The sequence below is a fragment of the Aotus nancymaae genome, unplaced genomic scaffold, assembly GCF_030222135.1.
Source record: "Aotus nancymaae isolate 86718 unplaced genomic scaffold, 86718_ANA_hifiasm-v0.15.2.pri h1tg000049l, whole genome shotgun sequence".
Taxonomy (NCBI): Eukaryota; Metazoa; Chordata; class Mammalia; order Primates; family Aotidae; genus Aotus; species Aotus nancymaae.
Genome location: NW_026988463.1, coordinates 27,254,712 through 27,324,774, shown reverse-complemented (window position 1 = coordinate 27,324,774; position 70,063 = coordinate 27,254,712). Strand labels below are relative to the sequence as shown.

Sequence of the window (70,063 nt, the reverse complement as noted above, 5' to 3'; positions counted from 1 at the left end):
GTATCCACCACCACGCTCAGCTAATTTTGGTTTTGTTTTGTTTTTCGAGACAAAGTGTCACTCTGTGGCCCAGGCTGGAGTGCAGTGGCATAATCTGGGCTCACTGCAACTTCTTTTTTTTTTTTTTTTTTTTTTGAGACGGAGTTTCGCTCGTTACCCAGGCTGGAGTGCAATGGCGCAATCTCGGCTCACCGCAACCTCCGCCTCCTGGGTTCAGGCAATTCTCCTGCCTCAGCCTCCTGAGTAGCTGGGATTACAGGCATGCGCCACCATGCCCAGCTATTTTTTTGTATTAGTAGAGACGGGGTTTCACCATGTTGACCAGGATGGTCTCGATCTCTTGACCTCGTGATCCACCCGCCTCGGCCTCCCAAAGTGCTGGGATTACAGGCTTGAGCCACCGCGCCCGGCCTCACTGCAACTTCTGACTCCCAGGTCCAAGCGATTCTCCTGCCTCAGCCTGCCAAGTAGCTGGGATTACAGGCACCCACCAGCACGCCTGGCTAATTTTTGTATTTTTAGTAAAGATGGGTTTTCATCATGTTGGCCAGACTGGTCTTGAACTCCTGACCTCAAGTGATCCGCCTGCCTCGGCCTCCCAAAGTACTGGGATTACAGGTGTGAGTCACCGAGCCCGGCCTAGACTTCAATTACACTATGCTGTGTCCCAACCCAACCTCCCTTGGTGCCCCAGCATCCCTGTCAGCAGAGAAAGTTGATGGGGAAGCTTCTGGTTTTCCATAAATCTCGCTGAAATTCTTCAGGAAGGTCAGTAGGGGCACCATTCTCTGTGCTCAGGCACATGTGTGCAATGCGGCCTAGCAGCAGGTGTGAGGGAGAAGGGCAGGGATGGAGCCTGGCCTTGAATGTCATCATCATGGGCTTTCTGTGACCCTACTGCCACCAACTTGTCTGGTATCCATGAGGAGGCAGGACTTGTGACAGCTGCCCGGGTCCCTGGAATGTTTGTCTTCTGACGCTTTGGTCTGATTGTTCCTGAAGTTGCCTTCAGATAATAATGTGACATGGTAAAAGCCCCATAAAACTGCAGACCTCAACCATACCTCGGCTTTCCATTGAAACTGCTCTCTGTAACCCAAATGTGACAGGCAAGCAGTCCAAACCCACGCCATATTGGCCCCTGCGACTTGTAGTAAGTAATTAAGGACTGTAATTTCCACCCTACCCAGACAATGTGTAAACAAATGCTTATCTTGACTTTTGTGAACCACTTAAGTAACAATCAGAATGTCAAAAGTCCCCTGGCCCTCGGAATGTCCGGAGCCCCTCACCCTCATCTCCGCCCAGGAGGTGATTTACAGAATCCACTAGCCCTCAGAACATCTGAAGCCCCTCACCCCACCCCCGGCTCTCACCCTCACTCCCGAGGTAGTTTTAGGGGTATAAAAGGCCTTGACACCCTCCTTTCGGGGCCACGGGTTGGAGAGACGCGAGTCCTCCGTGGCCGCCGGCAATAAAGACCCTGCAGTTTGGCATACTTTTGTCTTGGTGTTGACTTTCTACGCTCAGGCCAGTACAACAATAAGAGCACCTAACATGTATTAAACATGAATAATGTGAACTAGGATAGGTTTCATATCTACTAGTCCTTGTGATATGATTGTCATGCAGGTGTAGACCCTTTGGTAGCTGGAATGTGGGGCCTTCTGGGGTTTCCTGAAGGAGTGGCCAGAGTAACCAGGGTGGGAGGGCTTGGGAGAGTTGCTTGGGCCACTGGCTAATTACCAAAAGGGACAGAAGGATTTCAATATTTTAGCAACTAGGAGGCTGGGCAAGCTGGCTCATGCCTGTAATCCCAGCACTTTGGGAGGCCAAGGCGGGAGGATCACTTGAGCCCAGGAGTTTGAGAGCAGCTTAGGCAATGTAGTGAGACCTCCATCTATTCAAGAAATTTCAAAAAGTGGCACACACCTGCAGTCCCAGCTACTCTGAAGGCTGGTGCAGGAGAATTAATTGAGCCCAGGAGTTCGAGGCTGCAGTGAGTGGTGATTGCACCACTTCACTTCAGCCTGGGCAATGTAGTAAGACCCTGTCTCTAAAAATAAGTAAATAAATAAATAAATACCTTTTGGAACAGTTGTATTGAGGCTTTTGTTTTTTTCAAGAAGCACCTTTTTGAAAATGTTTATTTTGGCTGGGCGCAGTGGCTTATGCCTGTAATCCCAACACTTTGGGAGGCCGAGGTGGGTGGATCATCTGAGGTCAGTTCAAGACCAGCCTGGCCAGCATAGTGAAACCCTGTCTCTACTAAAAATACAAAAATTAGCTGGGCATGGTGGCAGGCACCTGTAATCTCAGCAACTTGGGAGGCTGAGGTAGGAGAATCACTTGAACCTGGAAAGCACAGGTTGTAGCTGAGATCGCTCCACTGCACTCCAGCTTGGGCGACAGAGTGAGTCCGTCTCAAAAAAAAAAAAAAAAGATGGTCTCACTCTGTTGCCTAAGCTGGAATGCAGTGGCCTCCCAAAGTGCTGGGATTACAGGCGTGAGCCACCATACCTGGCAAAGACTATCTTAAGAAATTAATCAGTTTTACACGTTATGTCTTTATTGAGTTATAATTAAATAACTTTATTGAGTTATAATTTACAGGCCATATAATTCACACATTTAAAGTGTACAATTCAATACATTTTTAGTATAGTCACAGAGTTGTATGACCATTATTACAATCAATTTTAGAAAATTTTCATCACCTTTAAAAGAAACCTTATACCCTGTTTCTCCTCTAACCTCCCCAGCCCCTGGCAACAACCAATCTATTTATTTTCTGCCTTTTCTGGATTTTTTTTTTTTTTTTTTTTTTTTGAGACGGAGTTTCGCTCTTGTTACCCAGGCTGGAGTGCAATGGCGTGATCTCGGCTCACCGCAACCTCCGCCTCCTGGGTTCAGGAAATTCTCCTGCCTCAGCCTCCTGAGTAGTTGGGATTACAGGCACGCGCCACCATGCCCAGCTAATTTTTTGTATTAGTAGAGACGGGGTTTCACCATGTTGACCAGGATGGTCTCGATCTCTTGACCTCGTGATCCACCCGCCTCGGCCTCCCAAAGTGCTGGGATTACAGGCTTGAGCCACCGCGCCCGGCCTTTTTTTTTTTTTGAGACGTGGTCTTGCTCTGTCGCCCAGGCTGTAGTGTAGTGGTGGGATCTCAGCTCACTGCAACCTCCGCCTCCTGGGTACAAGTGATTCTCCTGCCTCAGCCTCCCAGTTACCTGGGATTACAGGTGCCTGCTACCACACCCAGCTAATTTTTTGTTCTTGTTGTTGTTTTAATTGAGACAGTTTCGCTCTGTCACCCAGGCTGGAGTGCAGTGGTGCTTTCTCGGCTCACTGCAACCTCCGCCTCCTGGGTTCAAGGAATTCTCCTGCCTCAGCCTCCGAACTAGCTGGGATTACAAATGTGCGCTACCCTACCTGGCTAGTTTTTGTATTTTTAGTAGAGAAGGGGTTTCACCATGTTGGCCAGGCTGGTCTTGAACCCCTAACCTCAGGTGATCCACCCACCTCCACCTCCCAAAGTGCTGGGATTACAGGCATGAGCCACCGCACCTGGTCCTTCTCTGGACATTTTATGTAAGTAGACATGATCCTTTGTGACTGGATTCTTTTTTTTTTTTTTGAAACAGAGTCTTGTTCTGTCACCAGGCTGGAATTCAGTGGAGCCATCCTGGCTCACCACAACCTGCGACTCAGTTCTCCTGCCTCAGCCTCTCAGGTAGCTGGCATTACAGGCACAGGCCACCATACCTGGCTAATTTTTGTATTTTTAGTAGAGATGGGGTTTTGCCATGTCAGCCGGGGTGGTCTCAAACTCCTGACCTCAGGTGATTCACACTCCTCAGCCTCCCAAAGTGCTGGAATTATAGACATCAGCCACTGCGCCCAGAGCTTTGCTGGACATTTTATATAAACAGACGTGATCATTTGTGGCTGAATTTCTTTCTTTCTTTCTTTTTTTTGAAACAGTGTCTTGTTCTGTTGCCCAGGCTGGAGTGGTGCGGTCACGGCTCACTGCAACCTCAACCTCTTGGGCTCAAGTGATCCTTTCCACCTCAGCTTCCTGAGTAGCTGGGACCACAAGCAAAGAATCACACCTGGCTAATTTTTGCATTTTTTGTAGAGACAGGGTTTTGCCATGTCGCCCAGGCTGATCTCAAACTTGGCTCAAGTGATTCTTCCACCTTGACCTCCCAAAGGCTGGGATTACTAGCGTACATCACCACATTTAGCCAGATGTATCACGTTATCCATTTGTTGTACTGGCCCGAGCATAGAAAGTCAACACCAAGGGGCCAGGCGCAGTGGCTCACGCCTGTAATCCCAGCACTTTGGGAGGCCGAGGCGGGCAGATCATGAGGTCAAGAGATCGAGACCATCCTGGTCAACATGGTGAAACCCCGTCTCTACTAAAAATACAAAAAATTAGCTGGGCGTGGTGGACATGCCTGTAATCTCAGCTACTCAGGAGGCTGAGGCAGGAGAATTGCTTGAACCCAGGAGGCGGAGGTTGCGGTGAGCCGAGATCGCACCATTGCACTCCAGCCTGGGTAACAAGAGCGAAACTCTGTCTCAAAAAAAAAAAAAAAAAGAAAGAAAGTCAACATCAAGACAAAAGTATGCCAAATTCGGGTGGATCACGAGGTCAAGAGATCGAGACCATCCTGGTCAACACGGTGAAACCCCATCTCAACTAAAAATACAAAAAAATAGCTGGGCATGGTGGCGCGTGCCTGTAATCCCAGCTACTCAGGAGGCTGAGGCAGGAGAATTGCCTGAACCCAGGAGGCGGAGGTTGCGGTGAGCCGAGATTGCGCCATTGCACTCCAGCCTGGGTAACAAGAGCGAAACTCCGTCTCAAAAAAAAAAAAAAGAAAGAAAAAAAAAGTATGCCAAATTGCAGGGTCTTTATTGCCGGCGGCCATGGAGGACTTGCGTCTCTCTAACCCGTGTCCCTGAAAGGAGGGCGTCAAGAACTTTTATACCCGTAAAACCACCTCGGGAGTGAGGGTGACGGGCGGGGGTGGGATGAGGGCTTCAGACGTTCTGAGGGCTAGTGGATTCTGTAAATCACCTCCTGGATGAAGATGAGGGTGAGGGGCTCCGGACCTTCCGAGGGCCAGGAGACTTTTGACATTCTGATTGTTACTTAAGTGGTTCACAAAAGTCAAGATTAGCATTTGTTTACACATTGTCTGGGCAGGGTGGAAATTACAGTCCTTAATTACTTATTCACATTTAGATTATAGAGAGCAGTTTCAACAGTAAGCCGAGGTATAGTTGAAGTATGCACTTTTATAGGGCTTTTACCATGTCACACATTCATCAGTTGATAGACACTTGAGTTGTTTCTGGTTTTTGGCAATTATAAAGAATTCTATGAATACTTGTATATGACTGTATATGTGTACACGTTATTGATTGATTGATCGATTGAGACAGAGTCTCACTCTGTCGCCAGGCTGGAGTGCAGTGATGCGATCTCAGCTCACTGCAACCTCCGTCCCCGAGATTCAAGCAATTCTCCTGCCTCAGCCTTCCAAGTAGCTTGGATTACAGGTGCCTGCCACCACACTTAGCTAATTTTTTTGTATTTTTAGTAGAGATGGAGTGTCAGCGTGTTGGTTAGGATGGTCTTGATCTCCTGACCTCATGATCCTCCCACCTCGACCTCCCAAAGTGTTGAGATTACAGGCATAAGCCACCGCGCCTGGCCAAACACAATTTTGTGTTTTCAATTCCCTTGGGTATTACCTAGAAGCAGAATTTCTGGGTCATATGGTAACTCTATGTGTAGCATTTTGAGGAACTGCTGAACTGTTTTCCAAAGTGGCCACACTGTTACACATCCCCACTAGCAGTGTATGAGGGTTAGATGTTATGTCTCAAATACTTGTTAGAATAGTTGAGGATCAATGATTTTATATTATTTTATTGTATATTTTTTTGAAATAGGGTCTTGCTTTGTTGCCCAGAATGGAGTGTAGTGGTGTGATCCTAGCTCACTGTAGCCTGGACCTCCTGGACTCAAGTGATCCTCCCGCCGCAGCTTCCCAAGTAGTTGGGACTACAAGTGCATGCCACCACGTACAGCTAATTTAAAAAAATTATTGCCAGGTTTGTTGGCTTACACCTGTAATCCCAGGACTTTAGGACTCTAAGGTGGATGGATCGCTTGAGACCAGGAGTTCAAGACAAGCCTGAGCAACGATAAAGATAGTGGTGAAACCCTATCTCTACAAAAAATACAAAAACTTCCCAGGCATGGTGACATGTGCCTGTAGTCCCAGCTACTCAGGAGGCTGAAGTGGAAGGATCGCTTGAGTCCGGGAGGCAGAGATGGCAGTGAACCAAGACCACACCACTGCACTCCAGTCTAGAGTTTGATCCTGTGTCAAAAAAATTAAGAGGTTGGATGTGGTGGCTCACGCCTGTAATTCCAGCACTGTGGGAGGCCAAGGCGGGTGGATCACTTGAGGTCAGGATTTCGAGACTATCCCGTCTCTACTAAAAATACAAAACTTAGCTGAGTGTGGTGGCGCATGCCTGTAATCCCAGCTACTCGGGAGGCTGAGGCAGGCGAATTGCTTGAACCAGGGAGTCAGAGGTTGCTGTGAGCAGAGATCATGCCACTGCATTCCAGCCTGGCAACAGAGTGAGACTCCATTCCGCCCCCACAAAAAAAAAAAAAAAGGAAAAAGAAATGAAATCCTCCTGCCTCAGCTGCTGAGTAGCTGGGATTACAGATGTGAGCTGCCACATCTGGCTCTAATTTAAGTTTAAATATCCACATGTGAGCCGGGTGCAGTGGCTCACGCCTGTAATCCTAGCACTTTGGGAGGCTGAGGTGGGTGGATCACCTGAAGTCAGGAGTTCAAGGCCAGCCTGTGGTTAGTGGTTACCTATTGGAACATGCAGTTCTAGAGGCTTTAATACAGACAGAGACCCCTTGTGGATAAATGGGTCTGGTTAAAGCAGGCAACAAGGAACGCTGAAGCCCTAAGAGGCTAGCAACGGTGGGGCCCTGTTACTACCTCTAGGACTGACGAGGTAACAGTGAGAAACTGTGTTACTGAAACTCATTAAAAGCTGGGAATGTAGAAGAAGGGGCTAACGGACAGGCACTGCAGATGTGGGTGAGGAGATGAAGCCTATTGGGAACCAGCCCAACCCTGTACGTGGTGCCCTGTGTCCTGGCAGTGACGAGGGAGTGAAAAAAGAAACAAAGAAAAAGACACAAGAATAGAATTTTACAGCGTGGGTCCAGGGTTCCAACACAGTCTCGCAGGGTGATTCGCGTTGTGGGCTTCATGAGCTTTTACTGGGCGCATTATCTTGTTAATCTTGCAGGCTGTGGGGAGGGGGGTTGAGGAGGAAGATAGCCGGAGGAAGAGCATGTGTCTGCAGCATTCAATAGCAAACGTATTTCTCCTAAGAAATGCTAACTAAGGACACTGAGCTTTTTACCTCCCATTGTCTATCCAGGTGTTTTGGTGAAAGAGGTGCAGCGGATAAGGCGCCATAAGGTCTGACCACACACAATGCATCAAGGGGCTGTTACCTCCCAAGCATTGTGGACAGGAGCAATCGGAATTGCTCCATATTCTGAGAACATAGGCAGAGCCTGTGGCGTTCCGGTGTCTCTGCCCTGCAAGGCTTTCTGGCCTTATCAGGAATCTGTGAAGACCCTCCTGAGTCTTGTGAGCAGAGGCTGCATTACTTTCCAGAGTCTTTTGGATAAGCTCCCTTTACGAGATCCCCACACAAACTCTATGTTGGGAAGAGTTGTGGGACCAAAGCAGTTTTTTCCGCTCTGCAGCCACACCGCAGCGTTCCGCGGTTCTAGGGCGCTCTCAGATGGTCCTCACCATAGGCCTCCTGTTACCGCTGAATCTCTGCTTTTATTTTACTGCACCGTAGTTTGGATATAATCCTTGGCACAAATGTTGTCACTGAACGAGCACAAAATCACCACTGAGACAAAGACTGGGCCAAATTACAGGGTCTTTATTGCCGGCGGCCACTGAGGACTCTCGTCTCTCTAACCCGCGGCCCTGAAAGGAGGGTGTTAAGACCTTTTATGCCTGTAAACCACCTCCTGGGCAGGGGTGAAGGCGAGGAGCTTCAGACATTCCGAGGGCCAGTGAACTTTGGACATTCCTTAAACCACTTCCTGGGTGAGGGTGAGGATGAGGGGCTTCAGACATTCTGAGGGCCAGTGAACTTTGGACATTCCTTAAACCACCTCCTGGGTGAGGGTGAGGGTGAGGGGCTTTGGACATTCCGATTGTTACTTCGTGGTTCACAGAAGTCAAGGTAAGCGTTAGTTCACGCATTGTCTGGGTGGGGTGGAATTTACAGACCTTAGTTACTTATTACAAGTTGCAGGGGCCAAGATGGTGTGGGTTTGGACTGCTTGCCTGTCACATTAGGGTTACAGAGAGCAGTTTCAATGGAAAGCCAAGGTATGCAGTTTATGAGGCGATTACCATGTCACACAAATCTCAGCGTATAAAAAGCAAAGCAACTTTGTAATCATTTAACTATAACCAACACAGGTCTGCCCCTGCCCATCTCTTCCCACAAAGCCACTGCCAGAGATGTGAGGCACAGCAGGAAGACAGCAGGGCAGAAATGTCCTGACTGTCCTCTCCCTCAGAGCTCCAGCCCGTCCTCCCTTTAGCTGACTGAACTCAAGTGAAATCCAGGCCAGGCGTGGTGGCTGACACCTGTAATCCCAGCACGTTGGGAGGCCAAGGCACAGAGTTCAAGACCAGCCTGGCCAACATGGCAAAACCCCGTTTCTATTAAAATATATAAAAAACTAATTGGGCATGGTAGGGGGGCCCCTGTAATCCCAACTACTTGAGAGGCTGAGGCAGAAGAATTGCTGGTACTGAGGAAGGAGACCCAGGCATCTAGAATCACCTCCCCCTTGCCTTCCACACTGCATTCCAATAAAAGGAAAGCCTGGTCAACTGGCGCCTCCTAAATCACCTTCCTGTAAATAGCAGGCGTGATACGGGGAATCTCTCCGGAAGACATTGTTTTTACTTAAACAAGATCAAACCCCCACCCCACTCCTCCATCGACCAAGACCCTTTCATATGTGATTTTTAAAGCTGTAAATCCAGACCCTTTCACTTGTAAATTCTAAGGCTATGAACCTAAGATTCTTTCATGTGTGGTATCTAGAGTGTAAGCCTACATAAAGGCAGAGATTTTCTTTGTTAGGCGAGCTTGGTCGTTTAGACAAATTGTCACTCCTGGCCGGCCATAATAATAATAAACACCTCTTCCATCCCAGTTCCATGTTCGGGAGGTCTGTTTCTTGTGGCTGCTTCTGCTTCAGTACCGGGGTGATGGATCTTTCAGTGAGTCAAGATTGCGCCACTGCACTCTAGCCTGGTGACAGAGTGAAACTCTATCTAAAAAAAAAAAAAATCCAGAGGGTGGGGGAAACTCCAGGGCAGAGGGTAGGGCTGAGAATGGGTCTGGGAGTGGAGGACAACCAGCTCAGAGCCACAAACCCCAAAACATCACCTCTGAACCTCAGTGCTCTGAGGAACCCTGTCTGAAACCACTTCCTAGGTGGGACACGCAACTGAACAGAAACTGAACAGAAGAGGGGCGGGGGGACCCCTGAAGGTGCCTTCTGAGGAATCTTTGCTGAGTTCTCTCTTTTTTTTTTTGGAGACAGAGTCTCACTCTGTCACCGGGGCTGGAGAGTGCAGTGGCATGTTCTTGGCTCACTGCAAACTCCACCTCCTGGGTTCAAGCGATTCTCCTGCCTCAGCCTCCCGAGTAGCTGAGATTACAGGTGTATGCCACCATACCTAGCTAATTTTTGTATTTTTAGTAGAGGTAGGTTTCGCCAAGTTGGCCAGGCTAGTTTGGAACTCCTGACCTCAGGTGATCCGCCCACCCTGGCCTCCCAAAGTGCTGAGATTACAGGCATGAGCTGCCACACTCGGCTTTTGCTGAGTTCTTAAAGGCTGAGACGGGAAAAGAAAAACAGTAAACTCTGTGCCAAGCTTTGTTGTGAGCTGGGTAATTTCGCTATTTTCTTGTTGAACTTTATGACTGTCCTGGAGAGTGCAGCACCATTACCTTTAATTTAGAGCTGGGACAGGGACAGTTGGTGACACCTATCTTGACATTGAGGATGGGAGTCAGTCTTCCAATGAATGGAGGGGGGCCGATTGAGGTGTGATACTGAGTGCCCCAGCAGTTTCTCAGGGTCTGGCGCAGATTTTTTTTTTTTTTTTGAGACAGAGTTTCGCTCTTGTTACCCAGGCTGGAGTGCAATGGCGTGATCTCGGCTCACCGCAACTTCCACCTCCTGGGTTCAGGCAATTCTCCTGCCTCAGCCTCCTGAGTAGCTGAGATTACAGGCACACATCACCATGCCCAGCTAATTTTTTGTGTTTTTAGTAGAGACGGGGTTTCACCATGTTGACCAGGATGGTCTCGATCTCTTGACCTCGTGATCCACCCGCCTCAGCCTCCCAAAGTGCTGGGATTACAGGCGTGAGCCACCGCGCCCAGCCCAGGTCTGGGGCAGATTTAAAGTTGTGTCTGTACAGGCTGATACTTAGGTGGCCAGGGCCTCCAGCTTTGGAAACCTGTGATGGCTGCTACCACCTCTGGCTTTGCTAGGCGCACACATCCCATACTCAATGTGTTGCAATCCCATGCAAACTCCAGGCCCACACTGAGAATCAAGAATCGTGGACTCTTGATTCTCTACATCTTCTCAAAAGCCCAGCTGCTGGCCAGGCTTGGTGGCTTACACCTGTAATCCCAGCACTTTGGGAGGCTGAGGCGGGCTGATCACTTGAGGTCAGGACTTCGAGACCAGTGTGGCCAACGTGGCGAAACGCCATCTCTACTAAAAATACAAAAATTAGCTGGGCATGGTGGCGTGCGCCTGTAATCCCAGCTACTTGGGAGGCTGAGGCAGGAGAATCGCTTGAACCTGGGAGGCGGAGATTGCAGTGAACTGAGATCACGCCACTGCACTCCAGCCTGGGTGACAGAGTGAGACTCCATCTCAAAAAAAAAAAAAAAAAAAAAAAAAGGCCGAGCTGAGAAATAGCTTAGGGCTTGAGAGCTGAGTGAACACTCCTTAAGTCCCCTATTTCCAATTATAGCCATGGGTCGCCTTAGATCAACAGAAACCTATATGGATTACTCTGATGGAGTGCAAAAAGATCTGAACTAAGACCTTGCTGTGAATTCTGATCCTACCCCTTACCAGCTGTGTGACCGTGGGCAAGACAGGAAACCTCTCTGAGCTGTCATCGCCCTCTCTGTAGGTGAAGTGGCACCCATCTCATATGTCTGTGTTGGTCCTATTCTAATTGACACCACTCTTTTTTAAAATTTTGAGACAGGGTCTTGTTCTGTCGCCCAGGTTGGAGTCCAGTGGTGTGATCCTAGCTCACTGCAAGCTCAAACTCCTGGGCTCAAGTGATCCCCCTACATCAGCCTCCTGAGTGGCTGGGACCACAGGCACGTGCCCCTGTGCCTGGCTAATTTTTAAATTTATAAGTAGAGATAGGGTCTCACTGTGTTGCTCAGGCTGGTCTCAAACTCCTGAACTCAAGTGTGATCCTCTTACCTTGGCCTCCCAAAGTGCTGAGATTACAGGAGTGAGCCACGGTGCCTGATGACACTCACTCTTAAGGTGAGCTCACACGGACCCCTGGCTTTAAATATCATCCAAATGTTGATGTCCCCCAAGTTTTCATCTTCACTGCAGACCTCTTCTATGAGCTCCAGAACTGCTCACTTGAAACTTCCTCGTGAGTGTCTGACAGGCAACACAAGCTTAACATTTCTCAAAATGAACTCTCTCTCTTTTTTTTTTGAGATGGAATCTTGCTCTGTTGCCATGCTGAAGTGCAGTGGCATGATCCTGGCTCACTGCAACAGCTGCCTCCCAGGTTCAAGTGATTCTGCCTCAGCTTCCCGAGTAGCTGGGATTACAGGTGCGCTACCATGCCCGACTAATTTTTTATATTTTTAGTAGAGACAGGGTTTCACCATGTTGGCCAGGCTGGTCTCAAACTCCTGGGCTCAAGCAATCTGCCCTCCTCGTCCTCCCAAAGTGCTGGGGATTACAGGCATGAGCCACCACGCCCAGCCCCAAAATGAACTCTTTATTCTCCCTCAAACCTACTCCTCCTGCAGCCTTCCCATATCAGAATATAACAGTTCTATTCTTACAGTAGGTGTGGCTGAAAACCTTGGTGGTGTTCTCAATCCTCTCTCACACGTCCCCAAATCCGATCTGTCAAGAAACCCTAGTGATCACTTGAGCCCAGGAGTTTGAGACCAACCTGGGCAACATAGCAAGACCCTGTCTCTACAAAAAAAAAAAAATACAAAAATTAGCTGGACATGGTGGCACACACCTGTGGTCCCAGCTATTCAGGAGGCTGAGGTGGGAGGATTGCTTGAGCCCGGAAGTTGGAGGCTGCAGTGAGCCATGATTGCACCAGTGCACTCCAGCCTGGGCCACAGAATGAAACTCTGTCTCTAAAAAGCAGAGCAAAGCAAAGTTGAAGCTCTCTAAAGTCTTCACACTGACTCAGAGTGAAAGTGCTAATAATGACCCAAAGCCATGCTCTCTGGCCCCTTTCCTCAACTTTCATGCCCTCTGCTCCAGCCTTACCGGCTTCCTTGGGCTTCCCAGAACACGCCAAGCAGGACCCAGTTTAGGGCCTTTGAACTGGCTTTGTTTGTCTCTAGAATTCCCTAAGAACATCGCATGGCTGATTCCTTCTCTTTCCTCATGTCTCCGCTCAGCCTGTAGAAATGAGCACTTTCGGCCGGGCGCGGTGGCTCAAGCCTGTAATCCCAGCACTTTGGGAGGCCGAGGCGGGTGGATCACGAGGTCAAGAGATCGAGACCATCCTGGTCAACATGGTGAAACCCCGTCTCTACTAATACAAAAAATTAGCTGGGCACGGTGGCGCGTGCCTGTAATCCCAGCTACTCAGGAGGCTGAGGCAGGAGAATTGCCTGAACCCAGGAGGCGGAGGTTGCGGTGAGCCGAGATCGCGCCATTGCGCTACAGCCTGGGTATCAAGAGCGAAACTCCGTCTCAAAAAAAAAAAAAAAAAAAAAAAAGAAATGAGCACTTTCCTGTGTGATGTTTCTCCATGATGCCTGCTTCCTACCTATGTAGATTCTGTCTCACTCCAGAGAAGGCTATTCCCAAGAGGAAAGGTGACTGGCCTTGATTTCACTCATTGTCACAATCTTACGCCAGACACATGGTTAGTGTTCAACAAATATCTGTGGAATTAAATAACTAATTAATAGTGTTGTGAGATAGATACTCTATTCCCATTTTTCTTTATTTTTGCTTTTTAGTATATTTCTTAAATCTAAAGACAGGGTCTCGCTATGTTTCCCAGGATGGCCTCAAACTCCTAAGCTCAAGCAATCCTCCTGCCTCCGCCTCCTGGGTAGCTGGGATTACTGGGACTACGCCACCCTGCCTGGCTCTTTTTTTTTTTCTTACAATGCCCATTTTAAAGATTAGGAAAACTGAGACTCCAAGGGCACACAGTGAGTGGTGGCTGCCTTCAGGTGGGTCTGTCTGACTCCAATGCCCAAGCCTTTACTCAGGACTGGCGAGTTGCCCATGAGCTGTTTTATCCATGACGTCGGCTGGCATGAGATATGTTCTCACATGAAAATTAATTTTACAAATGAATGCTAGGAAATATTGGCCTTCTGTGAGGAACTACTGTGTTTCTTCCTTTTTGACTGTAACGATTTATGAAAATTTTCCCTTTTGGGGCCAGCCCCAGGAAGCTCACAGCCTAATGTGGGGTTGGTCACTCTATTAAATATTCTTTCTTAGGCTGGGATTTTTTTCCCCCTTTCATTTATGTTAACCTAATTACCAGCTGCTTCCTGTTCCTTAGGAAAGAGGTAAGTCATACATGACCTTTTGGGTTTCTGGCGTGCCCGGCATGGGCTTTCTTTCATTGGGCAGGCACTAGGTGACTTTTCAGCCTGAGGATGCATGTTTTTCATCGGAGTGAGGTTGTCTTATGATATTTCTCTGATCATTCTCCTTCTTCCATTTGCTTGGTTCTCTCTTCCTGGCACTCCTACTGGTTGGTTTTGGGCCTCTTGGATTGCTCTGCTGTGTTTCTGTGGAAGTCTACTCACTATCCAAAATCCAGTGATCCCTTCTTCCCCAGGAACATGGCCGAACTGCATGTCCCAGCATCTCTTGCAGTAGGCATGGTCATGTGACTAAGTTTCCACCAATAGAATGTAAGGAAGTGATATATGTGACTTCCGGTCTTAGGCCTTAGGAAGTAGGCCAACTCCATACTCTCCCTTCCTACTGGCTGGAGCTCCCCACGACAGATTCAAACGTGCAGGCGACAAATGGTGCCATACTGGATAGCAGAACAGTGATGAGGAAGGGACCTGGGTCCCTGAACGATGAGAGAAGCAGGGCTGCCTTCCTACTACCACTTTACTTGGACATGCTTCTTCTTTTGTTTGTTTCTTTTACAGACGCATCTCTTTTTTTTTTTTTTTTTTTTTTTTTGAGACGAAGTCTCGCTCTGTCCCAGGCTGGAGTGCAGCGGAGCGATCATGGCTCACTGCAACCTCTGCCTCCCGGGTTTAAGCTATTCTCCTGCCTCAGCCTCTCAAGTAGCTGGGATTACAGGCGCGTGCCACCACGCCCGGCTAATTTTTGTATTTTTAGTAGAGATGGGGTTTCACCATCTTGGCCAGGCTGGTCTTGAACTCCTGACCTCGTGATCCACTCACCTCGGCCTACCAAAGTGCTGGGATTACAGGCATGAGCCACCGCACCCGGCGGACATATCTCTTCTTTATGCCACCACTTACTGGATCTATATGTTACAGCAGCAGTCTCATATATTTTCTCTCATTCTTCTCCACCCCTACACTTCTTGGGAGTTCTGGATAATTTACTTATTTTTTAAATTTTTTATTCTTGAGACGGAGTCTCACTCTGTCACTCAGGCTGGAGTGCAATGGTAGGATCTTGGCTCACTGCAACTTCCACCTCTGCGTTCAAGTGATTTTCCTGTTGCAACCTCCCAAGTAGCTGGGGTTACAGGTGCCCGCCACCACACCTGGCTAATTTTTGTGCTTTTAGTAAAGATGGGGTTTTGCCATGTTGGCCAGGCTGGTCTCGAACTCTTGACCTCAGGTGATCTTCCTGCCTCAGTCTCCCAAAGTGCTGGGATTACAGGCATAAACTACCTCGCCTGGCAGTTTTATGGGATATATAAATGTTAATATAATTTATTAACATTTTATTCCAACACTTTGTGTTTGTACAGATGAGGCCTTGCTGTATTACCCAGGCTGGTCTTGAAATTCTGGCCTCAAAGCCATCCTCCTTGGCCTCCCAAACTGCAGGGATTATAGGAGTGAGCCACTGTGCCCAGGTTTTTTTTTTCTCGCCTCCTTCCCACCGCCCAGCTTCTTTATTCCAATGCTTTTAGTAATTCAGTATCATGGCTTTAGTTTCTAAGAATTCAGTCTTGTGCTCTATTTTTTTTTGAGACGGAGTTTCACTCTTGTTACCCAGGCTGGAGTGCAATGGCACGATCTCAGCTCACCACAACCTCCGCCTCCTGGGTTCAGGCAATTCTCCTGCCTCAGCCTCCTAAGTAGCTGGGACTACAGGCGTGCGCCACCACGCTCAGCTAATTTTTTTTTTTTTTTCATATTTTTAGTAGAGACGGGGTTTCACCATGTTGACCAGTAAGGTCTCTATCTCTTGACCTCATGATCCACTCGCCTCAGCCTCCCAAAGTGCTGGGATTACAGGCGTGAGCCACCACGCCCGGCTCTATTTCTTTTTTATAGCACCCTGTTTTTATGGTGATATAGCATAGCAATATCTTTTTTGTTTGTTTGAGATGAAGTCTTGCTCTGTTTCCCAGGCTGGAGTACAGTGTTGTGATCTCCACTAACTACAACCTCCGTCTCCCAGGCTCAAATGATTCTCCTGCCTCAGTCTTCCAAGTAGCTGAGATTACAGGAACCCGCCACCACACCCGCTACTTTTTGTATTTTTAGTAGAGACAGGGATTCACCATGTTGGCCAGGCTGCTCTTGAACTCCTGACCCCAGGTGATCCACCCACCTCAGCCTCCCAAAATGCTGGGATTACAGGTGTGAGCCACTGTGCCCGGCCAGCAATATCTTTTTTCTTTCTTTCTTTTTTTTTTTTTAATATGGGGTCTTGCTCTGTCGTCCAGGCCAGAATGTGGTGGCATGAGCACAGTTCATTGCAGCCTCACATTCCCAGGCTCAAGCGATCCTCCCACCTTAGCCTCCAGAGTACTGGGATTATAGGCACGTGCCACCATGCCCTGCCCAGCTAATTTTTTTCTTTTTTGGAGGCAGCAGCTTCATTTATTAGGGGCTTTGGTGGCGGTGGGGAAAGGCGACGCCCGGGTCAGAGGTGCTGGAAGAAGAGCCTGGAGGCATGGTCCAGCATGTACTTGCTGAGGCCCGGCCAGCTCCCACCCAGCAAATTTTTAAATTTTTTGTAGAGACAGGGTCTCACTACGTTGCCAGGGCTGGTCTCAAGTGATCCTCCCGCTTTGGCCTCCCAAAGTGCTGGGATTATAGGGGTGAGCCTCATGCCTGGCCTGAAGCAGTATTTTCTCAAATGTCTCTAAGAATACCTGATTTTTTTTTCTTTTTATTTTATTATTTATTTATTTATTTTTAGAGATGGGGTCTTGCTATGTTGCCCAGGCTGGAGTGCAGTGGCTATTCACAGGTGTGATACTACTGATGAGCATGGGAGTTTTGACCTGCTCCGTTTCCAACCTGGGCTTGTTCACCCCTCCTTAGGCAACCTGGTGGTCCCTGCTCCCGGGAGGTTACCATAATGGTGCTGAACTTAGTGCAGGCACCTGATCGGCATAATGCACTACAATCCAGAACTCGTGGGCTCAAGCGATCCTCCAACCTCAGCCTCCCGAGTAGCTGGGACTACAGGCATGCGCCACCTTGCCCAGCTTTTTTTTCTATTTCTTTACCTAAATTTTGTTTCCTCCAGGATTGCTTTTCTTTCTTTCTTTTTTTTTTTTTGAGACGTAGTTTTGCTCTTGTTACCCAGGCTGGAGTGCAATGGCGCGATCTCGGCTCACCGCAACCTCCACCTCCTGGGTTCAGGCAATTCTCCTGCCTCAGCCTCCTAAGTAGCTGGGACTACAGGCGTGCGCCATCACGTCCAGCTAATTTTGTATTTTTAGTAGAGACAGGGTTTCTCCATGTCGGTCAGGCTGGTCTCAAACTCCCAACCTCAGAGGATCCGCCCTCCTTGACCTCCCAAAGTGCTGGGATTACAGACATGAGCCACCGCTCCCGGCCCTGCTTTTCTTTTTTTAAAACGTGTACTTAGGATGCGTTTGGCTACAGATAACTAAACATCCGACATAGAGGAAACTCACAGAAGCAAGTGGCTGGGATTCAGGGCCCATTGATCAGGCATTTGGGAGGCCTTGGAATCCTGCGCTCTTCCTCCTCCTCCTCTGCAATCCTACAATGTTTTCATCCGGGAGCCAGTTCTTCTCAGAGTTCTAGGATGTGTCCTTAATCATGACTGGTGGGAGGCAGAAGTCACTGACCCTGGGTTCTCTTTTAAAAGGAAGGAGCCTTTCTAAGAAACCTCTCTTCCTTTTATCTCAGTGGCTAAAATTGGGGCATGTGCCCTTTCCTGATGCGATGCAATCGTGGGCAGTAGCCACTCTCCTCAGTGGTTACTTTGGGTTAGTCAGACTTTGCTGGAGTTCCTGGAGCTGCAGAAGGAGGGGGTCAGTGCCCAGGATGTGTATGGGGATGGGTACCTGAACAAATTGGGGTACTTTTAGGAAAGAAGGAGGCAGAACGGACGATGAGGTTGGTTTATCTTGGTGCTTTCCTTTCATGTGGCAGGGTTCCTTTGAATGTTGATATTTTCTGGGTGAGGTGGCTCTGGCTGTAATTCCAGCAGTTTGGGAGGTGGAGGTGGGTGGAATCTCTTGCGCTCGGGAGTTCCAGACCAGCCTGGGCAACAGAGGGAGACCCCCGTCTCTACAAAAATTAGCCAGGCATAGTGGTGTGCACCTGTAGTCCCAGCTTTGCTGGGAGGATTACTTGAGTCTGGAAAGTTGAGTTGAGGCTGTAGTGAGCTATGATCTTGCCACTGCATTCCAGCCTGGGTGACAGAGTGAAACCCTGTTTAAAAAAAGAAAAAAAAAAGTTGGTATTTCTTTCAAGTCTGATGATATTTCAGAGTGAGCCAATAAAAGGCTGACTGGGGCTTTTGGTGCTTGAATACGGCTTTCCAACTTGAGGGCTGGCTTTCATATCAAGCATGAGAATAAACGAAAGACCTGTTTTAGTTGCAAGATTACTTTGGGCATGGTGGCTCACGACTGTAATCCCAGCACTTTGGGAGGCCGAGGGGGGCAGATCACTTGAGGTCAGTAGTTTGAGACCAGCCTATCCAACATGATGAAATCCTGTCTCTACTAAAAATACAAAATTAGCCTGGTACAAAACACACCTGTAATCCCAGCTACTTGGGAGGCTGAGGCAGGAGAATCACTTGAACCCGGGAAGTGGAGGTTGCAGTGAGCTGAGATTGCCCCATTGCACCCCAGCCCGAGTGACAGAGTGAGATCCTGTCTCAAAAGAAAAAAAAAACAAGAAAGTTTATCTTTTTCTTAGGGAGCTCACTTTCTTTGGATTTGACCTGAGAATGTGCTCCTGCAAAATTAAGGGGGGTAAACCACGAAAGAGGAGGGTGTAGAGTACAGGAAATAGGAGATCCAACCCAAGAGGGAAATAACCTGTGGCCCCAAGATGTAACCGTGTAGCAACAGGGAGTGGGAGGAGGTCTGGAGTAAGGAATTAGAGATGCAATCAGCTAGGTAAAATTAAAAGATGTATAACAAAGGGTAGGTAATCATAGTAAATGCTTCACTGTGTGCTGAACAGTAGTTATATAATGCCTTTTTTTTTTTTTTTTTTTTTTAAGAGAGAAGGTCTCCCTCTGTCACCAAGCTGCAGTGGTGCAGGGAAATCATCATAGCTCACTGCAGTCTTGAACGTCTGTGTTCCAGTGATTGTCCCATCTCAGCCTCCCGAGTAGCTGGAACTACAGGCATGTGCTACCATGCCCAGCTATTTAAAAAAAATTTTTTTTCCATACAGATGGGCCTTGCTATGTTGCCCAGGCTGGTCTCGAACTCCTGACCTCAAGTGATCCTCCTACCTCGGCCTCTCAAAGTGCTGGGATTACAGACATAAGCCACCACATCCAGCCCCACAATCTTAGAAAGAACGAAAATTAATAGTTTTCCATTTTAGACTCAAACTCTGGGCCAGACAGTGCTGATCTTGATTATCTGAGATGAAAGAAATATCCTTTATCTGTGTTATTTGATTTCATAGCTACTAGCCACATGTGGTTTCTGAGCACTTGAAATGTGACTAGCTAGATGCAACTGGGGAACTATGTTTTAAATCTCATTAATTTTAATTAATTTAAGTTAAAGTAGCCTCCTGTGGCCAGTGCCTTCTATATTAAGCAATGCAGCTCTAAGCAATGTGAACAAGAGAATGCCAGTATTATCTACATGTAACCACATAAAAGTAAATGTACAGGTAACAGAAATGAGCAGAAGAGGGAAAAAAGAAAGCCACTATCTTCATGTCACCAAGTGATAAGAATTTAGGCTGGAAGCTGCGGCTCATGTGTGTAATCCCAGTATTTTTGGAGGCTGAGGCAAGGAGGATTGCTTGAGCCCAGGAGTTCAAGACCAGCCTAGGCAACATAATGAGATCCCTGTCTCTACAAAAAAATTAAAAAATTAGCTGGGTATGGTGGTGCACACCTGTAGTCCCAACTACTCAAGAGGCTGAGGCGGGAGGATCACTTGAGCCCAGAAGCCAGCTGACATCCGGCCACTGCACTCTAGCACTCTAGCCTGAGCAAAAGAGGGAGACCCTGTCTCAAAAACAAACAAACAAGGAAACAAACAAAAAAACCCAAGCAAACAAAAACCAAACATACATATATAAATAAAGTTACAAAAGCAACTTTGGTTTGTTACAAAGAGAGGGATTTAACTGACCTGCAAGGTAGGATGGCTAGAGCTGGGCCAGTGCGTCAAACACTCACCTATGATTATGCCAGGCAAAATGGATACATGAAGAAATAGAAGTATAGCATCTCCATGTAGTAGTAGAAAAAAAAAAAGGAATAACAGAATTAGCACACTCTTTAGGAATGTGGACCCACTGGTAGAATTCAGAGTAGAAGGCCGGGCGTGGTGGCTCACGCCTGTAATCCCAGCACTTTGGGAGGCCGAGGCGGGTGGATCACGAGGTCAAGAGATCGAGACCATCCTGGCCAACATGGTGAAACCCCGTCTCTACTAAAAATACAAAAAATTAGCTGGGCATGGTGGCGCGTGCCCGTAGTCCCAGCTACTTGGGAGGCTGAGGCAGGAGAATTGCTTGAACCCGGGAGGTGGAGGTTGCAGTGAGCCGAGGTCAGGCCACTGTGCTCCAGCCTGGTGCCTGGTGACAGAGTGAGACTCTGTCTCAAAAAAAAAAAGAATTCAGAGTAGAAAAAGTTAAAAGCATTAGAAGTGGTCTCTTTCTGAGACCATGACTCGGTGGGGAGAGGGAAGACTTCTCACTGTTCATGACAAACACTTCTGTGCTTATAATATGCATTAGCTAAGGAAACAGCACATTTCCTTTTTTCTTCTTTTGGAGACAAGGTCTTGCTCTGTCACCCAGGCTGGAATGCAGTGTCTCGATCTTGGCTCACTGCAACCTCTGCCTCCTGGCCCCACAGGGAACTGGGATTACAGGCGTGGGCCACCGTGCCTGGCCTGGTGCTTCTCAATGAATAAATAAGTATGTAAACTTCTCTTTTCTGACCAGATGGAAATTACCCAGAAGAAGAGGGTGGTGTGACTTGTTAGTCCATTTCATTGACATCACTGTGGATGGGAAGAAAGGGGTCCCTGGCCCCAAGCAAGCCCCAATTCTGTGGCCTCGGAGGATGAGAAGGGGTAATTATGTGTCAAAGAAAAACACAGCCAGACAGTAGTTACAGTGATGAAAACAGATTTTATTCAGTAAGTACTTGCAGTAGGGGAAACAGCTGAGCTCCATTCTGATTTGTGCAGAGGTGATTTGGGGATTTAATTAATTGATTAGTTTTTTGGGACAGGGTCTCAATCTGTCGTCCAGGCTTGTGATTGTGTCTGTTGCTCAGATGGGGCAGTGGCACAATCACGGCTTGCTGTAGCCTTGAACTCCAGGCTCAAGCCATCCTCCTCCCTCTCCCTCCTGAGTTAGCTGGGACCACAGGCATGTGCCACCAGGCCAGGCTAATTTTTTTTTTTTTTTTTTTTTTTTTTTTGAGAAAGAGTTTCACTCTTGTTACCCAGGCTGGAGTGCAATGGCGTGATCTAGGCTCACCGCAACCTCCGCCTCCTGGGTTCAGGCAATTCTCCTGCCTCAGCCTCCCGAGTAGCTGGGATTACAGGCACGCACCACCATGCCCAGCTAATTTTTGTATTTTTAGTAGAGATGGGGTTTCACCATATTGACCAGGATGGTCTCGATCTCTTGACCTCGTGATCCACCCGCCTCGGCCTCCCAAAGTGCTGGGATTATAGGCATGAGCCACCGCGCCCGGCCCCTAATTTTTTTTTTTTTTGAGACAGAGTCTCACTCTGTTGCCCAGGCTGGGTAGTGGCTCGATCTTGGCTCACAGCAACCTCCACCTCCCAGGTTCACACAATTCTCCTACCTCAGTCTCCCAAGTAGCTGGGACTACAGGCGTGAGCCACCAGATTCAGCTAGGTTTTTTTTTTAAATTAGTAGAGATGGGGTTTCACCATGTTGGCCAGGCTGGTCTCAAACCCCTGATCTCAGGTGATCCTCCTGCATTTGGCCTCCCAAAATGCTGGGATTACAGGCATGAGCCACCACACTGGCCTGTTAATTTTTAAATTTTTTATAGGCCGGGCGCGGTGGCTCAAGCCTGTAATCCCAGCACTTTGGGAGGCCGAGGCGGGTGGATCACGAGGTCAAGAGATCGAGACCATCCTGGTCGACATGGTGAAACCCCGTCTCTACTAATACAAAAAATTAGCTGGGCACGGTGGCGCGTGCCTGTAATCCCAGCTACTCAGGAGGCTGAGGTAGGAGAATTGCCTGAACCCAGGAGGCGGAGGTTGCGGTGAGCCGAGATTGCGCCATTGCACTCCAGCCTGGGTAACAAGAGCGAAACTCCGTCTCAAAAAAAAAAAAAAAAAAAAAAAAAAAAAAAAAAATTTTATAGATTACAGGCCTGAGCCACTGCACTGGGGCCTCTCTCTTATCAGGTAGTCCTTATCAGGCTTTGACTGTGGGCCCCTCACACTGTCTAACTTAACCCTCCCAGGAACTTTGAAGAATACTATTATTATTCCTATTTCACAAATGAAGAAACTAAAACAGAGAGATTAAATGCCTGACCCAGGGCCATCTAAATGGCAGGCATCCCCACACCCCGCATCCTGCTTCTGTGGCCTCCCTGCCCCCGGGCTTCTGCTGGCCCCTGTCTACCTTGGAGTTGGAATAGCCCCTCAAAGACCTGCAGGGAGTTGGGCACCGTGGCTCACACCTGTAATCCCAGCACTTTGGGAGGCTGAGGTGAGTGGATCACCTGAGGTCAGGAGTTCAAGACCAGCCTGACCAACATGGAGAAACCCCGTCTCTACTAAAAATACAGAAATTAGCCAGGCATGATGGTGGGCACCTTTAATCCCAGCTACTCAGGAGGCTGAGGCAGGAGAATCGCTTGAGAACCCCAGAGGTGGAGGTTGCAGTGAGCCGAGATCAAGACATTGCACTCCAGCCTGGGCAACAGAGATTCCATCTCAAAAAAAAAAAAAAAAAAAAAAAAAAAGAGACCTGTAGGGGGAACTGGGGCCTGTGGAGGGCAGAACTATTATCTCAGGAGAAGCAGCAAACCTCTGGTGACCGCTGATGACCTGAAGGCTGGGTGGGCAGGGCCTTCACATCAGCTCCAGGCACACCCAGCCTCCCTGTCCCTGGCCTCACCACGCCCCTCTCTGCTCTCCACCCTTTGGCCTCCTTGCCTTTGTCCACAGTTCTGCAGCCTGACACCCTCTTCCTTCTCTCAACCAGAGAAGTCTGCAGTCAGTAAACATCATCCAGTGCCTACTGTGTACCAAGCACTTCCTGGGTGCTGAAGCCCTGTGCAAGCACACACGCATAGCCGTGAAGCCATGGGGCTGGCATTCCAGCGTGGGGAGAGTGACAGAAGCAAAATAAGAAGGTCCGTTACAACGGTGAGTTAGAAGACGAGAAGTGCCATGGAGAGAAAGCAAGGAGAGGGGTTACAGTCCAGAGCGGGGGTGTGTGATTTAAATAGGGTGGCCAGCTGGGCTCGATGGCTCACACCTGTCTGTAATCCCAGCACTTTGGGAGGCCGAGGTGGGAGGTTCACTTGAGCCTAGTGGGAGGTTCACTTGAGTCTAGGAGTTTGAAATCAGCCTGGGTAACAAAGCAAGACCTCATCTGTATAAAAAATTTTAAAATTAGGCCGGGCATGGTGGCTCAGGCCTGTAATCCCGGCACTTTGGGAGGTCGAGGAGGATGGATCACTTGAGCTCAAGAGTTTGAGACCAGTCTGGCCAACATAGTGAAACACTGTCTCAATTAAAAATACAAAAAATTGGCTGGGCGCGGTGGCTCAAGCCTGTAATCCCAGCACTTTGGGAGGCCGAGGCGGGTGGATCACGAGGTCAAGAGATCGAGACCATCCCGGTCAACATGGTGAAACCCCGTCTCTACTAAAAATACAAAAAAATAGCTGGGCACGGTGGCACGTGCCTGTAATCCCAGCTACTCGGGAGGCTGAGGCAGGAGAATTGCCTGAACCCAGGAGGCAGAGTTTGCGGTGAGCCGAGATCGCGCCATTGCACTCCAGCCTGGGTAACAAAAGTGAAACTCCGTCTCAAAAAAAAAAAAAAATACAAAAAATTAGCCCGGCATGGTGGTACGTGCCTATAATCCCAGATACTCAGGAGACTGAGGCAGGAGAATCACTGGAACCCAGGAGTAGGATGTTGCAGTGAGCCGAGATTGTGCCACTGCACTCCAGCCTGGGAGACAGAGTGAGACCCCCACTCTCAAAAAAAAAACAAAAAAGAATTTCCAGGCTCATCTCTTACTTCCCCTGGCCCAGCCATGGAATCAGCCACTTCCCAAGGAACCCTTGTTCCTTCAAGGGGAGTGATACTTATTTATTTATTTATCGAGACCGAATCTTGTTCTGTTGCCCATGCTGGAGTGCAATGGTGTGATCTCGGCTCACCGCAACCTCTCTCCCTCCTGAATTCAGGGGATTCTTCTGCCTCAGCCTTCCAAGTAGCTGAAATTACAGGTGCCTGCCACCACACTCAGCTAATTTTTGTATTTTTAAAGTAGAGACGGGGCTTCACTATGTTGGTCAGGCTGGTCTCAAATTCCTGACCTCAAGTGATCCACCTGCCTCAGCCTCCCAAAGTTTTGGGATTACAGGTGTGAGCCACCGTGCCCGGCCAAGTGGTATTTAGAAGCCAAGATCTAGATGTCAGATGGCTGAGTCCATTTTGAAGGTAGAAATAGCAGAATTTGCAGATAGATTGGATATGGGGTGTAAGAGAAGGAGAGGAGTACCTATTCCTTTTAGCTTTTTATTTTAATTGTTTTTTTTTTTTTTTTTTTTTGAGACGGAGTCTTGCTCTTGTTACCCAGGCTGGAGTGCAATGGCGCGATCTCGGCTCACTGCAACCTCTGCCTCCTGGGTTCAGGCAATTCTCCTGCCTCAGCCTCCTGTATTTTAATTGTTTAATTTTAATTTTTTTTTTTTTTTTGAGACGGAGTTTCGCTCTTGATACCCAGGCTGGAGTGCAATGGCGCGATCTCGGCTCACCGCAACCTCCGCCTCCTGGGTTCAGGCAATTCTCCTGCCTCAGCCTCCTGAGTAGCTGGGATTACAGGCACGCGCCACCGTGCCCAGCTAATTTTTTGTATTAGTAGAGACGGGGTTTCACCATGTCGACCAGGATGGTCTCGATCTCTTGACCTCGTGATCCACCCGCCTCGGCCTCCCAAAGTGCTGGGATTACAGGCTTGAGCCACCGCGCCCGGCCTAATTTTAATTTTTTAAAAATGGAGACAGAGTTTTGCTATGTTGCTCAAGCTGGTTTCAAACTCCTGAGCTCAAGCAATCTACCTGCCTTGGCCTCTCAGAATACTAGGATTATAGATGTGAGCCGCTACACCCAGCATAGCTATCTACCTACCTATCTATCTGTCTATCTATCTATTTATTTTTGGGACAGGGTCTCGCTCTGTTGTCCAGGCTGGAGTGCAGTGGCAGGATCTCAGCTCACTGCAGCCTCCACCTCCCGGGTACAAATGATTCTCGTGGCTCAGCCTCCTGAGTAGCTGGGATTACAGTTGTGTGCCACCACACCCAGCTAAGTTTTGAATTTTTAGTAGAGACGGGGTTTTACCATGTTGGCCAGGCTGGTCTCGAACATCTGACCTCAAATGATCTGTCCGTCTCGGCCTCCCAAAGTGCTGGGGTATTATAGGCATGAGCCACTGTGTCCAGCCAACCTAAGAGGTCTTCAGCTGTGGCCTTTGCCCCTTAGACAGACTTAGCTTTGCATCTCATCTCTAGCACTTACTGGTTGTATGAGTCTAGCCAAATCTCTCGATCGTTTTATTTTTCAGATTCGGTTCTCAGTTTCTTCACCTGCAAAATAAGGGTAGTGATACGTGTTTCACAGCGCTGTCCAGAGGAATAGATGCTCTGTGAATGGAAATTGCTTGGTCCTGAGCCTGGCCCTTTCAAAATGCCTTGGGCAGGTGGCTTAGCCTCTCTGCACCTTGGCTTCCTCACTCATAAAATAGCCTTGCTCTGGGGAGCCACTGGGGTCAAACACGGAGATCCTTTGGTGCTGTACCTGGAAGATGGCGAGAATCAGTCCATGACTGCTGCAATCAAAGTCTTCCAGCCTCGGCCTCCCAAAGTGCTGGGATTACAGGTGTGAGCCACTGCACCCGGCCAACCTGGCATTCTTGATACACCCTAGACAACAGACAGAAAGGCTCCATACCCACCACCTCCAGATAAATATTCCTGACAATGCCTGTGTCTACACAAGCAGGTATTCATCGATTTTCATGTTTCTCACTTTTCCTTTGTTACTGAACAATGCTTGGGAACACACACACACACACACACACACACACACACACACACACACACATATAGCAGTTGCATAATATTTCAAGTAATACACTATAATTTTTTTTTTTTTTGAGACGGAGTCTCGCTCTGTCACCCAGGCTAAAGTCAGTGGCGCATTCTTGGCTCACTACAACCTCCAACTCCCAGGTTCAAGCGATTCTCCTGCCTCAGCCTTCCAAGTAGCTGAGACTACAGGTGTGTGCCACCATGCCCAGCTAATTTTTTGTATTTTTAGTAGAGACGGGATTTCACCATGTTAGCCAGAATGGTCTCAATCTCCTGGCCTCATGATCCACCCCATTGGCCTCCCAAAGTGCTGGGATTGCAGGTGTGAACCACTGTGCCCGGTCAGAAATATACTATAATTTAAGTATTCCCTCATGATGAGCATCAGATTGTTTTCCAACATTTCATTATTACTAACAGCGCTGCAGTAAATATCCTAGTTTATTTTACTATAATTACTATGCATTTCTGTTTTAACAAGACAGAAAAAAGAGGAAAAGAAAGAGAATGAAAGGGAAGGAGGGAAGGAAGGAAGGAAAAAGGAAGGAAGGAAGGAAGGAAGGAAAGAAGGAAACCAGACGCATGCAGTGGTTCACACCTGTAATCCCGGTGCTTTGAGTCTGGGACTATACCCTACCTCCTGCCTCCAGAGGCAGGAGGATCACTTGAGGCCAGGAGTTCAAGCCTTGCCTGGCCACACAGTGAGACCCTTGTCTCTACCAAAAAAAAAAAAAAAAAGAAAATAAACTATTCCACTGTCAGACATCTAGGAAGTTGTTTCAATCTTCTGCTATTGCAAATAGAAGAGCAAGAATAACTGGCTGCAAAGTAATTGGAAATTATATTTTTTTGTTGTTTCCTTTTTTTTTTTTTTTTTTGAGACAGTTGCCCAGGCTGGAGTGCAGTGGCATAATCTCAGTTTACTGCAGCCTCTGCCTCCTGGATTCAAGTGATTCTCCTGCCTCAACCTTCCAAGTAGTTACCACACCCAGCTAATATTTTGCTATGTTGCCCAGCTGGTCTTGAACTCCTGGGCTCAAGTGATTCTCCCACCTTGGCCTCCCAAAGTGCTGGGATTACAGGCATGAGCCACCGCCCCTAGCCTACATTTTTTTCATTCTAGAAAATAGACAGAAATGGGCCAGGCACGGTGGTTCATGCCTGTAATCCCAGCACTTGGGAGGCTGAGGTGGGTGTTCACCTGAGGTCAGGAGTTCAAGACCAGCCTCACCAACATAGCCAAACCCCATCTCTACTAAAAATACAAAAATTAGCTGGGCATGTGATGGGTGCCTGTAATCCCAGCTACTTGGGAGGCTGAGGCAGGAAAATTTCTGAACCCAGGAGACAAATTGTTGGGCTTACAGGCGTGAACCACCGCGCCCGGTCCCTGAGCACTTGGTACTCAAGCCATTTCCCAGTGCTGTGCTTGCAGCAAGCTCCTCTGCGGGACACTGGGCTCACCAGGGGCCCTAGAGGAGGGGAATCTCCCATGCTCAGCGTTCTGCAGCTGTGGTGTCAGTCTGGGCCCTTCCATGCTGCCCCCGCGGGACTTGGGGTAAAGGGAACTGATGCAAACATCGCGCTGCTGTTGCTTGCCGTGAGCAATGAATTCCTGCAGCTTTCACCCAGGAGTCTCATGTGTCTGGGTCAGACAAACTCATCAGCTTGTAGATAGGACACAGTCCCATGGGCCTGTTAGAATCTTCTATTGTGCACACATTGCTCTTACAATATACAAATCAGTTTTTTTTTTTTTTTTTTGAGACGGAGTTTTGCTCTTGTTACCCAGGCTGGAGTGCAATGGCACGATCTTGGCTCACCGCAACCTCCACCTCCTGGGTTCAGGCAATTCTCCTGCCTCAGCCTCCTGAGTAGCTGGGATTACAGGCACGCGCCACCATGCCCAGCTAATTTTTTGTATTCTTAGTAGAGACGGGGTTTCACCATGTTGACCAGGATGGTCTTGATCTCTTGACCTCATGATCCACCCGCCTCGGCCTCCCAAAGTGCTGGGATTACAGGCGTGAGCCACCGCGCCCGGTCCACAAATCAGTTTTGATTAAAAAAAAAAAAATTTTTTTTTTTTTTTTAATTGACAGGAGTTTTGCTAGGTTGCCCAGGCTGGTCTCGAACTCCTGGGCTCAAAGGACCTCCCATCTCGGCTGGGACTACAGGCTTGCAGCACCATGCCCAGCACTGAATTTCGTTTTTAAAGAACGAAAACCAAAAACATACACGCACCAAGAGTGGAAACTTGCTCCTTAGAGGAAAGTCAGGAAATGGAAACCATTCAAAGAAGAAAATACCCCCAACCCCTACTCTCACCAATCCAAAGACAATTAGGTTAATCCCTTAGTGGATATCCTTCCAGGTGGTTTTCCATATAGATTCCCACATCTTTTTTTTTTTTTTGAGACGGAGTTTCGCTCTTCTTACCCAGGCTGGAGTGCAATGGCACGATCTCGGCTCACCGCAACCTCCGCCTCCTGGGTTCAGGCAATTCTTCCTGCCTCAGCCTCCCAAGCAGCTGGGATTACAGGCGCGCATCACCGTGCCCAGCTAATTTTTTGTATTTTTAGTAGAGATGGGGTATTACCGTGTTGACCAGGATGGTCTTGATCTCTTGACCTCGTGATCCACCCACCTCGGCCTTCCAAAGTGCTGGGATTACAGGCGTGAGCCACTGCGCCCGGCCTGATTCCCACATCTTTACTAGTCTGCAGAAATAAGATCCTAGCATATGCAGCGCGTAGGAACCACCTTGGTTTAGCCAAGCCTGCCCCACTGGGGGCCTCTGTGGTGACCCCCAGCTTCCCATGACAGAGTCAGGAGCTCACCAACCTGCAAAGGTTTTAACGGCCCCTAGCCAGACTGGGGGCTTCCTCTTGCCCTGCTACTTCCTGGGAGTTCTGAGGGCAGGAAATGGCACCACTCAGTTCCTGGCCTAACAGCTTGGGGACCACAAATGCAAAGGAAACCACCCTGCCCTCCCACCTCCTCCTCTGCACCCTCAAGTTCTCAGGCGAACATTCCCGCCACCCCGCCTCTGAGCCCCGCCCTCCCCAGCATCACCCCTTCCATCCCATTCCTCAGCCAAGAGCCAGGAGTCCCGATTCCAGATCCCGCACTTCCCTGCCTGCCTCAGGTGAGCCCCAGACTCCCAGGCACCACGAGGGCCCCTGAAGAATGCTGTTTTCGCCCAGCAGCTGTGGGAGCAGGGCGGGTGGGGCAGGATGGAGGGTGGGTGGGTGGAGCCAGGGCCCACTTCCTTTCCCCTTGGGGCCCTGTCCGCCCCAGTCTTGCCCCAGCCTTGGGAGGTGGTGGAGTGACCTGGCCCCAGCGCTGCATCCTTATCAGTGGAGCAAGTAAGACGGTGAGACTTGGTGGGGCAGGGGCCTCAGTGGGCCTGGAAATGTGCCTGAGGCTTGAAAAGACTGGGACAGGTGATGATGGTGATGATGGGGAGAGATCGGGAGCCAATGGGTTGCTCAGGGTCAGGGAAAGCCAGGAGAAGGGTGGTCACTGCTGGAGTCTGAGCTGCCGAGGCTGGAGGACGCCTCGGGATAGGGCTGATGGGGGAACTGCCCGCATCTGTTCCTCTGTCATTACTGATAACAGTAAAAGCCAGAATGGAAAAAGCCGTTAAACCGCAGGTTGGGCCTGGCCGTTGGAGGGGACGTGGGTAGAGGGGAGGTCCGGCGAGGTCCTCCGGCAACTCCCGTGTCTTCTGTTCTCCGGCTGCCCACCTGCAGGTCCAGTTCCTGCTCGTGCCTGTTTGCCTGGATATGGCCGAGATTCTCCTCCTCCTCGGGGTGCTGGTGGTGAGCCCAGAGGTTCTGGGGAACATGATAGCTGTGCAGACACCCACCCCCAGAGGGTCTTCTGCTTCTTTGGTCCCTACTAGTGAGGGCCTGAGCCTCAACTCAGCCGTCACTTGGATAAGTGACCCTACAGACGACGGCACCGGGGACCAGACCTCAGCCCCACCTCCCGCAACATCCGTCAATGAGGGATCCCCTCCTGGGACTTCCATTGGTGCCAGCACTGGTTTCACTGTACCTGAGCCAATGATCTTGGAGAAAGTTTCCTTCAATAATTCATCAGTGCTCCTGGAAACCACCAGTGCAACCAGTCACCCTCCTGCTCCCACAACAGCAAGCCCTCTAGGATCCCACACCGTGATGGATGAAACCGTGACAACAAACTTTCCGGAAACCGCCAGTGGGACCAGGGGACGCTCTCTTACCATGACAGCTGGCTTTCTGGAGACCTCCAGTGGGGCCACTGGATCCCTTGTTACCACGGCAGCTGGCTCTCTGGAGCCCTCCGCTGGGACCACTCGACCCCCTGTCACCACGGCAGCTGGCTCTCTGGAGAGCTCCAGTGACACCTTTGTATCCCTTGTCACCACGTCAGCTGGCTCCCTGGAGCCCTCCGCTGGGACCACTCGACCCCCTGTTACCACAGCAGCTGGCTCCCTGGAGCCCTCCAGCGGGGCCAGTGAACCCCAGGTCTCTAGTGTAAAGCTATCCACGATGATGACTCCAACGACCCCCAGCAACGCAAGCACTGGGTCCTTCCTGCACCCAGATGAGGACTCGAGAGGCATGCTGCTGGTGGCGGTGCTTGTGGCGCTGCTGGTGGTCATGGTCCTCGTGGCTATCCTCCTGCTGTGGCGCCGGCGGCAGAAGCGGAGGACAGGGGCCCTGGTGCTGAGCGGAGGTGGCAAGCGCAATGGGGTGGTGGACGCCTGGGCTGGGCCAGCCCAGGTCCCTGAGGAGGGAGCCGTGACAGTGACCGTGGGAGGGTCCGGGGGCAACAAGGGTTCTGAGGTCCCTGATGGGGGGGGATCTGGCCAGCGGCCGACGCTCACTACTTTCTTTGGCAGACGGAAGTCTCGCCAGGGCTCCCTGGCAATGGAGGAGCTGAAGTCTGGGTCAGGCCCCAGCCTCAAGGGGGAAGAGGAGCCGCTGGTGGGCAATGAGGATGGGGCTGTGGACGCCCCCGCTCCTGATGAGCCGGAAGCTGGAGACGGGGCTGCCCCTTAGTGCTGGCGAATAGTGAGGCTGGAGGCCGGAATCCCAGCCAGCCTCCAGCACCTTCCCTCTCACCATCACTCTGCCACCTCACCCCCACGTTTCCACCTGGCACCCCATCCTCACCCAAATCTTTTTTTTTTTTTTGAGGTAGAGTTTCGCTCTTGTTGGTCAGGGTTGAGTGCAATGGCATGACCTCAGCTCACTGCAACCTCCGCCTCCCAGGTTCAAGCGATCCTCTCGCCTTAGCCTCCAGAGTAGCTGTGATTGCAGGTTCCCACCACCACACCTCGCTACTTTTTTTTGTATTTTTGGTAGAGATGGGGATTTCACCATGTTAGACGGGCTGGTCTTGAACTCCTGACCTCAGGTGATCCACCCGCCTTGGCCTCCCAGAGTGCTGAGATTACAGGCATGAGCCACCATGCCTGGCCTCCTCACCCGCATCTTCACTCCGAATTCTCATCAGGCTTCTCAGCCCAGGATTTCCTGCAGGCATCCTCACCCAGTGCCCACAACCAGCACCTGGGTGGGGCAGGGCAGCACACGCTCACATCTGTGGAATGAATGAATAAATCCTCCTTATCCACCCCTACTTCTCCCCATCGCCGCTTCCCGCTCTTTCTTGTTCTTGGAATCGGCTGCTGAGTCTCCGTCCACCAAACTTAACTGACCTGTGATTTCTTCAAGGATCCTCCCTTTCCCACCCCCGGCCCCCCACCTCCCGGGTTGACCAGCGTCTGGGAAGAAGAAGGACAAGAGGACCTGGCAAACTCCCTCCTGGGATTAACTTTGTAAAGCACCCTTGCCCCGTATCTGCAAGGGCTATGGAAACCTGGCAGCCCCAAATGGCCTTTAGCTCTGGGCCCCAGGGGCCACCTGGGGCATGACTGGGTGGGGCCACTGGCCTGTGGCCTCTCATCTTTCCCAGGGCACCTGGACTCTAGGCTGGCCCTGGCCCATGCCATCACACTCTCCCCACCCATGGACGGAGGCAGCCGGAGGCCTCTTGGTTTCTCCTTGGAGTTTCTGGCTGGGTGTAGTTCTCAGAAGCCCCAGTGCCTGCGTGAGTACACTGATGGGTGTGGTTTGTGAGCAAGAGCTGAGGATTTGTCGATGTTTGGGAGGGGTAGTGGTGAGTACAGATGGTGTGGGGGTGGGAAGTGGTGCAGAGACTGGAGAGTCAACCTGAGCGCGGGGGAATGCAGGGACTGCTGAGCACATGCGTGCCATCTTTGCTCTGATGGGGTGGACTTAGCAGAAAATCTAACTCTGTCTGTATCCCGATACAGAATGCCAGGGTGGGCGCAGGGGCTGGTGCCTTTAATCCCAGCACTTTGGAAGGTTGATGCAGGAGGATCGCTTGAGGCCAGGAGTTTGAGCCTGCAGTGAGCTGTGATTGCACCACTGCACTTCAGCCTGGGCGACAGAGCAAGACCCTGTCTGAAAAAAACAAAAAGAAAGCCAGGTTTCATATAAAGATCATATGCATGACCCAAATGTGAGTTCTTCAACTCAGCCACGGTAATCCCTTCCTCGAGGTCTCCTTTACTGTACACATGTGCACGCGCACGAAAATAGGCAGAGGGTCGGTGTGCGAACAGAGGCGCTAAAACAGAGGGGTCCGCCCTGGGAGCGGAGACTGATCTTGCTGCAGCTTCCCCGTTGCACGGTTCCAGGTTTAGTTTGTCTGTGTCTCCTCTTCCATCCCAGGGGCTGAGCCCCTTCCCTTCTCCAAGAGGAACCAGTGAGAGTGAGTGAAGGGAGGGAAGGAAACCGGCCCCAGAGCCAGGGACTTCCCCTGTGGGGCCTGGGTGGAGAGGAGAGGACCCAACGGTGCTGCCTCTGAGACCAGCCCAGGCTACAGTCCAGGAGCACACAGGGGCCAGGGCAGTTGGTATTTCCCGAGGGCAAAGAGGAAATTTGCAAAGAGGAAGTTGTTGAGTCAGAGGGTGTGGTGGCTGAGAGCAGACAGGTTGACCTGCAAAAAGAGACGGGGAGCATGTGAGCGTGACAGTCTTGCTCTGTGGCTGGACAGGAGATCGGGGAAAGGGTCAGGTGGCCGATGGGCTCGTGCAGTGGGAGAGGACAGGGAGGGAAGGGGTGGGAAGGGGTGAGCTGCCCAGCCAGGCACTGAACTGCATCTGGTGGCCTTTTCTTTTCTTTTTTGAGACAGTCTTGCTCTGCCTCCCAAGCTGGAGTGCAGTGGTGCGATCTCGGCTCACTGCAACCTCCACCTCCCAGGTTCAATCGATTCTCCTGCCTCAGCCTCCCGAGTAGCTGATTACAGGCGCCTGCCCTGGTGGCCTTTTCCTATTGCTGTTTGGACTCACTGCAGCTGCAGAACAACAGAGGCCACGTCCGAAAATCCCTTAGAGACACTGTTGTCTTAGAATTGTCAAAATAAGTGCCCCCATATCAGGTTTCAAAAATACTGTCACCGAATGCCACTGTCCTCAGCTCTACCTTCCTTTCCTTTGACAGATGTGGTTGTTTTCTGAGCCAGGACTGGTTTCAGCGGGGTCCTGGGAGAATCCTGAAAAAAAGAGGTAGGGGTCAGGAAGGCACCCAACAGGGCTTTCACAGTCCAGAAAATATCAAAATATAAGTGTTAAAAGAGAGACACAGGCTGGGTGCAGTGGCTCATGCCTGTAAACCCAGCACTTTGGGAGGTTGAGGCGGGCTGATCATGAGGTCAGAAGTTCGAGACCAGCTTGACCAACATGGTGAAACCCTGTCTCTACTAAAAATACAAAAATTAGCCGGGTGTGGTGGCTGCAATCCCAGCTTCTTGGGAGGCTGAGGCAGGAGAATCGCTTGAACCTGGGAGGCAGAGGTTGCAGTGAGCCGAGATCATGCCACTGCACTCCATCCTGGGTGACAAAGCGAGACTCTGGCTCAAAATATAAAAATGAAAATAGGGCCGGGCGCGGTGGCTCACGCCTGTAATCCCAGCACTTTGGGAGGCCGAGGCGGGTGGATCACGAGGTCAAGAGATCGAGACCATCCTGGTCAACATGGTGAAACCCCGTCTCTACTAAAAATACAAAAAATTAGCTGGGCATGGTGGCGCGTGCCTGTAATCCCAGCTACTCGGGAGGCTGAGGCAGGAGAATTGCTTGAACCCAGGAGGTGGAGGTTGCGGTGAGCCGACATCACGCCATTGCACTCCAGCCTGGGTAACAAGAGCAAAACTCCGTCTCAAAAAAAAAAAAAAAAAAAAAAAAGAAAATAAAAAATTAAAGAGAGGCACAGTGTTATGAATGCTCCAAGGAAAACCATGTGTTCATAACTCACAGGGGAAGCCTTCCAAGCCATGCGTGTGTGTGTGTGTGCATGTATGTTTGTGTATGTGTGCATGTGTGCGTGAACATACATGTGTGTGTGCATGTATGAACGTACATGCATACTGCGGTAAGGGAGACTTTGAGGAAGGGATTCCAGTGGCCGAGCAGAAGGACTTGAGTTTCCCTGGGGAAAGGTTGGAAGGCTTCACCTGAGAGTGCGTCATGACCTTTGTCATATTTACTGTTTGATTCCTTTTTTAAAAAAACTATTTTTATTTTTTTTCTACAGATGAGCACCACCACACCTGGCTAATTTTTGTGTTTTTGGTAGAGATGAGGTTTCACCATATTGCCCTGGCTGTTCTCAAACTCCTGGGCACAAGAGATCCACCCGCCTCAGCCTCCCAAAATGCTGGGATTATAGGCATGAGCCGCTGCATCCAACCACTGCTTTATTCCTGGTGGCTGCTGCCTGGTATGTTGCAGATCCTCCATGAATATGCATTTGAATGAATGAATGAATGAATGAATGAGATGATGCATCAGAGACTTTTCTTTTTATTGCATTTTAGGTTTTGGGGTACATGTGAAGAACATGCAAGATCGTTGTATAAGTACACACATGGCAGTGTGATTTACTGCCTTTCTCCCCATCACCTATACTCAGAGACTTTTTTTTTTGAGATGAGGTTTCATTCTGTCACTCAGGCTGGAGTGCAATGGTGCAATCATAGCTCACTGCAGCCTCAACCTCCTGGGCCTCCTGAGCAGCTGGGATCACAGGTGTGCACCACCATACCGAGCTAAGTTTTAAAAAATTTTAGTTTATAGAGACGAGGTCTTGCTATGTTGCCCAGGCTGGTCTTGAACTCTTGGGCTCAAGTGATCCTCCCACCTAAGCCTCCCCAAGTGCTGAGATTATAGGTGTGAGCCACCGTGCCCAGCCTTCCCTCAGAGATTTAAGGCTGGGAAGGATTTTACCAAGCTGGGAAAAGGGAAAGACATTCCCAGCAGAGGGGCTAGCAGGTGGAAATGCATGATTTAAAAAAAAAAAAAAAAGTAGAGCAGATCCAGCACTGTGGCTCATGCCTGTAATCCCAGCACTTTGGGAGGCCAAGGTGGGAGGATCATGGGGTCAGGAGTTCGAGACCAGCTTGATCAACATGGTGAAATCCTGTCTCTTCTAAAAATACAAAAATTAGCTGGGCATGGTGGCACGTACCTTTAATCTCAGCTACTCGGGAAACTGAGGCAGGAGAATTGCTTGAACCCTGGAAGCAGAAGTTGCAGTGAGCCAAGATCGTGTCATTGCACTCCAGCCTGGGCGACAGAGCAAGACTCTGTCTTGGAAAAAAAAGAAAAAAATATATAAAGTATGGTATAAGATTAAATATACCAATTATGAAAATAATTGTAAATGGCTTATTAAACGTATAGTCACTAAAAATCATGTTTTTGAAAATTATGTAATGATTTTGGAAAATGCCAGCAATATAATGTTAAGCAAGCTACTCTTCTGTAAATACATATGATTCCAGTTTTGACATAAAAATCCGCAAACATATATGCACTTATAAGGAAAAAAAGAACCCATCACAATGTTTACCACGCTTATCTCTAAAGTGATGACTTTATGTGTAATTTTTATTTTGTTTATGCTCTCCTGTATTTTCCAAATTTCATACAATAAATATGTTACTTTTACAATATGAAAAAATAGTGGTCAAAAAGGTGTTCAAGGGAGTGGCTGGGGGTGTCTGGTTTGAGGAGAGCTGTGGGGGATGAGGCTGCAAGCGGAGTTTGGAGCCATGCTGTGAAAAGTTCAAGAGTTTTAATTAGGCCGGGCGTGGTGGCTCACGCCTGTAATCCCAGCACTTTGGGAGGCTGAGGTGGGCGGATCATGAGGTCAGGAGTTTGGGACCAGCCTGACCAACATGGTGAAAACCCATCTCTACTAAAAATACAAAAATTAGCTGGGCATGGTGGCACTCATCTGTAATCCCAGCTACTCAGGAGGCTGAGGCAGGAGAATTGCTTGAACCCAGGAGGAGGAGGTTGCAGTGAACGAGATTACACTACTGCACTCTAGCCAGGGTGACAGAGCAAGACTTCGTCTCAAAAAAAAAAAAAAAAAGTGCTGGATGCGGTGGTTTATGCCTGTAATCCCAGCACTTTGGGAGGCCGATGCTGGCAGATCACGAGGTCAGGAGTTCAAGACCAGCCTGGCAAACATGGTGAAACTCTGTCCCTACTAAAAACACAAAAAATTAGCAGGGCATGGTGGCATATGCCTGTAATCCCAGCTGCTTGGGAGGCTGAGGCAGGAGAATAGCTTGAACCCCGGAGACAGAGGTTGAAGAGAGCCAAGGGTGACAGAGCGAGAGTCTGTCTCAAAAAAAAAAAAAGAGTTTGAATTGAGTTCCTTTTTTTTTTTTTTTAAGAGGAAGTCTTGCTCTGTTGCCCAGGCTGGAGTGCAGTGGTGTGATCTCAGCTCACTGCAGCCTCTGCTTCTTGGGTTCAAGCAATTCTCCTGCCTCAGCCACCCAAGTAGTTGGGATTACAGGCATGAGCCACCACACCTGGCTCATATTTTAGTAGAGACAGGGTTTCACCATGTTGGCCAGGCTGCTCTCCAACTACTAATTTCAAGTGAGCCACCTGCCTCGGCCTCCCAAAGCCCTGGGATTACAGGTGTGAGCCACTATGCTTGGCTGAGAGTTTGAACTGAGTTCTGGAAGTAGTGGTGCAGTCAACGCTCCTAAATCTGCTCCTCTCCTCTCCTGTTCCCCAGCAGCAGTGAGTAGCATTGTTCTTTCTGGTGGGCCAGGCAAGATTCCTTAGGACCATCCTGCAGCCCCATTCTCTCCCCATTCCTGCTCCCCAGGTGCCAAGTCCAGCTGGCTCTTCTTCCCCTGGCCCTTGCATCCCTTCCTTCTCTTCAGGCCTCATCGCACCTTACTGGGATCCTATTGACATTTCCCTTTTGATTTTCTGACCCCGATCCCTTCCACTCTCTGCTAGTGTTTGTCCCAGGGACCCTTCTAAAAGGTCACTATGGGCCAGGTGCTGTGGCTTATGCCTGTAATCCCAGCACTTTGGGAGGCCAAGGTGGGCAGATCACCTGTGGTCAGGAGTTCGAGACCAGCCTGGCCAACATGGTGAAACCCCACCTCTACTGAAAATACAACAATTAGCTGGGCATGGTGGTATGCATCTGTAGTCCCAGCTACTTGGGAGGTGAGGCAGGAGAATCACTTGAACCCTGGAGGTAGAGGCTGCAGTGAGCTGAGATCACGCCATTGCACTCCAACCTGGGCGAAAGAGTGAGATTTCGTTTCAAAAAAAAAAAAGGTGGGCGTGGTGGCACGCACCTGTGGTTCCAGCTACTAAGGAGGATGAGGTAGGAGCATCACTTGAGCCCAGGAGGTCCAGGCTGCAGTGAGCCATGATCACACCACTGCACTCCAACCTGTGTGGCACCCTGTCTCAAAATATAATAATAATAAAATTAAAAAATAAAATAAAAGGCTACTGTGTCTAGGTGCTATTCCTGTACCCCCAAGGCTGTCAGGTTGGAGCCCTCCTTCCTTAGCATGGCATATAAGACCCTCGGGACCTGACCACATCTCTCCTCTGACCACCCCTGCCCGGTCAGCCATCGGTACAGATGGTCTATGCTATCCAGTCCCATCAAATTCCCATTGCTCCCTAAATATGCCATGCACTTTTTTTGGAGGTGAGGGGTGAAGAAGGGCAGTTTAAAATGTTGAAAATATTTATTTTTTCCAGACAGTAAAATAACACTTTTTCCTGTTTTGCAAAAGTTAATTATGAGCACATTGCAGTTTCTTTTTTTGTTTTTTTGAGTCAAAGTCTTGCTCTGTCCCCCACGCTGGAGCGTAGTCAGTCTCAGCTCACTGCAGCCTCCATCTCCCAAGTTCAAGTAATGATCCTGCTTCAGCCTCTCAAGTAGCTGGGACTATAAGCACGCGCCACCATGCCTGGCTAATTTTTGTATTTTTAGTAGAGACATGGTTTCGCCACGTTGGCCAGGCTGGTCTTGAACTCCTGACCTCAAGTGATCCACCCACCTCAGCCTCCCAAAGTGCTGGGATTACAGGCATGAACCACTGCGCCCAGCCTGCATCCCCATTTCTTTTTTTTTTTTTTTTGAGGCGGAGTTCCGCTGTTGTTACCCAGACGGGAGTGCAATGGCACGATCTCAGCTCACTGCAACCTCTGCCTCCTGGGTTCAAGCAATTCTCCTTCTTCAGCCTCCCAAGTAGCTGGGATTACAGGCGTGCATCACCGTGCCCAGCTAATTTTTGTATTTTTAGTAGAGATGGGGTTTCACTGTGTTGACCAAGATGGTCTTGATGTGTTGACCAAGATGGTCTTGATCTCTTGACCTCGTGATCCACCCGCCTCGACCTCCCAAAGTGCTGGGATTATAGGCGTGAGCCACCGCACCCGGCCTGCATCCCCATGTCTGACCCTTGTCCATGTTCAAGTGGGTGGGGGAAGCCGGGGAAGGGAGGACCGGCTACCTGAGGGCTGCAGGCAGAGGTGACTCCTTTGAGTTCAGAGCACTCCGCCCTTGGGCAGAGGGAACAGAACAGAAACAGATCCCATCTCTGAGCCACCAAGCTCAGACTCGCGTGGCAGGAGACAGATCACACAGAACTATTAAAACAACACAGGGCGCAGTGGCTCACACCTGTAATCCCAGCACTTCAGGAGGCCGAAGCGAGAGGATTGCTTGACCCCAGGAGTTCGAGACCAGCCTGACCAACATAGCGAGACCCCATCTCTACAAACAAACAAAAAAAATTAACTGAGCCTGGTGATGCACACCTGTAGTCCCAGCTACTTGGGAGGCTGAGGTGGGAGGCTTGCTTGAACCTGGGAGGTCGAGGCTGTGGTGAGCTATGATTGCGCCACTGCACTTTGGTCTGGGCAACAGAGCAAGACCTTGTCTTCCAAAAAAAATAGAAGAAGAAGAATATAATCAAAAGTTTCTAAATTCCCAAAGTAATAACAAAAGCAGAGAGAAAACCTTTAAACCCTAAGAGGCGATTTATGCGGAGGAGCCCACCCAGTGGTGACTGGCTAGTTCTGGGAGGTTTGGGGCAGGGCCATTAGACAATGGAAACCCAGTTTATTCTGGAAATGATCAACTTGCTCCCCAAAATGAGCCACAAGCGGGTGCCTGTGTGCTCAGCCCGGTCTGGGGCTCGGAGCCTGGCTGCCCCACTGCGCCATCACCAGCCTGGCTGAACGAGGGTCCCAGTCAAACCATGTGGGCTCTGCGTTGCCCTCGGAGAGAACCATGGACTCCCCCTGCGTTGCCTGAGCTCTGCCTGAAGCCAGCCCTCCCCGAGCTGGCCCACAACAAACGCCTTGACTTCCCGCCAACTCTTCCTCAACCGTCAAGATTCAGCATAGATGCCACTGGCTCAGTGCAGCTGCCCTCGCTGCCCCACCCCGTGCAGACTTTGTGTTCCTTCTCCCTCCTGCAGCGCCCCGAGCGACAGTGTGAATAACTGGGCTGTCCAGATGTGAGGGTGTCACTCATCACCAGCCTGTGATCCCCTCCAAGGCCACGTGTCCTCTTCATGGCTCCAGAGCCCAGGGCCCAGCACGCAGTAGCTGTATGTATTTACTGAATGGAGGGATGAATAAATTCAGGTACAAATAATAGTTTTATTTATTTATGTATTTATTATTGTTTTTGAGACAAAAACTCGCTCTGTTGCCCAGTCTGCGGTCTTGGCTCACTGCAACCTCTACTTCTTGGGTTCAAGCAATTCTCCTGTCTCAGCTTCCCAAGTAGCTGCGATTACAGGCACCTGCCACCATGCTTGGCTAATTTTTGTAATTTTAGTAGAGACGGGATTTCAACATGTTGGCCAGGCTAGTTTCGAACTGCCGACCTCAGGTGATCTGCCTGCCTTGGACTCCCAAAGTGCTGGGATTACAGATGTGAGCCACCGCACCTGGCCTTATTTGTTTATTTTGGTACAAATGGGAGGTCTCACTCTGTTGCCCAGGCTGGTCTCAATCTCCTGGCCTCAAGTGATCCTCTTGCCTCAGCCTGCTAAACTGTTGGGATTACAGGCACAAGCCACGGCGCCTGGCCCAGTTCTGTCTTTTGAGTTGAACTTGTCATCCAGGAGGATGTTGTGAACAAGTGTGAAATGATAATATTATTTCTAGCCCACTCTAGATACAGCGGCAGTTTGGAGGGTAAAAGAAGTTGGGTTTGAAATAGATTTATTGGCCAAGTGCGATGGCTCACACCTGTAATCCCAGCACTTTGGCAGGCCAAGGCAGGAGGATTGCTTGAGCCTTTAAACATGATGAAGCCTGGTCTCTACTAAAAATACAAAAGTTAGCTGGGCGTAGTGGCGTTCTCCTATAGTCCCAGCTGCTCGGGAGGCTGAGGCGAGAGAATCGCTTTGACCTGGAAGACAGAGGTTGCAATGAGCTAAGATTGCACCACTGCACTCCAGTCTGGGTGATGGAGCGAGACTCTCTCTCTCTTTCTCAAAAAAAAAAAGAAAAAAAAAAGATTTATTCAGAAAACAAGATTTTAGAACTAATTGGCTATTGAGGTGATGGAGGGAAGAATAAGGCTAGACTTCAAGGTTTCTATCTAGAAATTGAGGAGATGCTGATATCATTGTCTGGAAATGCAGAGGTCGAGCAATTTTGGAGGAAACAGTGAGCTCATTTTTAGAAATGTTAGGAGGAATGTTTGGGAGACAGAAATAGAGGCCTAAGGTCACTTGAGCCCAGGAGTTCGAGACCAGCCTGGGTGACATGGTGAAACACTGTCTCTACTAAAATTACAAAAATTAGCCTGGCGTGGTAACATGCCCTACTTGGGAGGCTGAGGTGAACAATTGCTTGAACCTGGGAGGCAGAGTTTGCAGTGAGCCAAGATTGTGCCACTATACTCCAGCCTAGGTGACAGAATGAGACTTTGCCTCAAAAAGAGTCAACTGAGCATGGTGGCTCACGCCTGTAATCCCAGCACTTTGGGAGGCTGAGGTGTATGGATCACTTGAGGTCAGGAGTTCCAGACCAGCCTGAGCAACATGGCAAAACCCTATCTCTACGAAAAGTACAAAAATTAGCCTGGCAAGGGGGCGTATGCCTGTAATCCCAGCTACTTGGGAAGCTGAAGCAGAAGAATCGCTTGAACTCTAGAGGTGGAGGTTGCAGTGAGCCAAGATCGTGCCACTGGACTCCAGCCTGGGCGACAGAGTGAGACTCCATCTCAAAATAAATAAATGAAGAAAATAAAAATAAATAAATAGTGGTACAGATGGATAGATACATAAATTATGTCATTCACTGGGTAGGTTGAGAAGAGAGCTGTAGAGAGAATCTGAGTGTAATAGTCAGGGCAGGCTAACTGCTGTAACAAACAGCCCCCACATTTCAGTGGTATAACTCAAGAGAAGTTTTTTCCTTGCTTATGACAGTAACAGTTCATTGCTGACATTTGGAGCATGACCTTCCACACGGTCATTTTGGGACCCAGTCTCTTTCCACCTTGTGGCTCTGTCATTCTCTTAGAGCCTTTGAGTGCTCTGCTTTTGAGCAGCTGATGGGATGGGAGAGGCAGAGTAGAATTCTGTGATGAAGATTTCTACGGGTCAGGTCTGGAAATATTTTTTGCTTACACTACATTGGCCAGAACAAGACCGCCTCAGTACAAAGGAAGCTGGGAAATGTAGTTTAGTAGGGTGCCAGAAGGAAAAGAGAGATAGTCCATGCCACACTGAGGCAACACCAAAATATGAGGGCTGGATGTAGGAAGAAGCACCAGCAAAAGCAGCACCTGTCTCATAAAAAAAAAAAAAAGAAAAAAAAAAAGCTGAACCAGGAGAAAAATGACATTTGGACATCCTGTCTCTAAAGAAAAAAAAAGCTCACTGCATCTCACTGGAGCCTCAGAAGCAAGCCCAGGACTGAATCGAGGCCAGCAAGGTGCTGGGGTGAAAAGCAAAACTGACTCCAGCCTGGCCAACGTGGTGAAACCCCGTCTCTACTAAAAATAAAAAAATTAGCTGGGCATAGTGGTAGGCGCCTGTAGTCCCAGCTACTCAGGAGACTGAGGTGGGAGGATCATTTGAGCCCGGGGCTCGGAGGTTGTAGTGAGCTGAGATCATGCCACTATACTCCAGCCTGGGCGACAGAGCAAGACCCTGTCTCAAAAAAAAAAAAAAAAAAAAAAAATGAGCCTGAGGGTGAGGCCTCCCTAAATGTTGTGCCTTGTGCGCCTCAATTCTTCACCCAACCCCAGTCCCAGTGGTCAGGTGCGGCAGAGAAAGAAAAGGGGGATGGCTGGGAAGATGCCAGTGAATTTAGCGACCAGCAGTCCCTGCGAGCGACTGTAACAAGAGGGAAGGCCCTGGCAGCTCTTGGACAGGAACTTGCCTGAAGTCCAGTCCCAGCGACTGCGATTTCGAATTTTCTGGTTCAGAAGCCAGACTCTAAGCTGTCTGTGCCCTTAAAGTTACTTTGGAAGAGGGAAGGGAAGTGGATGTTAGTTGAGTTCTGTGGGAAGTAAAAGTTCCTCCTCAAAGTTGCCTTTCTTGTTAAAGAATAAATCATAAGTGTGCTAATAACTCTTTGCTAAGCCGTATCCTATGTAGCTGTTAAACATGCCATGCTTACAGACACGTAGTACATTCTACGTCCTTGTACTTTAACCAAGATATCTGTGCTGGACGTGCTCACAGGCATGTCCCAGCTCTCCATTGCTTTTACCTGTTTAGAAAAGTTTTTTTTTTTTTTTTTTTGAGACGGAGTTTCACTCTTGTTACCCAGGCTGGAGTGCAATGGCGCGATCTCGGCTCACCGCAACCTCCGCCTCCTGGGTTCAGGCAATTCTCCTGCCTCAGCCTCCTGAGTAGCTGGGATTACAGGCACACGCCACCATGCCCAGCTAATTTTTTGTATTTTTAGTAGAGACGGGGTTTCACCATGTTGACCAGGATGGTCTCGATCTCTTGACCTCGTGATCCACTCGCCTCGGCCTCCCAAAGTCCTGGGATTACAGGCGTGAGCCACCGCGCCCGGCCTAGAAAAGTTTTAAGTTGTTAGCCAATCGGGTTTTAGTTTAAATTGTGAGGTCTGGCTCCAGCCAATAGAGATCAGACACAGCAGTCAGGACGACCCCAAATGCATAAGGGATAAATATGTCTGCTTTTCCTTTGCTCGTTATATTCTCATGGCAAGATGGCTAGTGAGAGTACCCTTCCTGCAGTCCAGGAAGTAAAAATTGCATGCTGAGAGATCCTCTGTCTCAATGCTGATTTTTCTTTGCGGTGCTGAGCATCTGTTTCCAACAAGTTCCTACTCTGTTTCATTTGCAGAGTTTTCTCACTTCATTCTCAGTTGAACCCATGAGATAGATGTTATGCCATGAATTTTTTTTTTCTTTAGAGACAGGGTCTCTCTCTGTCACCCAGGCTGGACTGTGGTGGCAGGATCATGGTTGACTGTAGCTTTGAACTCCTGGACTCAAGCCATCCTCCCATCTCAGCCTACAGGTGTGCACCACTGTACTTAGTGAATTTCTTTTCCTTTTTTCTTTTTTTTGGGAGAGATGGGATCTCTCTATGTCTCTATGATGCCCAGGTTGGTCTCAAACTTCTCAAACTCCTGGCCTCAAGCAATCCTCCTGCCTTGGCCTCCCAAAGCACGGGGATTACAGGCATGAGTCACTGCACCCAGCCTGTTATGCTATTTTATTTATTTATTTAGAGACAGAATCTCACTCTGTCACCCAGACTGGAGTGCAGTGGCATGATCTGGGCTCACTGCAACCTCCACCTCCCGGGTTCAAGTGAGTCTCATGCCTCAGCCTCCCAAGCAGCTGGGATTACAGGTGCTCGCCACCACGCCTGGCTAATTTTTATATTTTTAGTAGAGGCAGAGTTTCACCATGTTGGCCAGGCTTGTCTCAAACTCCTGACATCAGGTGATCCACCCACCTAGGCCTCCCAAAGTGCTGGGATTACAGGCATGGGCCACCGCACCAGGCCCTGTTATGCCATTTTAAAGCTAAGGAAACTGAGGCACAGAAAAAGGTAAAAAATTTCTTGAGATCAAAAAGGATGGAGTTAAGATTTGAACCCAGGTCGAAGGCCCATGATCTTCCCAGCACACCATCCAAAATGCCTGCCTGCACTCACCAGGGAGCACGCGTTTACATTCACAGCCTTGCACCCTGGGTTAGGGCCAGGAGGACTGGGTGTGGGGGGAGAACAGGGCCTCCGGCTCCTCCACTGGCTGGGGCAGGGCTTCTGAGTTCCCCATCGGAGCCCCTCCTCTGAGGAATGTGCAGGCCTGGCAGAGGACAGGAGGGAGGCCCAGAGAGCCTGGGAAGGACTGGCTGGCTGCTTCCTCCCGCCACAGCCCCACCCCCCGGCCTGGGGCCTCTGGGAACCCTGAGTCCAAGCAGCCAACACACCAGCCCAGCCAGCTGCAAGTCACCATGGACGCTGAAGGTAAAGGGACACTCTCTGCCGTGTCCCCGCACCCATCCCCCCACTGCATGCCCATACCCCCATCCTGACTCATCTCAGCCCCTCCGGCCTCCTCTGGAGCCATCTCTCCATGTCTCCTCTGGTCCCGTCTTCATCCCTGCAGCCTGGCCCAACCCCCAGAGGCCCCTTCTCACTCTTCTTTCTCCTTCTGTGTTGGGTCCCCAAGGAGCTCTGGGGAAGGAAGGGGCTTGAGCCCTAGAAAGGGGCAGGGTGGCCTGGAGGAGGTGGCTTCTCCTAGGGGCTGAGGGGGCCGGTAGTGGGAGGCTGGGCGGGGGAGCAGCTTGGACTTCGGCTCTCGCTGGTAGCTCGGGGGAAGCGGAGACAAAGTCCTGTCTCATCTGCAGCTGGTGGGGGAGGGGGCTTGAGTCCCACGATTCCCTGCTTAGGTGCTGCCTGGAACAGACCCAGGGACTGCTCTGCGGTCAGAAGGCTCCACCAGGGAGCTGGCTGTGTGACCGTGGGTGGGTTTCGGCTTCTCAGAGCCTCGTTTTCTTCCATCTGTAAAATGACAATAATAGTTCCCTGTTCTGGCCGGGCACAGTGGCTCACGCCTGTAATTCCAGCACTTTGGGAGGCCAAGGCGGGTGGATCACCTGAGGTCAGGAGTTCGAGACCAGCCTAGCCAACATGGTGAAACCCCGTCTCCACTAAACATACAAAAATTAGCTGAGTGTGGTGGTGCATGCCTGTAATCCCAGCTACTCTGGAGGCTGAGCCTGGAGAATTGCTTGAACCCCAGTGGCAGAGGTTGCAGTGAACCGAGATCGGGCCACTGCACTCTGGCCTGGGCGACAGAACTAGACTCTGTCTCAAAAAAAAAAAGAAAAAAAAAGAGTTCCCTGTTCACAAGGTTGTTGGGAGGACAGAGGATGGGAGGCATGGGTGCCTGGACCCTCCTCCACCTTTGGGGTGCCTACTGGCCCCACACACCCGGCCCCTCTGGCTTTGCTGTGGGACCAGCTCTCGGGGGGCCCCATGCAGGATGGCACACAGGCACCTTCCAGTCTCCATTGTGTCTTTCTGTTTTGAAACCACACCGACCTGGATTTCAGTCCTGACTGCCACCTTCTTTCCCCATGCCCAAGACTGGGCACTGCCACCTGCATGTGCCCTGTGTCTCCACTGCCTGGCCTGTGCTCTCTCTATTCTTTCTGCCTGGTGAGGCTTCCTTTCCTGTCAATTCCAGCCAATTCTCAGAGCCAAGCTTTCTGGCTTCTCCTATCCACACTCAGATTCTGTGGCTCCTTCTACCATGGGTGTGCAGGGTGGTCACATTTGGCCCTATTTGGAGGTCACTTCTCTTCTCCAGGGAGTGAACGGAGGGGAAAAGGACATTTATCCGGGACCTGCGGTGCTGACCAGCCTCTGTCTCCCCTTGGTGTTTGCCAAATGAGTCAACAAATGAACAGATGGAAGAACAGAGCTGCCAGAATCAGACCCCTGGGTTGAGGCTCCTGGCCAGGCATTGGCTCAGGCGCTTTATGTGAATTGCCTCATTTGGTCCTCTCCCAGCAGCCCTGGAATTTTCATGTGAAACTGATACTCGGGGAGGTTACCACCTTGTCGGAAGTCATCCAGCCCGTAGGTTAGGTGTAACATAGAAACATGATAAAAAGCTGAGCGTGGTGGCGTGTGCCTGTGGTCCCAGCTTCTCCGAGGCTGATGCAAGAGGATTGTTTGAATTCAAGAGGTTGAAGTTGCAGTGAGCCGTGATTGCACCACTACGTTCGCAGTCTGGGCGACAGAGCGAGACCTTGTCTCTAAAAACAAAACAAAAACAAAAAGCAGTAAACAGTAACAACACATCAGTAAACAATCTGGAATAGAAGAGCAGCAGTACCAGATGGGGGAAAATCTTCATCTATTCTGCCAGAGTTGTCAGCAATCTTTACATGATTTGAAAAGAGAAACGATGTACAAATAATATCCCAAGATGCCCTGATCCCCTCCGAGCAGAGATGCCATTTTCTTTTTCTTTTTCTTTGAGATGGAGTCTCGATCTGTTACTTAGGCTCAGCTCACTGCAACCTCTGCCTCCTGGGTTCAAGCAATTCTCCTGCCTCAGTCTCCCAAGTAGCTGTGATTACAAGTGTCTGCCATAACACCTGGCTAATTTTTGTATTTTTAGTAGAGACTGGGTTTCACCATGTTGGCCAGGCTGGTCTCAAACTCCTGACCTCAAGTGATCCACTCACCTTGTCCTCCCAAAATGGTGGCATTACGGGCGTGAGCCACTGTGCCCAGCCTTAAAGATGCCAATTTTATTAGTGTTTTATTAACTCTGGAAACCAATTAAGAAGGGATCACCTTGAGGGATCAAGGTTCTATTCCACAGGATAAAACTGTAATCTCTGAAATCCAGGCATCTTGGGAGACCTTTTACATGTCCAGCCACGAGGCTAGGAGGCTGTGGGATACAGCAGGTGCAGCTGCCTCTTCCGAGCATGTGGCAGCCTGCCTGGCATTTCTCTGATGGGTCAACTCTCCCTTTGCCAGCCGCAAAACCAGCTTCCCCTCTATGAAGTGCCATTCAGTAACAGCTGCTAATTAGCAGAGCCCCATATTTTCAAAGCTACCCACAGGAATCCCTTTTGTTGGAAATGCATGAGAGAGTCAGAGGCTAAAAAAAGGAACACCCAGATGTATTTATTTATTTTTCTTCTTTTTTTTTTTGAGATGGAGTTTCGCTCGTTACCCAGGCTGGAGTGCAATGGTGCGATCTCGGCTCACCGCAGCCTCCGCCTCCTGGGTTCAGGCAATTCTCCTGCCTCAGCCTCCTGAGTAGCTGGGACTACAGGCACGCACCACCATGCCCAGCTAATTTTTTGTATTTTTAGTAGAGACGGGGTTTCACCGTGTTGACCAGGATGGTCTCAATCTCTTGACCTCATGATCCACCCCCTTCGGCCTCCCAAAGTGCTGGGATCACAGGCGTGAGCCACCGCGCCCGGCTATTTATTTTTCACAAGAACATGGAATGTATGACCGTCCCTCTCTCTATTAGACGCCAGAATGACTGAGCTCCAAGAAGGGGTCAAGAGGGTAGCCCTGCATGTGGAAGCTTTGATGTTCTTTTTTTTTTTTTTTTTTTGAGACAGAGTCTGGCTCTGAGTTGGTGCGATCAGGACTCACTGTAGCCTCAACCTCCTAGACTCAAGTGATCCTTTTGCCTCAGTCTCCTGAGAGTAGCTGGGACTACAAATGCATGCCATCACTCCTGGCTAACCTTTTAAATGTTAATTTTACTTATTTTACTATTATTTTTTAGACTGCATCTCCCTCTGTTGCCCAGGCTGGAGTGCAGTGGCACAGTCATGGGTTTGCTGCAGCCTCAACCTTCTGGGCTCCAGTGATCCTCCCACCTCAGCCTCCTGAGTAGCTGGAGGTGCGTGCCACCGTCCCCGGCTAGTTTTTTTTTTTTTTTTTGAGATGAGGATTTTGTCATGTTTGTCAGGCTGGTTTCCAACTCCTGGGCTTAGGTGATCCTCCTACCTCAGCCTCCCAAAGTGTGAAGACTGCAGGTATGTGCCCCCGTGCCTGGCCTCCGCAGCTATGATGTTGGGTTTATTTTGAGATGGAGTCTCACTCTGTCACCCAGGTTGTGTGTGCCACCATGCATGGCTAATTTTTGTGTTTTTTTGTAGAGACGGGATTTCACTATGTTGGCCAAGCTGGTCTCGAACTCTTGACCTCAAGTGATCCTCCCAGTTTGCCCTCCCAAAGTGCTGGGATTACAGGCGTGTGCCACCATGCTCGGCTAGCAGCTATGAAGTTCTAAAGTACCCAGCTATGGAAAGGGAAGACCTGGACCCATGCTTATCATTGTCTAGCTGTGTCATTTTCTAACTCTGCTCTTTAGATAATTCCTCTTTATACTTCCAAGACTCAGTTCTCCACCTATATTTTTTATATTTTATTTTATTTTTTGTGTTGGAGTCTCGCTCTGTCACCCACGCGGGAGTGCAATGTGGCAATCTTGGTTCACTGCAAACTCCACCTCCCAGGTTCAAGCAATTCTCCTACCTCAGCCTCCCTAGTAGCTGAGATTACAGGCACCCACCACCAAGCCTGGCCAATTCTTTTTTATTTTTTTTGTATTTTAGTAGAGACAGGGTTTCACCATGTTGGCCAGGCTGGTCTCACACTCCTGACCTCAAGTGATCCTCCCTCCTCGGCCTCCGAAAGTGTTGGGATTACAGGCGTGAGCCACCACGCCTGGCCTCAGTTTTCCACCTATAAATACAAACAACATCCACCTTGAGGCCCTGCAGGTGAGGTTTGGGACGAGGTATGAGAAGCGCCAGGCACGCGGTAGACACCAATACATTGTAGCCTATTATGTCTTCCTGTGGCTCAGGAGCTCTCAGCTCTTCTAAAGTTAGAATTATTTTGCCATATTTCAAACCAATTATATCAGAATCTCTAGGGGGAGGGCCTGGAGCTTGCCATACGATTTCATTGTGCGGCAGAGGTTCAGAACCACTGCCCTACCCACTGGTGGTATGATTTATAATAAGAAATATGTATTTTCCTCATGCCTGTAATCCCAGCACTTTGGGAGGCCGAGGCGGGTGGATCACGAGGTCAAGAGATCGAGACCATCCTGGTCAACATGGTGAAACCCCGTCTCTACTAAAAATACAAAAATTAGCTGGGCATGGTGGTGCGTGCCTGTAATCCCAGCTACTCAGGAGGCTGAGGCAGGAGAATTGCCTGAACCCAGGAGGCGGAGGTTGCGGTGAGCCAAGATCGCGCCATTGCACTCCAGCCTGGGTAACAAGAGCGAAACTCCGTCTCAAAATAAATAAATAAATAAATAAAACTTTCCTTGGTGTTATCAAACATCCAGTCAATGTCCAGATTCTAATAGTTTCATAAATAGTCTAATTTGCTTTGGTTTGTTTGAATTAGGATCCAAGTAAAATCTACACTTTGTGATTGATTAGTATATGTTTTAAGAGTCTTTGAAACTTTCTTTAACTTTACTTTTTCGATTAAAAAATACTTAATTTAGATATGGGGGTCTTGCTATATTGGCCAGGCTGGTCTCAAATGCCCCAGAGTGCTAGGATTACAGGTATGAGCCACCACGCCTGGCGGATTTTCTTTTTTGAGACGGAGTCTCACTCTATTGCCCAGGCTAATGTACAGTGGTATGATGATCTCTGCTCACTGTGACCTCCACCTTCCAGGTTCAAGCGATTCTCTCACCTCAGCCTCCTGAGTAGCTGGGATTACAGGCGTGCACCACCACACTAATTTTTGTATTTTTTTAGTAGAGATGGAGTTTCACCATGTTGGCCAGGCTGGTCTCAAAATCCTGACCTCAGGTGAGCTGCCCACCTCGGCCTCCCAAAGTGCTGGGATTACAGGCGTGACCACTGCACCTGGCCAATATGTGGCCTTATCAGAGCATTGGTTATTGGTTCTTTTTTTTTTTCCCCTGAGGCAGGGTCTCACCTGTTGCCTAGGTCAGCGTGCAGTAGCTCCATCATAGCTCACTGCAGCCTCCAACTCCTGGGCTCAAAAGATCCTTCCACCTCAGCCTTCTGTAGCTAGGACTACAAGCATGTGTCACCATGCCCAGCTAATTTTTAAATCGTTTTTGCAGAGATGGGGTCTCACTATGCTGCCCAGGCTGGTCTCAAACTCCTGGCCTCAAGTGGTCCTCCTGCCTTGGCCTCCCAAAGTGTTGGGATTACAGGTGGGAGCAACCACCCCTGGCTGAGCTGTGGTTTTTCATCCTCATGTGCATCTGAGTCACAGAGCAGGTTGGGGAATGGCTCTTCCCCGACCTGGATCCCTGGAAACTACCCCCAGAGATTCTGGTTCACCGATCTGGAATGAGCCTGAGCATCTGAGAGTTTGAAAAGCTCCTTGGCCAGGCCTGGTGGCTCAAGCTTGTCTTCCCAGCACTTTGGGAGGCTGAGGCAGGCGGATTACCTGAGGTCAGGAGTTCAAGACCAGCCTGGCCAACATGGTGAAACCCTGTCTTTACTAAAAATAAAAAAATTAGCTGGGTGTGGTGGCGTGCACCTGTAGTCTCAGCTACTCGGGAGGCTGAGGCAAGAGAATCCCTTGAACTCGGGAGGCAGTGGTTGCAGTGAGCTGAAATCACACCACTGCACTGCAGCCTGGGTGACAGAGTGCGACTCTGTCTCAACAAAAGAAAAAAAAAAAAAGAAAGAAAAGCTCTTCATGATTCTGGTGTACAGCCCAGGCGGAGGCCTCGCTGTGTCCACTTCTCTTGAAGGGAGTGGTTCACACCCACACTGCCACGTCCCCGCCTCCCTGCACTCCTCAAGCATGGCAGTGTGGCTTCTGCCCCCGCATGCGGCACTGAAACCGCTCTGGCACAGGCCTCACATTGCTAAATGCAGAGCCCGGCCTCAGTCTTCTATCTACTTCTGCTCACCTCCCACTTCCTGAAACCCCTCCTCCTTCCCAGGCACCCACTCCTGACGCTGCTTCTCTTTTTGTGGGACATGCCCTTGTGGGTTCTTCATCTTAATACTTTATTTTAGAGACTGGCCTGCTCTGTCACCCAGGCTGGAGTGCAGTGGTGTGATATCGGCTCACTGCAGCCTCCAGCTCCTGGACTCAAGCCTCAACCTCTTGAGTAGCTGGGACTACAGGTATGCACCCCCACGCCCAGCTAACTTTTGCTTTTGTTTTTTTGAGACAGAGTTTTGCTCTTCTTGCCCAGGCTGGAGTGCAATGGCATGATCTCGGCTCACTACAACCTCTGTGTTCAAGTGACTCTCCTGTCTCAGCCCCCGGAGTAGCTGGGATTACAGCTGGGATCTCGGCTCATTGCAATTGCTCCCAGGTTCAAGCAATTCTTCTGTCTCAGCCTCCCGAGGAGCTGGGATTACAGGCGCCCGCCACCATGCCTGGCTAATTTTTGTATTTTTAGTAGAGACAGGGTTTTACCATATTGGCCAGGCTGGTCTTGAACTCCTGACCTCGGGTGATCCACCCACCTCAGCCTCTTAAAAATACTGGGATTAGAGGTGTGAGCCACTGTGCCTGGCCAAACTTTTTCATCTTTTATATTTTGTAGAGACAGGGGTCTCACTCTGTTGCCCAGGTTGGTCTCAAACTCCGGAGCTCAAGCAATCCTCCTGCCTCAGCCTCCCAAAGTGCTAGGATTACAGGCGTGAGCCCCTGCACTTGTCCTGCCCTTTAACGACTAATGTTTCCAAATCCCTTCCCCTCTTCTTCCCTGCTCTGGGTGATTGCATCAGCTGGTATGTACAATCACCATCTGCCTGCGCTGGCGGCTCCCCAATCCCCACTCCTCACAGCTGCAACCCTTCTGACCTCCAGAGACATCCCCTACCGCCCTCTGGGCATCACCCTCCACATCTCCTGCTGCCGCCTCAGCCTTAACCTCTGCAAAACTAAACCCATTCTTTCGCCCGAGCTCTGCTGATGCTAAGCTGTTTCACCAGGGCATGGTTCCGGAAATGCTTTGGGATTCAGCTTCCGTTCTTCTGAAATGGGAAGAATACCTGTGGTGAGTTCCAGATGAGATCACAGAGGGGAACTGGGGTGCCCTTGGCTGGCACGCCACGTCTGGCACGCCATGGCACTCAGCACGGTCACCGCCCCTCCTGATGTCCCCACCTCCACCCTGCCTGCTCTTCTCCCGGAATGACTCCTGGAAGCTCTCAGCTACCCAGGACAGACGCCCAAGGCTTCCACATCTCCCTAGCTGCAAATTCTAGGAGATTCCCTTTGGGAAACAGCTCTCAAATCTACCCCAGATCTGCTGCTGAAGTTCAGGGCTCCATCCCTTTTGGTTTTTTTGATTACAGCTAAATTAGCTAATTATTTGTTGGCCAGGTGCAGTGTAATCCCAGGATTTTGGGAGGTCAAGGCAGGAAGATCACTTGAGGTCAAGAGTTCAAGAACCAGCCTGGCCAATATAGTAAAACCCTGTCTCTACAGAAATATAAAAATTAGCCAGGCATGATGGTGCATGCCTGTAATCCCAGCTACTCAGGAGGCTGAGGCGGGAGAATCTCTTGAACCCGGGAGGCAGAGGTTATGGTGAGCCCAGCTCACGCCGTTGCACTCCAGCCCAGGTGACAGAGTGAGACTCCATCTCAAAAAAAAAAAAAAATATTTGTGGAGACAGGGTCCCACTACCTTGCCCAGTCCTCAAGTGGCCCTCCTGCCTCGGCCTCCCAAAGCCCTGGGATTACAGGTGTGAACCACCACACCCAGCTTACTTTTTGTCTGGCCAAATCTACCTCAGCCTTGTTTTACCTCCTGATTTGTCTCCAGTTGGTGGCTGATAGAGTGGCCCTTCTGGAGCAAAACTATAGTCATATCAGTCCCTCTTTTAAATTTCTGTGATGGGCCAGGCCTGGTGGCTTTCACTTGTAATCCTGGCACTTTGGGAGGCTGACGTGGGAGGGACTGCTTGAGCCCAGGAGTTCAAGACCAGCCTGGGCTATAATATAGTGAGACTGCTCCCCACCCCACCTCTACTTGAAAATAAAAAAATAATAAAATAAAATGATTTTTTTTGAGATGGAGTTTTGCCTTTATTGCCTAGGCTGTAGTGTAGTGGTAGGAACTTAGCTCACTGCAACCTCCACTTCCCGGGTTCAGTCGATTCTCCTGCCTCAGCCTCCTGAGTAGCTGGGATTACAGGCATGCGCCACCTCACTGGGCTAATTTTGTATTTTTTAGTAGAGATGGGGTTTCACCATGTTGGTCAGGTTGGTCTCAAGCTCCTGACCTCATGTGATGCATCCGCCTCGGCCTCCCAAAGTGCTGGGATTATGGGCGTGAGCCACTGTGCCCGGCTGAGAAAATGAAATTCTGTGATGGCTCCTGGGATCTGGCCAGATTCTTCAGCTAAATAGTTTAGTTCTTTCTCCCTGTGGCCTCCCCTCCTGGCATGTCACCTGTGACTCCCACACTGCCCCCACCCCACCACTGTCTGCCTGTACACATATCAATTTTCTCAGCCCCAAATGTCAGCCTCCACTCCACACCTCTGCCTGGCAAATGTCACTCACCCATCCTCGGGGACACTTAGTCATTTCTTCCGTGCATCCACCACACTTGAGAAATGCTTCAGTTATTTCTTTTTTGTTTTTTGAGATGGAGTCTCACTCTGTCACCCAGGCTGGAGTGCAGTGGAGCGATCTCAGCACACTGGAACCTCCACCTCCCGGGTTCAAGCTATTCTCCTGCCTTAGCCTCCTGAGTAGCTAGGATTACAGATGCGCATCACCACGCCAGGCTAATTTTTTTTTTTTTTTGAGACGGAGTTTCACTCTTGTTACCCAGGCTGGAGTGCAATGGTGCAATCTCGGCTCACTGCAACCTCTGCCTCCTGGGTTCAAGCAATTCTCCTGCCTCAGCCTCCCGAGTAGCTGGGACTACAGGCATGCACCACCATGCCCAGCTAATTTTTGTATTTTTAGTAGAGACAAAGTTACAACATGTTGACCAGGATGGTCTCGATCTCCTCACCTCGTGATCCACCTGCCTCGGCCTCCCAAAGTGCTGGGATATAGGCGTAAGCCACCACGCCCAGCCTAATTTTTGTATTTTTAGTACAGACAGGGTTTCACCATGTTGACCACATATGTTGGTCAGGTTGGTCTCGAACTCCTGACCTCGTGATCCACCTGCCTTGGCCTCCCAAATTGCTGAGATTACAGGCATGCGCCACCATACCCGGCTAATTTTGTATTTTTAGTAGAGATGGGGTTTCACCATGTTGGTCAGGCTGGTCTTGAACTACTGACCTCAAGTGCCTCGGCCTCCCAAATGCTGGGATTACAGGCGTGAGCCACTGCACCCGGCCAGGAAGTGATGTTTAAGGGAAGACCTGCAAGAGAAATAAGAGCTGAAGGGGGAGACTGGGGATGAGGATAAGGGAAATGGCTTCCAGGCAGAGGCACAGTCCTGCATAGGATAAGGCCTGACAGGTAAGAGAAAGAGCTGTGCACGCTGTCGCCTCCATGCCCAGCAATTATTAGCACCTGGCACAGTGCAGGCGCTCAATGAGAAAGTGTCAGAGAATCAATGAGAAATGGAAAGAAGTTGCCAGGTGTGGTGACTCATGTCTATTAATCCCAGCACTCTGGGAGGCCAAGGTGGGAGGATGACAAGGCCAGGAGTTGGAGGCCAGGTGTGTTGGCTCACGCCTGTAATCTCAGCAATTTGGGAGGCCGAGGTGGGCGGATCGCTTGAGGCCAGGAGTTCAAGACAAGCCTGGCCAATATGGTGAAACCCCATCTGTACTAAAAACACAAAAATTAACCAGGCGTGGTGTATGCTCCTGTAATCCCAGCTACTCGGGAGGCTGAGGCAGGAGTATCCAGGAGGTGGAGGCAGCAGTGAGTCTATAGCCACTGCCAGAGCTCAGGGCTCCATCCCTTTTCCGTTGCGTGCCACTGCACTCCGGTCTGGGCAACAGAGCGAGACTCTGTCTCAAAAAAGTGAAAAATAAAAATAAATAAACTTTTTTTTTTTGAGACAGAGTCTCACTCTGTCACCAGGTGCCAGGCTGGAGTGCAATGGCACGATCTCGGCTCACTGCAACCTCTGCCTCCTGAGTTCAAGCAATTCTCCTGCCTCAGCCTCCCGACTAGCTGGGACCACAGGCGTGCGCCACCATACCCAGCTAATTTTTTTGTATTTTTAGTAGAGACGGGGTTTCACCATGTTGGCCAGGATGGTCTCAACCTCTTGACCTCATGATTCGCCTGCCTCAGCCTCCCAAAGTGCTGGGATTACAGGCGTGAGCCACCGCGCCCGGCCATAAATAAACTTTTAAAACGCCAGGAGTTTGAGACTTTGTCTCTACAAAAAATAAAAAAAATTACCTTGGTGTGGTGGTGCAGCTACTCGGGAGGCTGAGGTGAGAGGATCACATGAGCCCAGGAGTTCAAGGCTGCAGTGAGCCACGATTGCACCACTGCACTGCACTCTTTCTCAAAAAGAAAGAAACAAAACAGTCAAGAGAACCAGAGCTGAAACCGTGAAAGTTCAGTTTTCAGCAGGAGAGTGATCAAAGAAAACCAGAACTAGGCTGGGTGCAGTGGCTCACACCTGTGATGCCAGCACTTTGGGAGGACGAGGCAGACAGATCACGAGGTCAGGAGATCGAGACATCCTGACCAACATGGTGAAACCCTGTCTCTACTAAAAATATGAAAATTAGCTGGTGGTGCGTGCCTGTAATCCCAGCTACTCGGGAGGCTGAGGCAGGAGAATCACTTGAACTTGGGAGGCGGAGGTTGCAGTGAGCCGAGACTGCGCCACTGCACTCCAGCCTAGCGACAGAGCAAGACTCCATCAAAAAAAAAAAAAAAAAAAAGAGTCAGAAGTAGACAATAGTTAAAACAGCGAAAACATATTGTACTCCAGACCATTGCTGTAGGGGAGGAGAGACCTTAGATTAGAACTGGGCTGAACTCTTGAGTACAGCATGGGGGTTATAGCCAACAAGCAGAGGGGGGGGGCGGTGGATGGAACATACCGCGAGGAAGCACTGGGGGCTGGGGGGATTCTGACAAGACCAACCTAACACGATTCTTGCTGAAGGCAGACTGAGGTGGTCAGACAGCACCTGAGGGAGGGTGGAGGATGAGGACCTGCATCAGGGATGGGGAGGGATCAGATGCGGAGGATGGGGGACTGGCTAAGCTGACTCAGCAGGATTCTTGCTAAAACTGGACGATGCAGAGGTGAACACGGAAGTCCAAGTCCTCATTGGAAAAGAGCTGAGGGAGCCTGAGTGGGGTTTGGCTATAGACAGAACCTGTCTCAGAGAGCCAATAAAAGTTAACTTTATTAATTTATTTAGAGACACTCCGTTGCCCAGGCTGGAGTGCAGTGGTGCAATCTCGGCTCACTGCAACCTCCACCTCCTGGGTTCAAGCGATTCTTGTGCTTCAGCCTCCCGAGTAGCTGGGATTACAGGTGCCTGACACCACACCTGGCTAATTTTTGTGTCATTAGTAGGGATGGGGCTTTGTCATGTTGGGCAGGCTGGTCTTGAACTCCTGACTTCAAGCTCATTTTTTGTTTTTAAATTTAACTTCCTTTTTTGAGACCAAATCTTGTTTTGTCACCCAGGATGGATTGCAATGGCACAATCTCAGCTCACTGCAACCTCTACTTCCTGGATTCAAGTGATTCTTCTGCCTCAGCCTCCCAAGTAGCTGGGATTACAGGTGCTCGCCACCGCACCCGGCTACTTTTTGTGTTTTTAGTAGGGATGGGGTTTTGCCATCTTGGACAGGCTGGTCTTGACCTCAAGTGATCAACCACCTTCGCCTCCCAAAGTGCTGGAATTACGGGCATGAGCCACCATGCCCAGCCTTAAATTTAACTTTTAAGTCCGGGGTACATGTGCAGGTGTGTCATGGGGGTTGGACAGATTATTTAGTCACCCAGGTCTTAAGCCTAGTACCCATTAGTTATTTCTCCTGATCCTCTCCCTCCTCCCACCTTCCCCGCTCTGAAACGCCCCAGTGTGTGTTGTTCCCCTCTATGTGTCCATGTGTTCTCATCATTTAGCTCCCACTTATAAGTGAGAACATGCAGTATTTGGTTTTCTGTTTCTGAGTTCATTTGCTGAGGATAACGGCCTTCAGCTCTGTCCATGTCCTCGCAAAGAACGTGATCTCATTTTATATGGCTGCATAGTATTCCATGGTGTATATGTACCGCAATTTCCTTATCCAGTCTACCATTGATGGGCATTTAGGTTGAATCATGTCTTTCCTGTTGTGAATAGTGCTGCAATGTGTCTTTATAACAGAATGATTTATAGTCCTTTGGGTATATACCCTGCAATGGGATTGCTGGGTCAAATGGTATTTCTGGTTTTGGTCTTTGAGAAATTGCTACACTGTCCTTCACAATGGTTTAACTAATTTACGCTCCCACCAATAGTGTATAAGTGTTCCTTTTTCTCCGCAACCTCGCCAGCATCTGTTTCGTTTTGTTTTGGTTTTTTACTTTTTCTTCATAGCCATCCTGGCCGGGCGCGGTGGCTCACACCTGGAATCCCAGCACTTTGGGAGGCAGAGGTGGGAGGATCACGAGGTCAGGAGATGGAAACAATCCTGGCTAACACGGTGAAACCTTGTCTCTACTAAAAATACAAAAAAATAAGCTGGGTGTGGTGGCACGCGCCTGTAGTCCCAGCTACCCGGAAGGCTGAAGCAGGAGAATTGCTTGAACCCAGGAGGCAGAGGTTGCAGTGAGCCAAGATCGTGCCACTGGACTCCAGTCTGGGCGATAGAGCAAGACTCCATCTCCAAAAAATAATAATAATAGTCATCCTGACTGGCGTGAGATGGTATCTCACTGTGGTTTTGATTTGCATTTCTTTATTGATCAGTGATGTTGAGCTTTTTTTCATGTGATTCTTGGCTGTATGTATAACTTCTTTAGAAAAGTGGCTGGGCATGGTAGCTGGCACCTGTAATACCAGCACCTTGGGAGGCCAAGGTGGGCAGATTGCCTGAAGTCAGGAGTTCAAGACCAGTTTGGCCAACATGATGAAACCCTGTCTCTACTAAAAATACAAAATTAGCCGGGCATAGTGGCCAGCACCTATAATCCCATCTACTAGGGAGGCTGAGGCAGGAGAATCGCTTGAACCTCAGGGGATGGAGGTTGCAGTGAGCCCAGTGCACCACTGAACTCCAGACTAGGCAAAAGAGTGAAACTCTGTCTCAAACAAACAAAAAAAAAGAAAACCAGGCTGGGCACAGTGGCTCACTTCTGTAATCCCAGGACTTTGGGACGCGAAGGTACAAGAATTGCTTGAGCCTGGGAGTTCAAGACCAGCCTGGGGAATATAGTGAGACCCCCGCCCCCCGACTCTACAACAAAAAATGTACAAAAATTAGCCGGGCACGGTGGTGTGCGCCTGTAGTCCCAGCTCCTTGGGAAGCTGAGGCGAGAGGATTGCTTAAGTCTGGGCAGTTGAGGCTGCAGTGATCGCGCCACTGCACTGCACCTAGTTTGAATTCAGTGGGGGCGGGGGATTAAGCTCTGCCTCCCCATTTGCTCCCAGACCTTTTCCTAGCTGGATGTGACCAACGGAGACAGCGCCCAGCCTCGGTACAGCTGGCTCTTAGTGGAGGGACAGGAGCCATCTGGGGCAGAAGTGGGAGAGAATGCGGGAAAGGACAGCCCGGTGCAGTCCCCGAGGCCTGTGGCTCGGAGGGGAAGTGCGCTGGTGAGTGGGTGGAGACTGAGCAGTTTGGCTTGGGGAAGGAGACAACAGAGGGCCTGTTTCTGAGAGCTGAGCAAGCCAGGATGTCTCGCCTTCACTTCCACTTGGAGCAGAAGTGTGCTGTGTGCGTGTGCATATGCGTGTGCGTGTACATGTGTGTGCGCTAAATCAAACACCCTCGCGGGCTTTGTGTCCCCCTCAAGGGGAAGCCAAGACCACGGATGGCGGGTGCCATGAGGCTGCAGGTCTTCTCCCTGCCGACAGATGGCGCTGTTGCACCACGCCTGGGTTTGCCTTTGCCCGCAGCCGGGCAGGGCCCATCACGGGCTCTGCTCAGGGCGCGAGGGACCTTCACCATGTCCACCATCCTTATTTTTAAACAAATGTTTGTAGCCGGCCGCGGTGGCTCACTCCTATTATTCCAACACTTTGAGAGGCCGAGGCAGGCGGATTACTTGAGATCAGGAGTTCGGGACCAGCCTGGCCAACATGGTGAAACCCTGTCTCTACTAAAAATACAAAATTAGCCGGGCATGGTGGCAGGTGCCTGTAACCCCAGCCACTAGGAAGGCTGAGGCAGGAGAATGGCTTGAATCCGGAAGGCGGAGGTTGAAGTGAGCCGAGATTGCGGCACTGCACTCCAGCCTGGGCAACAAGAGTGAGACTCCATCTCAAAAAAAAAAAAAGAAAAAGAAAAATCACATCATGGAGAATGGGGTGTCCATCCCCTCAAGCATTTATCCTTTGTGTTACAATCCAATTGCATTATTTTATTTATTTTGAAATGTACAGTTTTTATTGACTATAGTCACCCTGCTGTGCTAGCAAATAGTAGGTCTTATTCATTCTTTCTATTTTTTTTTTGTAACGATTAACCTTCCCCACCTCCCCATCATCCTCATTTTTTTTTTTTTTTTGAGACGAAGTTTTGCTTTGTCGCCCAGGCTGGAGTGCAGTGGTGCGATCTGGGCTCACTTCAACCTCCACCTCCTGGGTTCAAGCGATTCTCCTGCCTCAACCTCCCGAGTGGCTGGGGTTACAGGCATGAACCACCACACCCGGCTGATATTTTTTCGGGGTTTCACCATATTGGCCGGGCTGGTCTTGAACTCCTAACCTCAGGTGATCCACCCGCCTCAGTCTCCCAAAGTGCTGGGATTACAGACATGAGCCACTATGCCCAGCCCCATCATCCTCATTTTATTTATTATTTATTTATTTATATTTTTTTAGATGGAGTCTTGCTTTGTCACCCAGGCTGGAATGCAATGGTGTGACCTCAGCTCACTGCAACCTCCGCCTCCCAGGTTCAAGCAACTCTCTTGTCTCAGCCTCCTGAGTAGCTGGGATTACAGGTGCCCACCACCACGCCTGGTTAATTTTTGAATTTTTAGTAGAGACCATGTTGGCCAGGCTGGTCTCGAACTCCTGACCTCAAGTGATCTGGCTGCCTCCCAAAGTGCTGGGATTACAGGCATGAGTCACTGTGCCCGGCCAGAGGTTTAAATTATACTAGGTGCTCAGTGACCTCGTCCAGCCCACAGCACTCTCCCACCCTCGCCCCCACAACCCCCTTTCCCCCCACACCTACCTTCCTCACGTTAGTCTCTCCCCGGAGGCTCCTAGATCTTGATGCTGATGGGCCAGTGCCCAGTTTCACTGGTTGTTAAATATTTTGACAATGACCCCTGACAGCAGGAGAGGCAGCCAAACTCAACAGCTGTTCTCTTTCCCCTCCAGGCCTGGCGCTGCTGCTGCCGCCCGTCACCCTGGCAGCCCTGGTGGACAGCTGGCTCCGAGAGGACTGCCCAGGGCTCAACTACGCAGCCTTGGTCAGCGGAGCAGGCCCCTCGCAGGCGGTGCTGTGGGCCAAATCCCCTGGGGTACTGGCAGGGCGGCCTTTCTTTGATGCCATCTTTACCCAACTCAACTGCCAAGTCTCCTGGTTCCTCCCCGAGGGATCGAAGCTGGTGCCAGTGGCCAGGGTGGCCGAGGTCCAGGGCCCTGCCCACTGCCTGCTGCTGGGGGAACGAGTGGCCCTCAACATGCTGGCCCGCTGCAGTGGCATTGCCAGTGCTGCGGCTGCTGCGGTAGAGGCCACCAGGGGAGCCGGCTGGACTGGGCACGTGGCTGGCACGAGGAAGACCACACCAGGCTTCCGGCTGGTGGAGAAGTATGGGCTGCTGGTGGGCGGGGCTGCCTCGCACCGCTACGACCTGGGAGGGCTGGTGATGGTGAAGGACAACCATGTGGTGGCCGCTGGTGGCGTGGAGAAGGTGCTGGTCCTGCCTGTCCGTGGTCCAACCTCGCCCTCAACACACTCCTCCCCTCCCCAGAGCCCCCAGCCAGGACCTGGTGAACAGCCATGGCCTAGAGTCAGCAATGCAAGACTCGTCCCACCTCGGCTCCTCTATCTAAGCTGGGCTCAGCAGAGCTCATCCAGTTAAGCTAAGTTAAAGGGGAGCTGGGCTTGCTTTGTTTATCTGGAGAAATCGCCGCAGTCTCTCGAGTAGCTGGATCTACAGGCATGCTCCACCACACTGGCCAATTTTTCTTTTCTTTTTTTTTTTGAGACGGAGTCTCACTGTTTTGCGCAGGCTGGAGTGAAGTGATGTGATCTCGGCTCACTGCAACCTCCGACCCCTGGATTCAAGCGATTCTCCTGCCTCTGTCTCCCAAATAGCTGGGATTACAGGCACCTGCCACCATGCCCGGCTAATTTTTGTATTTTTTAGTAGAGATGGAGTTTCGCCATGTTGGCCAGACTGGTCTCGAACTCCTGATCTCAGGTGATTCACCTGTCTCAGCCTCTCAAAGTGCTGGGATTACAGGCGTGAGCCACCGCGCCTGGCCCAACTTTAATATTCTAAGTCAAACTGAACTCAGGTCCAAATGCATCGCTGATATTTAGCCACTTTTTGACCCACAAAAGTGGTCATTTTAAACTACAATAAAACAAAACATCCCAGCTGGGCACGGTGGCTCATGCCTGTAATCCAGCAGTTTGGGAAGCCCAGGTAGGGGGATTATTTGAGGCCAGGGGTTTGAGACCAGTCTGGGCCACATAGCAAGATCCAGTCTCTACAAAAAATGAAAAAATTAGCCATGCTTGTGAGCAAGTACCTGTAGTCCCAGCTACTCGGGAGGCTAAGGTGGGAGGATCACTTGATCCCAGGAGGCGGAGGCTGCAGTGAGCTATGATTGCACCACTGCACTCCAGCCTGGGTGACAGAGTGAGACTCTGTCTCGAAAACAAAACAAAACAAAAAAACCCAACGTCTGGTTTCCTTATTAACCCCAAGCTCACGGTCCATCCAGGGCCTTTCAAATGCCAATCCCGGCTCCCCGTGCCGAAGCGCCAGCCCTGGGCCCCAGCCTCACCCTCACCCTCACCCTCCCGGCTCCCTGAGCCCCAGTCCCAGGTTCTGGGCCCAGTCCTTACTCTCCTCCTCCTGGCTGCCTGGCAGGCAGTGCGGGCGGCTCGGCAGGCGGCCGACTTCGCCCTGAAGGTGGAGGTGGAATGCGGCAGCCTGCAGGAGGCCGTGCAGGCAGCTGAGGCGGGCGCTGACCTCGTCCTGCTGGACAACTTCAAGCCAGAGGTGAGGTGGGCTCTGCCTCTGGGGAGGGGGTCTCTGGTGGGCTCTCACCTCCCCTTGGCTTGTGTCCTGCAGGAGCTGCACCCCACGGCTGCCGCACTGAAGACCCAGTTCCCGAGTGTGGCCGTGGAAGCCAGCGGGGGCATCACCCTGGACAACCTCCCCCAGTTCTGCGGGCCGCATATAGACGTCATCTCCATGGGGATGCTGACCCAGGCGGCCCCCGCCCTCGATTTCTCCCTCAAGCTGTTTGCTGAAGAGGTGGCTCCAGTGCCCAAAACCCGCTGGTCCTAAACTGGAAGAGGATGACACCAGCCACGGGTTAATGTGGCTCTTTGGGACCCTCTGGGTCACACATTTTTAGGGTCAGTGGCCAACAGGGCACACTTGGCACTAGCTTGAGCCCAACTCCAGCTCTGCCACCTGTTGCTCCTGTGACCTGGCAGGGCCTTCACCTCTGCTCACCTGTTTCCTAACCTGCAAAATGGGTCTAATAAAGGATCAACTGCGTGGGGTTTTGAGGTGATAATGAGCACAAAGTGAGGGGTCAGCAAATGTCAGAAGTTACCTGGGATGGCTGGTCTCAGTGGCTCACGCCTGTAATCCCAGTGCTTTGGGAAGCTGAGGTGGGCGGATCACCTGAGGTCAGGAGTTCGAGACCAGCCTGGCCAACATGGCAAAACTCTGTCTGTACTAAAAATAGAAAAAAATTAGCCAGGCATGGTGGCAGGTGCCTGTAATCCCAGCTACTGGGGAGACTGAGGCAGGAGAATCGCTTGAACCCAGTAGGCATAGTTTGCAGTGAGCTGAGATCGCACCACTGGACTCCAGTATGGGTGACAGAGTGAGACTCCATCTCAAAAAAAAAAAAAGGCAAAAACCCCAGACAGGCCAAGACCTTCATCCTTCATGCATGCAACCTGTGCTGAACACCAGCATGGATAGCCCGGCTCTGAGCGCACAGTGGACGTAGGTTCACTGGGCAGAGACGCTGGGCTGATCGTGACGCTGCCTTTGCTGATGCCCTAAACAAAAGGGGCCAGTCCCACAGGACACAGCTCAGAGGTGCCACCTGCGGCTGCCCCATCTCCTCTAATCCCACCTCCACCCTGCCTGCATCCGTCCTTCCTCCAGGGGAAACATGGACACGCCCAGGTGAACCCCAGCTTCTCATGCCTGAACTGGGGAAACTGAAGCCCCATGGGACCAGGGGCACCACTGGACATCAAGGCAGGAAAGTTGGGCCCAGAGGTGATCTGGGAAATGGAAGGGAAAATGCGTGGGATCCAGGCAGGCGTTGGGGTCCGATAGAGCCAGAAGCGAGGAGTGGGTACCAGGAGCTGCAAACTCTAGTGCCTCCAGGACCCATTCGGATAAAATAAATGGGTGGAGCTGGAATAAGACAAAGCAGGTGGTGAGCTGTGACCGACTGGAAAATGCTCGTTGCAGCCACAGCGCTCCATTAAAAAAACAAAAGGAAGCTGCCTGGCTGAGTCTTAAACTCCCCCTGAACCCAGAGTTGGGTTAGCCCTCCAGGAACCTGCAGATCTGAGAGCCGGGGAGGGCACTCCATCACCGGGAGAACAGGAAATGATCCTGGGCAGGCGAGGGCAAGACATGCCCTCCTTGCAGGGAAATGAATTTTTAGGCAGGGGAGACGGCATGGGCAGAGACCCAGAGGTAGGAAGCGGCTGGGGTTGTTTGCTGTAAGATTTCAAACTGTGATCAGGAGGTGGCTAGGAGATGGGCTGGGTCCAGACCACAAAAAGCTAGGTCGGAGGATTTGGACTCTGTCCCAGGAGCAAGCTGGAAATCAAGCTGGAAAATCAGATAAGCCTATTTGCAATTTCAATCCAGTCTGCTGCAGAAGGATGCATTTGAGGGGGCCAGACCGGCTGTGGGGAGGCCAGGAGGAGCTGGTTTTTTGTTGTTGTTGTTGTTGTTTTGTTTTGTTCTGTTTCATTTCGAGACAGAGTCTAGCTGTCGCCTAGGCTGGACTGCAGTGGCGCAAGCTCAGCTCACTGCAACCTCCGCCTCCCGGGTTCAAGTGATTCTCCTGCCTCAGCCTCCCAAGTAGCTGGGATTATAGGCATCCGCCACCACACCCGGCTAATTTTTGTATTTTTAGTACAGACGGGGTTTCACCATGTTGGCCAGGCTGGTCTTGAACTCCTGACCTTGTGATCCACCCGCCTCGGCCTCCCAAAGTGCCAGGATTACAGGCATGAGCCACTGAGCCCAGCCTAGGAGAAGCTGTTGAAGAGGACTTGAGCGTGGGTTGTGGCGAGGGGTTTGGAGAAAAGTGACACAGCGTCTTCAAAGCCTCAGAAGGCAGAGGGAGTCTGATGGCTCAAAGGCAGTTGAAAGAGTTGGGTATGACCGAGGGGGTGGGGAAATGGGGCATGCATGGCAGGAGAGGACTCCCATACATCACCTCTCAGTCCCTTGCTCATCTGGCTACACTTCCTCTTGGCCTGGCCAGCTTGGGATCAGGTTGGGATCATTTCCCCAGGATGTCCCACACTCAGTGGCAAATGTGCCCATCAAAACAGTTTGCGGAATGAAAATGATGTGCTGTTGTGAGTACCTGATGCTCCTTCAGTGCTGGCTGCTGCAGGAGACGGGAGCTGGCAGGGACTGAGCGCCTTCATCCAGGCTGCGCATGTCCCCTGCCCTCAGTTAATGCTCGTGGGGCTGGGCATTCGCGTCTCCACTTACCCAAGAGGAAACTGAGGCTTTATGAAGTTAAGAGGGCTGCTTAGGGTCACTCATCAATAAAGTGGTGGAGGCCGGGTGCGGCGACTCAAGCCTGTAATCCCAGCACTTTGGGAGGCCGAGGCGGGTGGATCACGAGGTCAAGAGATCGAGACCATCCTGGTCAACATGGTGAAACCCCGTCTCTACTAAAAATGCAAAAAATTAGCTGGGCACGGTGGTGCGTGCCTGTAATCCCAGCTACTCAGGAGGCTGAGGCAGGAGAATTGCCTGAACCCGGGAGGCGGAGGTTGTGATGAGCCGAGATCGCACCATTGCACTCCAGCCTGGGTAACAAGAGTGAAACTCCGTCTCAAAAAAAAAAAAAATTATCCAGCTGTAGTGGTGCACACCTGTAGTCCCAGCTACTCAGGAGGCTGAGGTGTGAGGATTGCTTAAGCCTGGGCAGTTGAGGCTGCAGTGAGCTGTGATAGTACCATGCACTCAAGAGCAAAACTCCGTCTCAAAAAAAAAGTAAATATATATATATATATATATATATATGTATACACATTAGTGGTGGAGCAGTTTCTTTGAAATCTGTGTCACTCATTCAGTATTTAACTGAGCATCTACTATTCTAGACAGTGCCAGGCACTATTCTAGACAGTGAACATACAATGAGTAAACAGATAAAAATCGCTATCTTTGGGGAGTCTGTATTTTGGGGTGGGATGGGGGCGGGGAAGAATAGACAATGAAAAAATATTTAAGTAAAGTATGTAGACACCAACTGTCAACTCCCTTCATAGCCACCAGAGGGCACTGCAACCACGTGGCCCTCCATTCCCCTCTGATTCCAACTCCCTTTCTGGATGGATTCCGAAGACAAAAGCTAAGGATTAATACATCTGCTCAAGAATGAACACGGGTAGGCCTTGGCAGCAGTTTTTTTCTCCACCCACTTTTCCAGCCTAATCCCCTCATCAGACCCCCCCATCCAACTGCCCAGGGTACCCCAGTGACTTTTCAAAGCTCTGTGTACTCCAGATTCACCAGTGACTCACATTCACTCCCAGCCACCCATCCACTCCCAGCCACCCATCCTCTCCCAGATACTCTCTGGGTTACCCACCAGCCCCATCCATCCACTCAGTTGATGGCTGAGTGGCGAATAAGGCCTCCTCCTCCTCACCGACCCACCCACGCCCCTTCCACCTGCTCTCCTGCCCACCTGAAACTGGCCAAATTGTCCCACAGATGGGTTATTTTTTGATAAACACAAAAATTGACACCCCTGGTCTTAAAGCTTGAAACTTAAATTTGTCTTATCTGCGTTATTTCCTCAGGAAACTGACCCTCCAGCCTCCCAGACAGCATCAAGGAACTGAAGCTCCTTTCCTTTACCCCGCTCTAATTCCTGTTTTCCGGCATGCAGCTACATTTGCTCCCCGCGATATAAACCCCCAATTGTAGTTTGTTGGAGAGATGGAGTTAAGACTTATCGCCTGTCACCTTGGCTGATGTCACCCGAATAAAGCCTTCTTCCCTGGCAATACTGATTGTCCCAGGATCCCAGATCCGCTTTCTGTGCGGTGAGCAATGGGACCTACACTGAACCCCTGGCATTTTGGAAACACACCCACACATCCTGTGCATCCCCCACCCATCCTGTCCACCCCCTTGTGCTTCCATCCACCCATCCCTCTTCCCACCTGTCCACCCACCCACCAGTGGATGCTACGGAAGCCGAGAGCTGGGGCACTCCAACTAGAGGTCAAAGATGGCAAGAAGTCAAAGCAGATTGACAGTCAGTGAGTTGCCTCAGTGGATATGAGTTTCAGCGTGCTGAGGCTGTGAACGGTAAAAGCATTTAAAAACAGCAAGGCCAGCCGGGTGCTGTGGCTCACACCTGTAATCCTGCACTTTGGGAGGCTGAGGCAGGTGTGGTCAGGAGTTCGGGATCAGCCTGGCCAACATGGTAAAACACTATCTCTACTAAAAATACAAAAATTGGTAGGGTGTGGTGGCTCATGCCAGTAATCCCAGCACTTTGGGGAGCTGAGGTCAGGAGTTTGAGACCAGCCTGACCAACATGGTGAAACCTCATCTCTACTAAAAATACAAAATTAGCCGGGCATGGTGGCATATGTCTGTAATCCCAGCTACTCGGGAGTCTGAGGCAGGATAATCACTTGAACCTAGGAGGCAGAGGTTGCAGTGAGCTGAGATCACACCATTGCACTCCAGCCTAAGCAGCAAGATTGAAACTCCGTCTCAAAAAAACAAAAATAAAAACAAACCCACAAAAATTAGCCAGGTGTGGTGGCAGTTACCTGTAGTCCCAGCTACTCTGGAGGCTGAGGCACAAGAATCGCTTGAACCCCAGAGGTGTAGGTTGCAGTGAGCCGAGATCACACCATTGCACTGCAGCCTGGGCGACAGAGTGAGACTCTGTCCCCCCAAAAAAACCAAAACAAACAAACAAAAAACACAACAGTGAGACATTCTTAGCAAACCAACTGTATCCGCAAACAATTCAATGTCAGATCTTTAAAAAAATCCCGCTGTGGCATTATGCTGTGGACACATACATTAATTTATGGCTAGTCCTTCAAGACACCCGGGTGGGTGAAATGATATAAATGTTCAGTGCCTCTATGCTTTGTTCCAATGATTCTCTGAGTAATAGATTGTTTTGCCAATTACTCAGCAATATTTAAGACCTGCTTCCAGAGGCCCTAATAGCTCAGCATTGTGAGACCAAAGTGCTGAAGAAAATCTGCCTGTGTGGCTGTGAATAACATCTCCATCCATCACTGCACACATCAGATTTAGGCCAGACAACACACACAGGCTTTATTTATCTCAGGTATGCCTTGCGCTTCAGATCATGGGACTGTAGTACAGCACCCTCAGAAAATGATCAAGGGCAAAGAAATCATAATACATACCTCTAGTTCAGTGGGTCCTTGGGTAACCTCTTTTCTCTCTGCTAGTTCTTCAGCTAAAAGATTCAGAGGCCTTAGACAGAACAAGAAAGTGCTATCCTACAAGCTGCATTATTCTAGATACTTGGATTTTTCTTTTTTTGAGAGAGAGATGGGGGTCTCACTACGTTGTGAGGCTGGTCCTGACCTCCTGTCCTTAAGTGATCCTCTTGCCTTGGCCTCCCAAGTAACTGGGATTACAGTCATGAGCCATCGTGCCAGGCGTTTGGATGCTCTTTTTTTTTTTGAGACAGAGTCTCTTTTGTTGCCCAGACTGGAGTGCAGTGGTGTGATCTGTGATCTTGGCTCACTGCAACCTCTGCCTCCTGGTTCAAATGATTCTTCTGCCTCAGCCTCCCGACTAGCTGGAATTACAGGCGTGCTCCACTATATACGGCTGATTTTTGTATTTTTAATAGATACAGGATTTCACTATGTTGGCCAGGCTGGTCTCAAACTCCTGACCTCAGGTGATCCACCCACTTTGGCCTCCCAAAGTGCTGGGATTACAGGTGTGAGCCACCACACCTGGATGGATGCTTTTTAACCAAAGGAAAAAGCAAGCATCTTTATTGGAATCATGTTATCAATATATGCTGATAATCAGACAATACCAGTCAGACAATACTGACTTTTCAAAGGCTGGATACAGATCATACTTTCCACATTAAATGAAAGAAAGAAAAAGCCGCGTGTGGTGGCTCACGCCTGTAATACCCGCACTTTGGGAAGCTGAGGCAGGTGGATCACGAAGTCAGGAGTTTGAGGCCAACCTCGCCAAGATGGAGAAACCCCATCTCTACTAAAAATACAAAAATTAGCTGGGCGCAGTGGCGGGCACCTATAATTCTTGCTACGCGGGAGGCTGAGGCAGGAGAATTGCTTGAACCCGGGAGGCAGAGATTGGCAGTGCGCTGAGATTGAGCCACTGCACTCTAGCCTAGGTTACAGAGCAAGACTCAAAAAAAAAAGAAAGAGAGAAAACGAGAAAGAAAGAAACAGAGAAAGAGAGAGAGAGGGAAAGAAAGAAGGAGAAAGAGAGAGAGAGAGAGAAAGGCTGGAGGCAGCGGCTCATACTTGTAACCACTGCACTCCAACCTGGGAAACAGAGCAAGACCCCTTCTTGGGGAAAGCGTGAAGGCGTGCGTAAGGCCCAAAAGTTTCGCTCCTCTGGTGCCATGGCTTTGGAGGGTCATGCCTGCAGTCATGGGCGGCACATTTAAATGGGAGCCAGGAATCCAGGAACCACAGAAAGAGGATAGTTGGGGGATGGCCACTACT

The 70,063-nt window shown here is 50.1% G+C and overlaps 2 protein-coding genes across 8 annotated transcripts; both read left to right on the top strand.

Annotated features, from left to right (window-relative positions):
* Positions 1 to 23,306: 23,306 nt before the first annotated feature.
* SPN (sialophorin) lies at positions 23,307 to 36,427 on the top strand. 6 transcript variants are annotated; one of them, XR_010337392.1, is made up of 3 exons: positions 23,307 to 23,421; positions 30,140 to 32,489; positions 35,000 to 36,427. XR_010337392.1 is itself a non-coding variant. In XM_012464507.3 (2 exons), the coding sequence occupies exons 1-2, from the start codon at positions 23,359 to 23,361 to the stop codon at positions 31,433 to 31,435; spliced, it is 1,359 nt and encodes a 452-aa protein (XP_012319930.2). In that variant the 5' UTR covers positions 23,307 to 23,358; the 3' UTR covers positions 31,436 to 36,427. The 6 variants fall into 6 exon arrangements, 4 of the variants coding, with proteins under 4 accessions (XP_012319930.2, XP_012319931.2, XP_064218728.1 ...); XR_010337391.1 differs by having other exon boundaries at positions 30,140 to 33,972; XM_012464507.3 differs by having other exon boundaries at positions 30,140 to 36,427.
* An 8,398-nt stretch (positions 36,428 to 44,825) lies between these two features.
* QPRT (quinolinate phosphoribosyltransferase) lies at positions 44,826 to 63,608 on the top strand. 2 transcript variants are annotated; one of them, XM_012464511.3, is made up of 4 exons: positions 45,161 to 45,236; positions 61,243 to 61,778; positions 62,970 to 63,101; positions 63,174 to 63,608. In XM_012464511.3, exons 1-4 carry the CDS (start codon positions 45,224 to 45,226, stop codon positions 63,390 to 63,392), a joined length of 900 nt encoding a protein of 299 aa, XP_012319934.2. In that variant the 5' UTR covers positions 45,161 to 45,223; the 3' UTR covers positions 63,393 to 63,608. The 2 variants fall into 2 exon arrangements, with proteins under 2 accessions (XP_021528033.1, XP_012319934.2); XM_021672358.2 differs by lacking the exon at positions 61,243 to 61,778 and having other exon boundaries at positions 44,826 to 45,236.
* The last annotated feature ends 6,455 nt before the right edge of the window (positions 63,609 to 70,063 follow it).

Bases quoted from the DNA above. Each gene is read 5' to 3' on its own strand.
- SPN (XM_012464507.3), top strand. From the start codon at position 23,359: ATGGGGCTGGCATTCCAGCGTGGGGAGAGTGACAGAAGCAAAATAAGA. The intron at 23,422-30,139 runs GTGAGTTAGAAG...GCCCACCTGCAG, and splicing joins TAAGAAGGTCCGTTACAACG to GTCCAGTTCCTGCTCGTGCC.
- QPRT (XM_012464511.3), top strand. The intron at 61,779-62,969 runs GTGCTGGTCCTG...GCTGCCTGGCAG, and splicing joins CCGCTGGTGGCGTGGAGAAG to GCAGTGCGGGCGGCTCGGCA. The intron at 63,102-63,173 runs GTGAGGTGGGCT...TGTGTCCTGCAG, and splicing joins TGGACAACTTCAAGCCAGAG to GAGCTGCACCCCACGGCTGC.